The 72089-nt window shown below is 39.7% G+C and overlaps 2 protein-coding genes across 2 annotated transcripts; one reads left to right on the top strand and one right to left on the bottom strand.

Annotated features, from left to right (window-relative positions):
- Window positions 1-8661: 8661 nt before the first annotated feature.
- Window positions 8662-17196, bottom strand: ZNF214 (zinc finger protein 214). The gene is given in 4 exon segments (XM_045194252.2): window positions 8662-10533; window positions 11658-11819; window positions 15816-15904; window positions 17032-17196. Coding segments are annotated over 2 exon segments (1830 nt in total). The 5' UTR covers window positions 11797-11819; window positions 15816-15904; window positions 17032-17196; the 3' UTR covers window positions 8662-8842.
- Window positions 17197-38011: 20815 nt separating this feature from the next.
- NLRP14 (NLR family pyrin domain containing 14) lies at window positions 38012-66341 on the top strand. The gene is made up of 11 exons (XM_024559085.3): window positions 38012-38304; window positions 39026-39092; window positions 41362-42963; window positions 46340-46501; window positions 47291-47458; window positions 53337-53507; window positions 53927-54097; window positions 55570-55740; window positions 57612-57782; window positions 65107-65277; window positions 65962-66341. The coding sequence occupies exons 1-11, from the start codon at window positions 38013-38015 to the stop codon at window positions 66095-66097; spliced, it is 3282 nt and encodes a 1093-aa protein (XP_024414853.2). The 5' UTR covers window position 38012; the 3' UTR covers window positions 66098-66341.
- Window positions 66342-72089: the final 5748 nt, after the last annotated feature.

Below are 72089 nucleotides of genomic sequence, written 5' to 3'. Positions count from 1 at the left end.
CACTTTGTACCATGACAGTGCCAAGCTACTTGTAGCTAGCTGTGTACATCATGTAATCTCATTATCCCATTTCTTTGCACAAGTCACACCCTCTGTCTCCTATCTTTTAACCTAGTAATTGAATATAGAAAAGTATCATTAAAATTACCTAGTAGGAAACTTCACACATAATGACATTTATGGCTTTTCAACTCATGGTATAAGATGAAAAGTCTAAACTCCTGATAATAGAGGTAATTATAGTATAGCCCCACAATGGAATATCAAGCTGTGTTTTAAATGTTATATGCAAAAATGTGATTTTTATTTTTCATGAAAACAAGACACCAGTAAAAATATAAAAATAGAGAAAAGTTTGAAGAAAATAAAGATAAGATAACCACAATCCATCCTATCAAAGAGACACACTAATAACATTTTTTAATATACCCAGTACTTCCCCCAGGGAAATATCCATAAAAATACATAAATAGAATCTTACCTCATATGCAGTTCTATATTTTATATTTTTAATACCATAAGTATAGTCTTATCAAAATATTCTTGGAAAACATGTTTTAATGACTATATAACATGATATAAATTCATCATAATTTATTTGACCTTTCTTCTATTTGGGGGAGAGGGCAACATAAAATATACTGCAATAAATGTCTTGAACTTTCATTTCTCCTTGTGTGTTTTCTAATGTGGTTTAGAGTCCTTGACCCAAACCCACCACTTTCTTGGGAAACCTATTGGAACATCAGTCCTTAACAATATGTTATATACCTTATCACCATCCCTGAACATATCCTAAGGGACCAGAATGAAAATCTGATACAAAAATAGCCAGTCCGAAGGCTTACCAGTAGCCTGTGGTTTAGCCTGGCCTCAAAGGTAGTTGTCCAGAAGTAAAAATATAATTTGAGTCAATCATCTTCCCCCATTCAGAAATCTGAGGTGACCCAGAAGGAAGTTACAAGTTAGTAGTGGGTAACAGAATTGAAAAAAAAATATTCAGGCAGTGTTGGGAACTGCCATGCCTGGTTTCAAAAGTGGTAACCCCCCATGGCTAAGGGTGAATGAAGAGACCTTGGGACCATAAGCCACTAAGGAGACAAAGGTTATCTCCCTGGCAGGGGTGCTGCCTCTGCCCCCTTTTAGTTCACCCTCCTTGGCTCCGGGTGGATGACTCATTAGTCAGTGACTGCTAAGATTCCTCAAAGGAGGGACCGACCTAAGACAGGCATGGTCACAAAGGGGCCCTCAGAGAAGGACTTGGGGGCTATAGAAAAAGGGGGTGATGGACCCTTGCCCCTTGGCTTTGACATAGCCTGAGTCCTCATTCTGTCTGCAAGAAGTCTCCTAATCTCTTGGCTGCCTTACTTCCCCTGCCTGACTTAAGCCTGAAACAATGCTAGAGGTGGGTGTGGCCCTGTGCTGGAATGGATGGGTTCCCTGGGGTGATCAGGCTTAAGAAAGTATGCATAAAATCCTGGGAAACCTGCTTTTCTAAGAATGCTCTCAATTTTCTGATAAGGGTCCAAGCATGAAATGAGTTCGTACCCCAAAGTTTTATAGCCCTTTAGCCAACTGACCCTGCCTCAGAATAAACCCTCATAGTTCTTTGGAATATTATCTATTGTTTGATCATTACTGCCTGACAATGGTTGATGAGCTTTACCTGTATTCCTGTGCAAATTGAACCCAATAAAAACCCAATGAGGAAAAGGCTCCTGGCCCTTTGAGAGATCAGCCACTCTTCCACCCCAAGCAGATCATGTCTTGGTAGACTTATTCTCATCTGTGGCAGATGGGGGATGGGGGTGGGGGGAGCTCTGCGGGTGGAGCCCCCCCACAAGGCATGTGATGGCAATTATAAGCATATATAGGGCCAGTAAACAGGAGGAGGTTAGTCTGTAGAGAGAAAGGAGGGTATCTAAAGAGAAATAAATTCTTGAAAGAGAACCTCATTGTCTGGCTTTGTAGAGCAAGTTCCCCTATTGAAGCTTCTCTCCTTGGATTTTTAAAAAATGATATTTTAAAACATAATGTTATACAACTCTATTTTATAATGAGATAACCTAAGTGGATCTCTGTTCTTTGTGAATACAATTTCACTAATAGTGTGTAGCTCTATTTCCATAGGATATATGGGTAGATATGAACTCACTGTAGAAAAGAGTGGCAACAATTTTAAGGCCCATGATTTGCCAAATAGCATTTTTAAAAACCCTGTATCAATTTTTCCTCAACATTAGTAGTATATACCTTACTACTATATACGTTAAATATACCTTACTTGGTACTCTCACTGAAAATAGCTATTACAATTTTTAATAAAAGCGGTATTTCACTGCTTTAATCTGTTGATATTCTTTGCCATTTTTTACTAGATGTGCATCTATTAAATTTATAAAAATTCGTAACTGTCACAATCATGACAAATATTTTTCCTGTTGTTGCCTGACTTCCATATGTTCTTAACCTGCAGTTTAAAGAACTTTATGTGGTCAAATTCCTAGGTATTGTCTCTGAGTTTCTCCATTTTACCTAACTCAAAAAATGCATGTGTGTGTGTGTGTGTGTGTGTTTTCAATTATTAAAAAACCCACTTTAGTGAGTTGGGGTCCTTTTAGATTTTATATTATTTTATCTTTTTTATTCTTTTAAGTATATTTTATTGATTATGCTATTACAGTTGTCCCAGTTTTTTCTCTCCTTCATCTCCCCTCCGCCTTGCACCCCCAACACCCTCCAGCATTCCCCGCCCCCCAGTTCATGTGCATGGGTTGTACATATAAGTTCCTTTTTTTTTTGAAGTGTGTGGGGTGGTTTTTTGATATATTTATTGATCATGCTATTACAGTTGTCCCATTTCCACCCCTTCACTCAACTCCATCCTGCCCACACCCTCCCTCCCACATTCCCCCCCTACAGTTCATGTCCATGGGTCATACTTACAAGTTCTTTGGCTTCTACATTTCCTACACTATTCTTACCCTCCCCCTGTCTATTTTCCACCTATCATTTATGCTATTTATTCTCTGTACCTTTCCCCCCTCTCTCCCCCTCCCACTCCCCTATTGATAACCCTCCATGTGATCTCCATTTCTGTGGTTCTGTTTCTGTTCTAGTTGTTTGCTTAGTTTTCTTTTGTTTTGGTTTTAGGTGTGTTTGTTAATAACTGTGAGTTTGCTGTCATTTTTACTGTTCCTATTTTTTATCTTCTTTTTCTTAGATAAGTCCCTTTAACATTTCATATAATAATGGCTTGGTGATGATGAACTCCTTTAACTTGACCTTATCTGAGAAGCACTTAATCTGCCCTTCCATTCTAAATGATAGCTTTGCTGGATACAGTAATCTTGGATGTAGGTCCTTGCCTTTCATGACTTGGAATACTTCTTGCCAGTCCCTTCTTGCATGTAAGGCCTCTTTTGAGAAATCAGCTGACAGTCTTATGGGAACCCCTTTGTAGGTAACTGTGTCCTTTTCTCTTGCTGCTTCTAAGATTCTCTCTTTCTGGTTAATCCTGGGTAATGTAATTATGATGTGCCTTGGTGTGTTCCTGCTTGGGTCCAGCTTCTTTGGGACTCTCTGAGATTCCTGGACTTCCTGGAAGTCTATTTCCTTTGCCAGACTGGGGAAGTCCTCCTTCATTATTTGTCCAAATAAGTTTTCAATTTTTTGTTCTTCCTCTTCTCCTTCCGGCACCCCTATAATTCGGATGTTGGAACGTTTCAAGATGTCCTGGAGGTTCCTAAGCCTCTCCTCATTTTTCCGAATTCTTGTTTCTTCATTCTTTTCTGGTTGGATGTTTCTTTCTTCCTTCTGGTCCACACCGTTGATTTGAGTCCCAGTTTCCTTCGTATCACTATTGGTTCCCTGTACATTTTCCTTTGTTTCTCTTAGCATGGGCTTCATTTTTCCATCTAGTTTTTGAACAAATTCAACCAATTCTGTGAGCATCTTAATAACCAGTGTTTTGAACTGTGCATCCGATAGGTTGGCTATCTCTTCCTTGCTTAGTTGTATTTTTTCTGGAGCTTTGAAGTGTTCTATCATTTGGGCCATTTTTTTTTTTTTTGTCTTGGCGCGTCTGTTACTTAAAGGGGCGGAGCCTTAGGTGTTCACCGGGGCGGGGTAACGCAGGTGGCTGTGCTGTGACTCTGTACGTGGGGGAGGGGCCAAGAGGGAGCAATGGCGCCCTGGCGCCCGCTCCACTCTCCACTGGACCTCAATCTTTCACTCTGCTACCCACAATCAAACTGGGCCCCTCTGGTGCTGGTTCCCAGGTGGGTGGGCTTGTGCACACTCTAGGCCCCTGTGGGTCTCTCCAACGACCTCTCCTGTGAGGCTGGGAGTTTCTCCTGCTGCCGCCCCAACCCCCACAGGCGCTTTCAATCAGAGGTCTGAGGCTTTATTTCCCCGCGCTGGAGCCCTGGGTTACGTGGTCTGCTTCGCTCCCCGCCATTGGGCCCGATTTATCTGTGTGTGAATGTGAGGCTGCGGGGTGCTACCCGCCGCTCTGCCTGCCCCGCTCTCCGCTACTCTGAGTCCGGCCATCTCGGTTTATCTGTACAGGAATGTGGGGCCGCAGGGTCTGCTAGTGGTCAGACTGCCTGTCCCTTTCGTCCCACACTCCACCGGTCTCGGTCCCACCACAGCAACGCGAGTCCTCTCCACCCCGGTGCCCGTCTCCGCCCCTCCTACCGGTCTGGATGTATGTTTCTTTTTTATCTACTTGGTGTTGGACTTCCTTGCCCGTTCGATTTTCTGTCAGTTCTGGTTGTGCGAGGAGGCGCAGTGTATCTACCTACGCCGCCATCTTGGTTCATGGTCCATATAAGTTCTTTAGCTTCTCTATTTCCTCTACTATTTTTAACCTCCCCCTGTCTATTTTATGCCTGCCAATTTGTCTAAAGTGGTAGAATCTCCTTTTTTTAAAAGTGAAATCTTGTGCTTATCTTATATACAAATAATATAAATATGAAATTAAAGTTTTGGTTCTTGTTTCTGATACACCAGCCTTTATGAAACCACACAGAGGTTCTTGGAACATAACTTAAAGTGTGTGTGTGTGTGTGTGTGTGTGTGTGTGTGTGTATATAGTGAGTCATGAGATGAGAACCTAATTTTATTTTTCACAAAGAAATAATTTTTGTAGTACTATTTACTGAATAATTATTTTCCCAGTCATTGAGCTTTATTATATATAAAGTATGTAAGCATATGTATTAATATGTTATATAATCCATACATTGGTCTATTTCTAAACTATTTAATAGCTGGGTATTCTGAATATTTTTTCAAATGTACAATCAAATTCTCCATTTTTTTAACTTCAGTATATCATTTATTGTATGTATTCAGTATATCATTTAAGACAATCATGTTACTCTTTCCTGTAATCATTTCTTCTATACTCCAATGTCTATTAAAAGATTTTGGAATCTCTTTATTTCAACTGTCATTGAGATTTTGATGAGATTTGAAATAAATCAATAAATTTACTTAGGAACTTTCCCTCTAAAAACAAGTAAGACCTCTATTGAAGTTCTTTTTAATTTCAATCGTGTTTTGTTTTTCATTATTTTCATCCTACATTTTTATTTGTTCCTTGTTAAGACATTTTAGTGTTTTTATAAACCATATTTTTCTACCCATTACATTTTCTGATTATTGCAAGAGTTTAAGAAACTATTGATTTTTGTATTTTTTACCCACCTTAATGGGTTGAATTAGTTCATTTTAACTTAATTAAGACATATTGTAGACACTCCTTTATGTCTGCCTAATAAACCTTAGACTGTTCTTTTTTATTAATAAATCAATTTTGAGCAGTTAATCAATTTATCATTTTGCTTTAACCTTTTCCTTTTTATAGCATATAAGTAAATTTTTTAACACAGTCAAGGGTTTCAAAACTTTTAAATGGAGGATTTAACCTATTTTGATAAATTTGGATTTCTGTCTCTTGATCCATATTCTCTATTTTTTTGCGGGGGACGGGTATGTTCCTGTTTTAAGTATTTTTTTTTCTGTCTTTTGCTATAGGGACTGATTATTCTTTGATTTTTACTGCCTCCTGTTTTGAAGGTATATTTTAGTTTTATTAGTTGCAGTTTCTAACATTGTAGAAAATACATTCATTAGACCTTTTATTAAAGTCAAGAAGCAAATGTAGTGAGTCCTGCTACTTAAGATCAGATATGTAGCACACTTCCTTTTGCTGTCCTTTCCCCACAAGGTTGCTGGATTTAGCGAATAAAAACCAGCATGCCTAGGTAAATTTGAATTTCATACAAACAAACAATTTCTTAATCCAAGTGCCATGCAGTATTTGAAACATACTTACACTAAAAAATTATTAATGTATTTCTGAAATTCAAACTTAACTGTTTTTTTATCTGACAACTCTACTCTCCCACCCAAACTTTATATATAACCTGCTTTTATACTTAGCATTTGTATACTAAATATTTTTTAAGATTTTATTTGTTTTTAGAAAGAGGGGAAGGGCAGGAGAGAGGGAGAGAAACATCAATGTGTGGTTGCCTCTCATGCTCACCCCTCACCGGGGACCCTGCCCACAGCCCAGGCATGTGCCCTAGACTGATAATGGAACTGGTGACCCTTTGGTTTATAGGCCGGCACTCAATCCACTGAGCCACACAGCCAGGGCTGTATATTAAATATTTTCTTACACAACTATTTAACGTTTCTTAAGTTTTATAAACAAATTATTCAGACTTAATGGCATTTTGGCTAATATTAGTGCTCATCGCCAGTCTTTTAGTATCATGGCCACATTCTTGAGCTCTTTAGAAAAAAGGCACATGTATGTTTTCTGTTTTCTATCTAATTTGTCACCTGCACATATAAAAGACAATGTAGTTAATTCAAAAAACTGTAGATAACATATTTTTTAATCTCACAATTCCAAAGGTGTTGTTCCATTGTCGTTCAACATTTACTATTGCCAAGATCTTTATCCATCTCCCTTTTTAATTTTGTGGAATTTTTCTTTCTGCAATACTTGTTTTTCACAGAAATCTAGTGAGCAAATGCTTTTAGCTCAGGAACAACTTCTTTGATCATTGATTCTATTCCAAGTGTTCTTTTATCTTCCTTAGAAACACCTTTAATTCTTACATTGGAATCTCCATTCTCTGTGCTTCATATCTTTTCTCTCATTGTTCCCAATTCATTATCATTTATTTATACATTTAAAATCATCTCATTTATTCATTACAGTGCTTGATATTCTACAGTGTCAATTCTACTCCTTATTGCCTTTTACTTTGATATGGTGTTTTAAATCTCTCTGTAGTCCTTCAATTTTATATTTTTCTTATCTTAGAAGTTTTTCTATACTACAGATTTCTACTCTAGTTTTATTGATTTCAAGTTTTCTGTCATTCTATTGAGGACACCGATTTTTAAAAATTTCTTTAGGAGATCAAAGTGGCTCATTTTTAGGGCAATGGGGTTCTAAGTCTTTACAATTATATTCCTTTCCTGAATATAATTGGTACTGCAATTTCCTCTTATTTCCCTAAGCAGGTCTACTTGTTTTCTTGGGAAGTGATACCCAAAAAATAAATAAATAAATGTCTTGTGCATATATACATAGTACATATATACATATATGTATATACGTATGTGTATATATATACCTAACTATATTTATATACACCTATATACATATATATGTTTATATATATGTATATAGGTGTATATATATATATTTATATATATATAGCTATATACATATAGTTAGGTCTTATGTATATGTATTGAGTATTGTATATTTCTAGAGTTTACTCCATTTTTATAATGGCAAATTCTCTCTTCTCACATAATTAGCTTGAGTTAATATTTACACATAGCTCTGAGATCAATTCTGCTTCTAGCAGATATTTCTCTATTACCACTCTATTCTGCTGAGATTAAATCAAATTCTATGGCTTGAATCTTTTAATTCTCAACCAATGATAGTATCGTTAGTTTCTAACATTCACTTCTATTAGCTTTGTCCACATCTTACTTGGAGAACTAAATCTTGTTATTTCTTGTTACTTGCTGTCTGAACCTATGAATGTGGAAAACTGGGGAAAGGAATGGGTGAGAGTGCATTGTGGTAACCCCAAAGTGCAGCATGCCTGCACCAAAAGGATGATTCCTGAGTTTTCTGGTTGACAGATTTAACATCTTGATATCCTATCTTAAGATAAAGGTTGATACAGTGTTTTCATATCTGTTGTCATAAGTAACTAAATTTTACTTACCCTATATTAATTCTAACATGTTTGAGCAACAGGCTACCAGTTTGAGTTTCAAGTTTTGTTTATTTTCGTGGTTTTCTGTGGCTTCCTAGGGAGTTTAAAGGAGAGTCAAGATGCTATTCATAGATGGTTAGCCAATTTCAGTTAAACCAGAATATAAGTAAATGTTTTGAAGTCAGTGAAAACACAAAGTTGATCACACAGTATGATTTCATGCACATAAAAATGAACAGAAAAAAAAAAAACTAGAATGAAGCAGGATGAATTTTCACCTTAAGTCTTTCATATATTTCATAATATGTATATTTATACATTTATAGTATTTATATTATAGTAGAAATATTTATAGTAGTAATATTTATAGTAGAAAAAGAAAAATACACTTTAATTTTAAAAATATAGGAATTCTCCTAAGGATATCCTCTTGAAGCAAATGATTTTTAATGGTTGTTAGGGGAAACTGTAAATGTTGTATGGGATTACCTGGGTATTTATAGAATTTCTTCCCAGCAGCATGTATTGGGCTTAAGGTTAAGCTGTGATTAAAGCTGTAAACTAAATGAACAGAATTATAAATTTTTTCTGTGATAATTATAAAGATGTGAATTCTGATCAAACCTCCTATAATACTCATGGCATTTATGGGATTTCTCTCCTGTGTGGACTTTTTGATGAATTTGAAGAGCTGAGCTATGACTGAAACCCTTACCACACTTAGCACATCGGTAAGGCTTCTCTCCTGTGTGGACTCTCTGATGAATGTGAAGATTAGAGCTGTGACTAAAGCCCTTTCCACAGTCATCACACTTATAGGGTTTTTCTCCTGTATGGACTCTCTGATGAATGAGAAGGTGTGACCGCTGACTAAACCCCTTGCCACACTGTTCACATTTATAGGGTTTCTCTCTAGTATGTACTCTTTGATGAGTGTGAAGCTTTGAACTCTTGCTAAAGCCCTTCCCACATTCATGACAAGTATAGGGTTTCTCCCCTGTATGCACCCTCTGATGAATGCGAAGATCTGAGCTGTGACTAAAGTCCTTCCCACAGTTGTCACATTTGTAAGGCTTCTCTCCTGTGTGCACTCTCTGATGAATTTGAAGATTTGAACGCTGGGTAAAGCCCTTACCACAGTCATCACATTTATAGGACTTCTCTCCTGTGTGGACCAACTGATGAATTCAAAGATTTGAGCTCTGACTGAATCCCTTACCACATTCATCACATTTATATGGTTTCTCTCCTGTGTGGACTCTCTGATGAACATGAAGTACTGAACTCCGACTAAAACTTTTGCCACACAGATTGCACTTAAAAGGCTTCTCTCCTATGTGAAGTCTCTGGTGAATGTGAAGCAATGAATTTCTACTGAGGTCCTTACCACACTCAAGTTTATAGAGTTTCTCTTCTGTGTGGACTCTTTGATGACTGTGAAGACTAGAGGTCTGACGGAAGCCCTTACCACACACACTACATACATAAGGAATCTTCCCTGTGTGGACCCTCTGATGCAAGTGAACACCTATGCTCTGACCAAAGTGACTGTCAGCTTCATCACATCTGCACAGCTTCTTAGCTATGTGGATCATCGGATGTCTGTATAGGTCTGATCCCTGAGAGAAACATGCTGTGCTAATGGAGCACTGGTAAAACTTTTCTCCAGGTTGACTTCTCTCGTGGAAAACACACTGTGAGTTCCAGTAACAAATCTCCTTACATGTATTACATCCACAATATTTCTCTTCCACAGAACCTTTCAGTAGGTCATTTCGGCATATCTCCTCAATGTACTCTGGAAGACCTTCATCTTTTGGGATATAAGAATGCTGAACTGTGAGCTTCTGTGCTTTTTCAATGGAGAAATTCTTCCTGGATATGCCAATACAGTATCTGCTTCCCTGAAAACTATGTGGATCACTCATATAGATTTCTCTACCACTGTCTTGAGAGTGTTTTGTGTCGAAGGATTGCCAAGGTACAAACTCTGTATGTTTTAAGTTCCTGAGACTTTTGCCTTTGAAAGTCAGTTCATAGATCCCATAACCTGGTACTTGTGTGGAGAGCACTAACCATTGTTGATAGTGTAAAAGGTCTTGCTGCTTTAGGTCTTTAGCATCTATCCCTTGAATGGTTCCCACATAGTTCTGGTTTTCATATGTCTGAGGGCTAACATTTCTCCAACCTTGCCAGCGAGAAAGATTTTCATGTTCTAAATATCTGAATCTTTCTTTTGGGGGCTTGTAGCTCTCCTTCCAGTTTCCTAGGAGAATAAACAGATAACCCAGTGGTGAGATGAAGGCTGTGTTTAAATATTTCTAAGTATTTCAATCAATGACCTTCAGAATTATAGGAGTATATGTGTGGGTGGGAGTGGGAAAGAAGGGTTATGACTTAGGCTGCTCCATATTTGGGTTTGAAATTAATTTTTTCATGCATATATGTATTTGTTCACTCACTTATTCATTCCACAAACATATCTTGAGCATCTACTAATGAGATGCTCTTAGAAATAAAACAGTAAGGCTGTTTCATGGAAATAGTCTTTAGAGGAGATTTAATTATTCTATTTGGAGCATTATTTTAAAAAATAAAATACTGTTTCTATTTTTCTGTTCTCAGATGATGTCATAGATTATCTAAAAACAATGGCTGCATTAACTCTGTATGTATCTACATCTTTCGGTGTCCCCCTTCCACACTGACTTTAGGCTTGGCAGTACAATTAGCTTCAGTCAGTGGGACAATAGCAAAAGTGATATAAGCAGAGACTTGAAAAGTTGAAAAGTGCTTGTGCATTGCCGCTTGTTCTCTCTCTTGCTGATTTTGAAAGTACAGTGGCCACCAGCATGTAAATGAGCCCAGGCTAGCCTGCTTGAAGAGGGATATATGTTCCACCCATACCCATTATTCCCACTGATGCTGACCTACTGCCAGATGTGAGTCATGCTATCTAACTTAATCTTAGACCATCTATTGTCAACCAAGTCACTCCATGATAGGAGATCCATCTAACCAATTAGAATCATAAAAAATAATAATCTGTTAAGTCACTAAGTGTGGGGTAGTTTGGTACACAGCAAAAGCTAAGTTATACAAATAGTACGAGGTGAGAACAAATTTAGGACCACACAGAAGTGGTTATAGTTTGTGGAGATATATGCTTTAAGTGCAATCCAGAAAGTAAGAATAACAATCACAAATACCTATTAAATACTTAGCCTAGATGTCTTGAAAGATATCTTGCTTTATCTTCTATTTGTCATCTGATTTAAGACCCATTTTTAAGACTATTTCTTCTACCTCAATACAATACCTAAAGAACCAAAATATTCAACAAAACTGACCCCAGAAGAAACTGTTCCCTAAGAGCTGGGATAAATTTACCTACTGACATGACATTTGTGTAGTTCTCCCACATGACTTCTCTGTAGAGCTTTTTTTGAGAAAAATCCAGAAATTTCCACTCCTCCCAAGTAAAAATAACAGTCACATCTTCAAATGTTACTGCCATCTGGTCAAACATCAGGCTTTCCAGGAAGAAGAAATCTAAGTGAGAAAGTAGGCAAAGAAAAAGACATTCAACAGGTAGCAAGTGGCAAATCAAATAGACAAGAATTTCGATAATGAAGAAAAACAAGAAAGGTAAGGGCATTATTATCGCTACATAATAATAGTAGTCAAATGGCTAAATAACATATCCAGTCGTTGAACACTATCACCATCATAAAAAACACTTATACAGCGTTTGTCTGATAACTTCACATGTATTTCAAGTAAGTACTTCACATGTATTTCAAGTAATCCTCACAGCAGTACGATCTTGTAGAAACCATTACCTCCATTTTACAAATTAGTAAACAATGGTTGTAAAAGATTAAGTAAATTCTCAAGATCCACTGCTACACAATGAAACATTAATCACAAATAACACAAAAATGAGAACATTCAGTGCTGTTTTATTTTTATGTTTATTAAATACAGGTTAAAAATTTTAAAGATAATGCTACTTAAACATAAATGAATGTATAAATAAAATTTAAAAATTGGAACGCTCAGAAACCCAGACTCCAGGACTGAGAACTGGTGTCAGTGTGGAAAATAAATGAACTTACTGTTCCCTCATGTTGTAAAGAGCACAGAAAAATAAAAATTTAACATTATGCCAAAGAAGCCATTGACAGGAGAATATATACAGTGATTCCATTTTTTAAAATGTTCAAAAATAGGCAAACTAGCCTTGGCTGGTGTAGCTCAGTGGATTGAGTGTGGGCTGTGAACTAAAGGGTAGCTGGTTAGGTTCCCAGTCAGGGCGCATGCCTGGGTTGCAGGCCAGCCCAGGTCAGGTTCCCAGTGGGGGCCAAGTGAGAGGCAACCACACATTGATGTTTCTCTCCCTCTCTTTCTCCCTTCCTTCCCCTCTAAAAATAATGAAATCTTAAAAAAAAATAGGCAAACTAAACAATTTTGCTTAGAGATAGAGATTTAGGTAGTTAACACTATTTTAAAAAGCGAAGGAATAATAAACACAAGACTTAAGATAGCAATTGCCTCTCTCTAGGAGAGAGAGTGAATGAAACTGGGATCATCAGGGGACTTTGAGAAGTATTTACTGGTTTAGATGGTGGGTGTCCATGTTATTGTATTTTAAATTATATGTATGTTTTCATATAGTCTTTTGCATTATGTAACACATCACAATAAAAGTTCAAATTAATATATAAAATCCAATTACATAATTTAGAAAAAGAATTAGGACATATAAATAATAATCATGGGGGGTGGGTTGGGGTTGGAGGGATTGAGCAAAAAGGAAAAAGGACTCACAGACATGGACAACAGTGTGGTGATTGCTGGGGGGAGGGGGTATAAGGGGACTAAATGGTAATGGGAAAAAATACAATAAAGGTTAAATAAGTAAAAATTACTTTTAAAATAACATTTACAACAGTAACTTAAAAATATTGTTTTAAAACTTAGCTTTACAAAAACACTTAAAACCTATATAAAGATCGCTTCAGAATTTAGAAATACTCCATCATCTTAGAGAAATAAATATAATTTTGTTCTCATCAAACCTAGCTATATTTTTAATAGGCTCCCAATCAAGATATAGTACGAAAAAGCTGGGAGGAAGGGTGTATCTGACAAACTAATTGGAAGTGCTTTCATGAGAAAAAGAAAAATTGTGAAAAAGAAATAATGAGGAGAGACTAACCCAATGGTTAGACTAACCCAATATTAAACTTTAATAAGATCTCTGTAATTATATCACAGGGTTGACATAGGAGTAGAGAAGAAAATCAATGAAAAACACTAAAAATCTGGAAATGGACTCAAATATAGCAATGAATTCTAAACATGATAAAGGTAATATCAAATTCTTGAGGGAAAGATGGCTTATTTAAATAATGATGCCATCTGGCCAAAAAAAAAAAAAAAAAAAAAAAGCTAGATTACCTGCCTCAGTTCTTATGTCTTAATGACTAGGAAGTTATATCAGATATGCATATTTTATATAACAATAGCAACTAATTGTTATTTCTATTTGTCAAGAACTGTACTGTTTTTAATATTTCATTTATTTATTTTTAGAGAGAGGGGAAGGGAAGGAGAAAGAGAGGGAGAAACATCAATGTGTGGTTGCCTTTCGCATGTTCCCCCCCACCCCCCCAGCCCCCCAGCCTGCACTCCCTGGGGACCTGGTCTACAACTCAGGCATGTGCCCTGACTGGGAATCGAACCAGCAACCTTTTGGTTCGCAGGCCAGCACTCAATCCACTGAGCCACACCAGCCAGGGCTTGTACTAAGTTTTTTACACGTTTGATCTCATTTTACCTTTTTAAAGATTCTATATAGTAATTCTATTTTCCCAGTTCAGATGAGACTGTTTGAGTAACCGAATCTAGTTTGCATAACCAAGAAGTTGTAGATGCATGAAACAAGTTTAGGTAGTGAGTCCAGTGCCTATATTTTATCTAAGATGCTATACTAATAAAACATATTGAAAGGTTAACATATTCAACATCTAAAAGTTACCTTTATTTCCTTTTTTCCCAAAATAGAAATCATCATAATGTTATTCTATGGAATATTCCCAATAGGTAAGCTGTCTTCCTTCCTTTTCCTTATCCTCACTGACTGAGTGAAAAACAAAGGCTAAATTCCTCTTCATTTCCCATTAAATGCACCACATGTACAGGAACAAGATTAATTACATTCTGACACCAGTATAAGAATTGAAAAATGGGTCCATGTAACGGTCAGGGGCAAAAGTGATCTGTGTTACATGTGTGTATGTGTGTATATAAAGAATCCAGTAATTTGAATATGAAAAGGTAGCACCACAATCAATGGAGAAAAGAAATGTTATGAGGAAAAGTTTAAGTGGGAAGAAAAAAGAATGCTTAAGTTTCAGAGTTAAACTTTTTAAGTACTTGAAACTATAAAGAAATTGAAAAATGAAAGTGATTATATATATTAGATTTGGGGATGAGGATGAGCTTCAAAGCAAACCTATATGAAGAAAAAGTAGTAAGATTTCACTTATGCAAATTTTTAAAATTTCAAAAGTTTTTATATATACCAATTTCTCTCTATATATATATCTTAGATAAACCCATGTTTGTATATTTGTACATATGTCTGTATATGTATGCATACATATTAGTGTCTATACAGATTAGAAAGTATGTTTGCATATTAAGTATTATATAAAGGACTATGAGTATAAGTCAATGATGGCTGCCTCTGGCTGATGTGCAGGGGACTCTGAGTGGTGCACAAGAATATGAAACCAATTAAATATTTTAAATAATTTTTAAATATGTTTATTGATTTTAAAGAGGGGGGAAGGGAGAGAGAAAGAGAGCATGAAACATCAATGTGAGAGACAAACATCGATTGGTTGCCTCCCATTAGCACCCTGACAGGGATCCAACCCACAATCTAGGTACATGCCCTGACAGAGAATCAAACCTCCAACCTTTCGGTGTAGGGAGGATGCTCCAACCAACTGAGCCTCACCAGCATGGTCCCAATTAAATATTAACAGCCCTCAACAATATGGCCTCACCTTGCACATTCATACTTAGACTCTCTACTGCAACTAGCCCAGTTTCCATTATTTGTCCCCTCAAATTCTGCCTGAGATTAAATGGTGGTCTTCCTGTCTGGAATGATATCTTCCTATACATAACAATTATCAAATCTGAGTTGTTGTTACCATCTGTCAAGTGCCACTAATTCTGGCACTGTTTAATGTGCAATAACTTTAGAAATTATTATTAATTTCATATGGTTTATTTCCTCAAAATTAATGAAAGACATTCTTACATTTATCTCAGAGCACCAACAATATGAATTATATAAAAGACTTGAATGAGTAAATGTTGGGGAAAGATATTGGGTGGGAGGCAAGAGAGGATACATAGTATTTTATCTGGTCCATCCATTCCCTGACCTCTTCCACTACTCCCACTACTCCCACTATCCATGGAGAATTCAGAGGCATTTTAGAAATAAGAAAAGACAGTCCCACTCACCTGGGATCAGACAATGAGATAAATAGTGAACCTTCCTTCCTACTTTGTGCTCTTCTTTTGGGTAAGGATGGAGTGTTGAGGATGCTGAACTGAAGAGAAGAAAGGAGGAATGAAAGACTAGGCATGACTTGAAATTCCCAAACCTACTACAATCCCCACATATTAATGGGATATAACCCTCAAATCCCCTACAAAGAGGAAAGAGCCCAAGAACATTTCTGTTCCCTTTCAAGGACCAGGAGAGCTATGAGGATTGGCACCCAAGAGTACCTAACTTCTGACCCTCTAGAAACTTCAAAAGTAAATGGTAGTTTGAGCATGAAAACACAGTTTGGTCTCCTAGTTTAGTCTGGGGTTCCCAATCGGAACAGGCCGGACAGCGAAGCTCGCCTGAGCTCTGCCGCCTGTCCTGCCCGCCGCCCCTTTAGGGACCGATGGTTTAGTCCCTCTATGGATGCAGGCGCTCTGTATAATTTAACCTCTTGAGCCTCAAGGCTTTCCCCTTTTATTATTAACAAGAACGAAAAAAATAATAGCAGGGTAGTTAAATAGTGTCTATTGTTTGTTTTTCTTATTTTGTCCATCAGTTAAAAAGTCCATTGCTCTCCCCTACTTGTTACAACAGAAATACTGGATTTACCACCAGAGCACCCAGAGTCTTTGAAAAGGATCCCAGATCCTGATCATAGTCTCATCTCCTGTCAGCAACCACTTGTGGAACTTCGGAAAGGACCAAACTTGTAGATCTCCCAAGGCCTCACTTTCCTCACCTGTAAAATGGAGGCATGAGCCTTCGCCACCCCAGTCCTGCCTTGCTGATCACAGGTCCCTGGGGGAAATGATAAAATTAAGAGTCCCCTTTCTTTGTCAAGAAAAACCACTGATGGGTGTCCCAAGAGCGGGACAGGTGTGGGCACTCCAACGCGCCAAGGGCTGCCCGAGTGTCCGGATGCAGACATACAAATGGTTGTCGAGGAGCGGGATCTGCGGGTCTCGGGGCCACGATCTGCGCGGCAGCGGCTCCTGCAGCCAAGCCGCGCGCAGTCTCCATCCCACGTCCAGTCCCTCATCCCGAGCTGCGCCCCAACGCCCCTCTTCCCGACACCCCGGGCGCAGAGCCCAAGCTGATTTTGGCCTTGTCTCTCCTTCCCCTTGTTCAGTTTTAACAATTGCGGAGTTGGGGAGGGGGGGGGGCGGCAGTAAAGAACCCACTTACACACTGTCTCCAGTATTTCTAAGCCTGACCCGCCTCTTGGCCCCTGACTCGCGCTTTTCTGCTACTCGTTCTTCAGCCACAGCTCTCCGCGTCCTTGTGCTCTCGAGAGTCGCTTAGGAAGCCTCTGAGGGGGCCTGACCAAATCACTCCCGCTACACAAACAATTGATGCAGCCCAGCTAGACAGCACCAAAGCCACAGGCCTTGGAGTAGACACCCAGAGCGTTTCCATGGAGACGGGAGGGGCGGGCTGGGAAAGCGAGCTTCGGAGGACGAGGCTCCTGATTGGCCAGAAACCGAGGCGCTGCCCCTCCCTCTGAGCGACGGCTGGGGCCCGAACCACCCCCAGATTCTGAAGAAATAGCTCTCTTCTAGGTGCTTTTAGGGCCCCTGGGAGCTAGGGAAGGTCTAAGAGTTCTGGGAAAGAGCGGCCGGCCATGGAGAATTGTGAGACCCTCACAACCTGCGGGCGCAGAACCCCCATCAGGAACCTGGGGAATCCCTTGTTGTCTGGTCACCTTTGGGGGCCAACGGGCCCATTACCTCTGGCCACAGTACTATCCCTAAACTTGAGGTTGGAGTCACGCGACAGCGAGAAAGACCTTTCAGGTTCCACTTTTTGGTTGCCGGGGACCTGCTTTCCTCTGGGGCCGGATCGGGCTTTCCTCCCTCCCCTCCTCCGGCCAATTCCTGGGCTCCCCTGGTGACTCCAGGCAGACAGGAAAAGCAAAGGTGGAACCGAGGTGGATGCGTGGGAAGGAGCCTTTTCTCCGTGTCCTCAAAACAGCAGAGATCCAAGCATCTGCTCTTGGTATCTAGTTGTGTGTTATCTTAGGAAAATGTTTTCATTTCCTTAAGCACTGCCACCCAAACTTGGGCTGGATCCGTAGTATTCAACGATTTAGTAAGGAAGGAACCTTCATCAGGGGAGTCTTTAAAAGCAAGGGACTCCTTGGATTCTAATCTGACTACACCACTTACTGGTGATGTGACCTTGGCTGAATGACTTAACCTTTCGGTGTCAGCGTCCCCACCCACCATAAAAGAGGAATAATAACAGTAACTATTTCACAAGCTTGCTGTTAGAATGAACTGAGTTAGTGTAGTCCTTGGCACATAGGAAATATTCCATAAATGTTAACTATGTATAAACTGTCCAATGTTTAGCAGAGTTGGTGGTCCTTAGCCAACCCCCCTCGTCCGCCCTACATAATGAGCCCCTGAATTCCTCATAGAGAGTACAATTTGAAAATCATTGTTCGAGGACCAGTCCCTGGCTTAAACATTCTGAGGTAATATAGCATGGTGTTTAAGAGCTTGGGCTTTGCTGTCAAACAAAACTCACTTTAAAACCCATCATTGTTATCCATTAGGTGATATTGGGTAAGTTAATCTTATCCCCTCAGTTTTCTCATCTGTAGTATGAAGACTTTGATGTTTGTAAATAGTTATAGTTGAGAAAATCCTGAATGCACAGACATTAACCAATAAGGTGGACTCCTCTGCCAGGCTGCTTCCAGCCAGTAGAATATGAGTCCTGATTGTTAAAGAATAAGTGAGATAATTCATGTAATTTGCTTTTTCAGCATTCCTGGCACACGAAAACATTAAATGTTAGCTGTCAATGTCATTATTTACCTTATAGTCTCATTTTCCTTTATTTTTTTAATCCTCACTTGAGGGTATAGTTATTGACTTGAGAGAGAGAGAGAGAGAGAGAGAGAGAGAGAGATTGATTGATTGAGATTGACTGGCTGCCTCCTGTATGTGCCCTGACTGGGGATGGAACCGGCAACCTAGGTATGTGTCCTGATGGGGATCAAACCTGCATCCTTTTGGTTTACAGGATGACAATCCAACCAACTGAGCCACCCAGCCAGGGCTTATCTTATAGTCTCATTTTTAAAGTGTGCTTTGAGACTAAACTATTGTGTATCAGAGTATCTCAGAGGTGTAATTGAGTCCCTGGACTTTGACCTTTGTGAACTTATTTTGAGATGATCGTGGAACCCAGGGTTTTGTTTCAAACAACTGATTGTTTGCTAATTAATTTAAAACACTAATCCTTAAGGTCTTTCACCCAGACACACTAATAATGTCTTCATGCTGAGGTTGGGATATACTGGGGGGAAAAGGAGCTTTTCAAGTAAAAGAAAGTGGACGGGTCTCCCATTTCATAAGCCCACTCATAGAACAGGGCAGTAGCTCTCTGTTAAAGTTAGATATGGATCATGGGGGAGATTCTCAGAAAGGGCTTCCTAATGAGCCCTTTTATTTCCTGTACTAGCTGTCTACTTCTAAACGTAGAGCCGGGGATTTTAGAGGGGAAACTTGAGCTTAGAGCACTGGTTTAGAGACTTGATGTTGGACCTCCCTCTCTACATCCATATTTATGGGCTAGATAAAAAAGTGGAAAACAGCATCAGAGCCTAGGTGTGAGAACTTGGAAGTCGCCACTTTAAGAAATGCTTTCTTGAAAAGAGCCTGGATCGCAGGTCTGTGGACCCCTTAGGACAGTGGTCCCCAACCTCCAGGCTGCAGACTGGTACCGTCCCAGGCCTGTTAGGAACAGGGCTGCACAGCAGGAGGTGAGCTTGAATGTAATGCTCTTGAATCATCCCAAAACCATCGCTCCCACTGTAGTCCGTGGGAAAATTGTCTTCCTCAAAACTGGTCCCTGGTGCCAAAAAGATTGGGGATGACTGCCTTAGGAGACCTATATAAATTTACTGCGGTTCTTAGACTCTTTAGAGGCCAAGAAGTTGATGAACATGTAGGCTGACTGTTCTCTGAGCTGGGTCTCAGATAAGGTGACTATGGAGCAAGATGGTTTATCCAGGCGCCTCATTTGGAAAGTGGCAGTCTTCATGCTTCTATTCAATAGCCAGCGATGGTGAAGACCTCTTGCCTCTTTGTCTTCTCCAAACTGTGGGACTGCTGCCACTGAAAATGTTCTGTTAAGCAGACCTGAACCTCAATGAACTTATAAAGACAAAACAACGAAGGAATCCAGTTACCAGATGGAAAATGATGAGTAGAAACAAACAATGTGCATCTCGGGAATGTAACAGCTAGAACAGCAGATTATGGTATTAATAACAAAGAAGAGCATCATTATAGCATGAGGACTTTTTGGAATTTAAATATATAGATATAGTTTTAAAAATAAAATTAAAAATTAGAAGATATCTAGATCTACCTTCTAATTAAGCAATTTAGCAATCGAATTGGAAATGGTCACTTTTGAGACCCAAGTATTGGGCTGCCCAAAATGTCTTTATGATTTCTTCCATAAAATAAAAGACATATTTTTCATTTTCACCAATAACTTTATTGATTTGGATATTTAAAATATGTCAGTTATCTCCCGCTATTGGCTTCTAGTGGGTAGAAGCCAGGGGTGCTGCTACACATCTTTCAATGCATAAGACATCCCCACAGCAAGAATTATTTGGCCAAAATGTCAATAGTACCAAGAAACTTCCCAAACCACTTTTGACACGTTCGATCAGTCACAGCACCTTCACTGTACACTGCACAAATCATTTTTTTTGCATTGAGTTGTGTTTTTACCTTTCTTGAAGTAATAAAGTATAATATACCAAAAATGTTGTGTATCTTCTTCCATCTTCAATATTGAAATGGCTGCACAAAAATTCACCAATTTTGTTAAGTTTTTTTAAATGTATGCTGATATGATGGCTGGCACAATACAATCCAACAAAATTGTTTCAAATGAAATTAAAGACAACTAAGCACTACTAGAACCATTGTACATAAAAAAACAAACAAAATTTTTGGCCAACGCAATACTGGATGATTTAAAGAAATACCTCAAAGTACAAAGGAAGAAAACACAGATGCAAATATTGAAGAAAAAAGATAACAGACTTAAAGGATAGATCTTTGAGACCTAACGTGCATACAAACACAAAAGTTCCAGAAGGCCCCCCCCCAAAAAAGTAGATAAAAGTGAAGAAATAAATGAAAAACAAAATAATAGAACTTTCTCTAAGTTGGAACATTTTTAAAAGGCCTGAATCTGCAGATCTAAAGAACTCATGATATTTCAGTCTGGATTAATGAGTATATATAGGGAACTGATCTGCTTGGTGTGGCGAATGTAGCCCAGTCCTATCAGAAAACCAACAGGTGTGATTTGGCACACAGGAAGCCAAACCCACGGATCGGCTTTCCCGTGGGAAACCAGGCCTGTATTATACCTAGTTTGCTTTGAGGCTTGCTTTTGCTAAAACTCCCTCACCCTGAATGAAGGCAGCAAATGTTTACTGCATATCTTTAAAGTAACTTTCTAAAATCTGTGCTACACCTCCCAAGTATGGAGTGTAACCAGTTCAACCATTTTTCCCCTTGATCTGCAACATTCTTCTCTTTGAAGTAATTACCAACATTCTTTCCTTTGTTATCTGTAAATGGCAATCACCTACATTGAACCTGTGCGTAGTAAATGAGGACCATCCTCGATGTAATGTACCTAGAAAAGCAATAAAAGCCTGTACAGGCAGGTGTCAGGGCCCTCTCTCTCATTTAGAGAGTGGCCACGCCACCCATTTTTCTCCACAGGACTTCTGTAGTCCGTGTGAATTTGTTCATCACAGTCACAACACATGGACCCCGTGGGCTGGAGTCTGTATCAAGTAGAGATTCACACTAGGCATATACAGATATAATTCCTACAAACTAAGGATGAAAAGAAAACTCAAACTTTCAGGCAGGAAGTACAAGAAAGCTAAAAAGAAAAATGACATTAGACTTCTCATTTGTAATGGTGGAAGCTAGAAAATGGTTAAATAACAACTATAGACTAGTAAAATACAGGGGTGGTAATCTATGAGCCAAAATGTAGGCACCTGTCCTGGTGAAGTAAATATTTGAGGATTTGCAAGAATTCAGTCTACATCCTTTAGGTCTCCCCCATCTGAGGAATCAATACAAGAAAGGACTAAACAAATACCAAATAAGCTAAAAACAGAAATAACTCAGAAAAATCACAAGAAAGGAAACAGAGGAAGTCATGATGAAAAATAAATAAGACATATAAGGCAATATATAAAGATTGCAATAAACTATCAGTCATTGCACTGAAGGTGAATAGATTAAGTTTTCTTATCTAAAGGCAGAGGTGGGGTCAAGCACAAAATCCAGCCATATGCGGTTTACAAGGAACACCTATGAGGTTAGTCAAAGAGCTGCCAGGAAAACAAAAAGAGCAGAAATGTCAATACTGCAGAAACAAATTGAAAGTTCATTCAAGAATCAAGAGAGAGATGAACTTTATATATTGATAAAAGACACAATTTTTCAAGTATAATAGTATTAAACCTGCTAAATACAAGGGGCAAAATTGTATAAATTTGAGAATTTGATTTAAAAATACATTTCTGTAGGAAAATTTAATACATTTGTGTCAGATAAGATCTAGGAGACAAAAAACAAAATAAATAAGGCCTTACAGAAGTCGAATAGTATAATTAAAAATCATGATTTAAGAGGTAGATAGAAACATATATCCTGAGAATAAAGAACACATTTTTGTGTCCCTAGAAGTTAACAAAAACTAATTATAAGCTTTGCCATCCTCAGCTGATGAATGTGCTTGTAATTGCCCTTATTAACCTTGTACTGTGTTAGTATAGTATTATGAGGAGACATCTTTAAGATTTTTCTGAGATGCTTTTACTAGTAATTGCTAATTTAAAAGATTTAAATTTTCCATTTTATTATTTAGCATTTTAAGAAAAAGAAGATCTAAAAAGTGACTTTTAGAAAAAGTAATAGAGAAGAGACAAAACAGAATTTTCTGTAAGAATGCAGTTAGGAGCAAGTGATACTCTTCACAAGGGCTGCTTTCCATGGAAGAGCTAAATCAAAAGTGAAAAGAAACCAAAAAATGCACTCAAATGTATGACATTGTAAAACTTAAGTGTTTATGTAAAATTAAATATGGTCAAATATATGTAAATTAAAATGAAAAATATTTAGTGCATTTTTGAGGTGCAGTTTGGGATTTTCAGCTTCTAAAATTAAGTCTCAGTTTTTTATTTTTATTGAATAAATATGTTCCAATTTATGGTTTCATAAGCATGTTAGAAATAGTTTTAGAACCAAAACCTGTAACATTAATAGCTTTTAAAGATGTATGTATGTACTTGTGAATATAATAAATATTCAATACATTACTTTAATGGCTATTATATAAGCAATTAAAATAATTGTCTGGAGCCCAAACCAAGAGAGTTTACCTTGTTTTTCTCCTACTTCTGTGCTATTGGTTATTCTTTTGAGTTAGTTTTTACATGAACCTTATAATCTAGGGTTCTGATTTCCAACTGTGATTGAGATTGCTAAATCTTGCTAATTAGCATGCCTGAGCCCTTAGTATCAGTTGTCTAAAGGATACAGTTGTTTAATGCCGATGAATACTGGCTCCTACTTCGCCAATAAGGCTTAAAGCTCTCTATGAAGATTCCAGCTGGAGAAATGCTACTTTGAACAAGGCTATGGACAACTCTAGAATCTCTCAAATCTTGCAGCTGTGTCAATTGGAAAAGGTCTTTGGAATGGATAACCCTGAGAAAAAGGAAGCCTTCTCAGGAGAACACACATTTGCAGATTTGATCTAGAGTCTTCTCATCTGAGAGAAAATTCTACCTCCTGAGGCAGCTGGACCTAAGCCATCTTCGAGATCCCATAAATTCACACAAGAGTAGTTCTAGTCATGTTGCATTTGAATGAAATTGCACTATCCATATACAGACATGGTGCCCACGGTGCCTGATTTGACTCAAATGTTTCTCAAATATATCAAGCAGGCTCTTACCTCAGGGCCTTTGCACTTGCTATCTCCTCCTGCAATTGTCCCCCTCCCAGATAACCATTTGGCTCACGCCCTCACTTTCTGCAAATGCTACCCCCATAGGGTGTGTTCCCTTTCCACCGGAAGAGGAGTACGATCCACCTCCTGGCCCACAGCCCCTGCACTAGGTCCCTTAATCCACTCTGTTTTTCTTCATAGCAATGATTACCATCTGGTGTGCTGCCATTCATTGTTCACTATCTGCTGAGCCCTACAAGCTCCATGGGAGGTGGGTGGCGGAGGCAGGAAGCAAAACCTTGGATATTTTGTTCACTGCTAGAGAGAGCCCAGAAAACTGCCAAACACGAAGTAAGTGCTCAATAATTACATGGATGGATGAATAAAGGAATGCTGTTTATTGCGAATCAGCCAGTCTGGGAAAGGTCAACAGAAGCTAGGGTCCAACTCCTAGACCCTCTCTTCCTCACATGTTACTGGTTGTCAGGAAAGGGAAAAGGCTGTGCCCCCAGCTGTATTGCACGCAAAGGATCCTATATTGAACAATGTATCTTTTTCCAAAAGCTGTGCGCGGCGGAGCAAGTCCCCAGCGCAGGCCGGACGTAGGGCTAGGGAGCAGCCCCTTGCCAGGCCAGCCAATGAGAAGAGAGCTTCTCTGGGCCGGCCAGGAGGGTCTACCGCGCCGGCTGCCCACGCAAGGCATTTAACGCGTTTGCTCTGCATCTTTGCCCTCCCCGCGGCGGAGTGGGGAGATCTGGCAGAAAGGACCGAAGAGCCAAGTTCCCCTTTGGCATAACGAGCAGGTGCCAGTTGAGTCCTTCCTTTGACTTTTTCCTTTCCCTTTTTGGTTCGTGGCTTTCAGTGCTGGAAATTAACCTTCGTCACCGACGCCCTTTGTGACCCCAGGTATGGAATGACTCTCCTTTTCTCTAGGTGTGCTTTGCCCACTCCCATATAGGAAGTTAGATTCCGCGAGAGTCTTTGAGAGCCCATGTAATGTGTGGCAGACAAAGATAGAGATGCGGACCACGGGTTTAAGGCGCAAGGGGAGGCGATTACAGGACACCCCCCGCCTCCCCCCCCCCCAGCCTGGGGTGAAGAATGCTGGCGGCTTGCAGGTGGGTGTGGGCGCGGGCAGAGACCAGGCAGGAGAGGCCACTTTCCCTGGGCGAGGCCGCGGTCAACTGTTGAGGCGGGGAGCCCAGGACTGGGTTGAGGACGTGCATAAGGAGTGCACTTTGGGTGGGGACCTGGTATGGCATGAATTCAGCTGTTACGATTATTCCCACTTTCACCAGTCCTGGTGAATTCAGGCACACTTCGCTCATCCCTGCCCAAAGCAGGTGTTGGTCATCCAGTGCGAGAAAATTCCCTCCACCTGTGCTCCGCCGTGATTCTTCCACGCTGTGCATTCTCCAGGTTTCTCTCTTATTGAAGACAAAAACTTTCCAGTCTCTGCTCCACGCCACCAGTTTCTCTCCTTCCTATTATAGTTCTAGAAAGAATAGCACTTGCTTGCCCCCTGCATGGAGTCACACTCTACTCACAAAAGTGGGGCTTTACCACCCTCAGTCTCTCCCAGCGGTGGCCTAAATTGCTTTCTGGGCAGACGTTGCTAATGAGCTCCCACCCACCAAATTCCAGTGCAGCGGCAGGCATTCATTTCTATGTCGCTTTGGGATATGACAATTAATATTGCCTTCCTTTTGCCTTTTTATTGTTCCACTTATTTAAGCAATGTATTGCCATTAAAGAAAGTTGTCAGAAATTCTCCTAAACCCCAAACACAACCTTGGTAATATTTTGGCATATTTTCTTAGTACTTTCTTTTTAATGGAGAAGTTTGGTTTTAATTCGGTGGTTATAATCCTCGTTATTCCTACCATATACTCTTAACCCTGCCCGGGTTGCGTATTGTTGCGAGGAGGGGTCATTAAGACGGAAAAATCAAGGGTGCCATATTTTTATGCATGTATTTCATTGATCCTAATTGAATTTTAATTTGACAGTTATTTACTATTCTAAATAAACACCCTGGTGCACAAAACTTTCTTTTCTGTATTTGGGATACTGTCCATTGGATAATTTCCCAAAGGAGGGCTTACTGGTTGAAAACTAATGCATAGTTTTAAAGCTCTCGGCAGCTGTGGACATGCAGCTTTCCAGAGGTGTAGCAATTAACATTTACACTAACTATGTCTGCCCCATACCGTTCTCACCCTCACATGGTATTATTTTTAAAGCTTATTTTTGCCATCTTGATTATTGTGAAGTGGGGTCAACTGGTTTGTAATAGTTTTTATATCTGCTCAAGTTTGACCTTTTTCTGAAATGCTTGTTAGCCATTCACCTTTTTTTTTCTTTATGAACAGGTTATTGGCAATAATTTGCTTTTAGTACTTTGCTTATCTACTTGTATATTATGTCTTTCTGGCGATATCAATATTTTTTAAACCATTTTTTGGATATATTTATTGATTATGCTATTACAGTTGTCCCATTTCCGCCCCTTCACTCCACTCCATCCTGCCCACCCCCTCCCTCCCACATTCCCCCCCCATAGTTCATGTCCATGGGTTTTAGTGTAAACTATAATTCATATAGGAGAGTGCATTTAAGCATAAAGGTGCAGACTGGAGAATGATTCCCAAGTGATCATCCATGTCAACCAGGCTGGAACAGAACGTTACCAGAGTCCAAAAGCCCCAGGGGCGCCTCCCTGATCACAAATGCCTCCTTCCCTGCGGAGGTAACGTTAACCCGACCTGCCTTACCTCTAGCCCATTTTAAAAATATGGCTTTAACTCCTCTACTTGCATCCATGAACAGTACAGTTTAGTTCCTGAATTTTTAGTGATGTTTTTATAAATGGAATTATATACGGTATATCTTCTTTTCGGGCTTGACTTCCTTCACTGATGGTGTTTTTAAGATACATTCTAGTGGCATGTGGCTGCAGAATGTATATTTTCAATCCTGTCTAGGGCTTCATCATATAACTTTACCACAATTTATTTATTGACTGTGCTATAGGTGAATTCTTGCATCTTTTCCAGTGCGTAGGGATTACCAACACTGCTGCTGTGACTGTTCTTGGCATTTCTCTTGGTGTACTTGCACACACATTTCTGTTGGGTATATTCTTAGGAGTGTAATTGCTAGGCCATAGGGTATGCAGATCTTCAGGTAAAAAATAAGTATTTATTTTTGCCCCGGCCAGGTGCTCAGTTGGTTGGAGTGTTGTCCTGTGCACTGAAAAGTTGTGGGTTCAGCTCCCGGTCACGGCACATACCTAGGTTGCTGGTTCGATCCATGGTCGGGGTGTGTTCAGGAGGCAGTTAGTTGATCAGTGTTTTTCTCTCCCTCCCTCCCCCTCTCTCCCTTTCTCTCTCTAAAATCAATAAACATATCTTTGGGTAAGGATTAACAAAAATAATAACTATATCTTTTTGAGTAGTTTTAGATTTACAGGAAGAGTTCTCATATACCCCCTCACATCTTTGTTACTATAGTATATTTGTAACAACGAAGGCAATTAAAACTGTTAATTAAGTTACAATGCAGCTTGCACTTGTTTTATCCTAGTTCGTTTTCTATACAAGTATACCAGCTTTATTGCACTTCACAATTTTTTTTTTTTAAAAACAAACTGAAAACAAGATTCCACCAGCAAAAAAATTACTGCTCACTTCATTGTGGTTGTCTGGGACCAAACCCACAGTATCTCTGAGATATGCCTGTGCTTAGGTCCTTTCTAGGATAACGTGTTACAGTCCATTTAGTCATCTTTTCTCCTTACTCTGGGTTGTGACAGTTTGTCCCTCTTTCATTGTTTTTGATGGCCTTGATACCTTTGAGAAGTACCAGTCAGGTATTCATTTTGGGTTTTTATGATGCTTTCCTTATGGTTAGACTGGGATTGTGAGTTTTGCAGAGGAGTATCACAGTGGTGATGTCCTCAGCACATCGTATCAATACTGCATACTGTCAACAATGACTGCTGACTAGTGTTACTCTTGATCACCAGGCAGAGGCAGTGTTTGTGAAGTTCGTCCACGCAAGTAAATCATCAAGCACTGTCTACAACTGGTAGATTGGTTGTGGGGGGCGGGGTATGGTATGATCTTCCTCCTGGAGGAAGGAGGAGCTACCTAAAATATTCTTAATTCTTCTGGAAGAGATTTGTCTCCGCCCACCAACACAGCTTATTTATTTATTTAGTCATTTATGTATGTCAGTATGGACTCATACTAGATTTCTTAAGGCTAAAGTATACTCAGTGTGACATTATATTTCTTAGCTGTGGTTCCTTCCTTTTCCATATACCAGTTTATTATGAAATTATTTTTTCATTTATACATTGTATTTTAATTGTTCATAAAGTCCAAAACCATAGGTTCCAAATGCATATTAGTTTTTTGATAATAAAATGACATATTTTAACACAACCTATCTTGTATAGTAAAAACTATTTTACTTTTGTTGCCATTAGAAGTTGCCTTGTTTTAAGAAATTTTCTACATGTTAAGTAAAAAACACCGTCAACAAGTATATTAGTACTTCCAATATTGAATTAATTGGGTATTACCTATCATTGAATTTTTGCAACTACTCATCTTATAAATTCAATATTGCTACTCAGACCCATGTTCTGAATTTTTCACTTTGGAAAAAGATATATATGGTGACAACATAGAATGATGGAAAGAATGTTATCAAACATAGTATAAAAATACAGCTACATAAATACGAAAATAGCCCCTTTTCTTGACTTCAAATGTAGCTTTCTGCCTTCCTTAAATTTTACCAAAAATCAAAAGGGCTGCAAGACGTAACAGTTGCTGGCTGATCTCCTGCTCAGGGACACTATTACAACCGAGTTCTAGGAGATCCGTAGGCCACCATGCTCCTAGATAAGCAAATGGCTGTGGGTACTTTGTAGTTGGGGTTATAATCCAATACTATGATGTTTACTTAGACCATTGGGACCTCTTTGGGGTTGGCTCCTGTGTCTTTTTGACATGGCTCATCCTTTTCTGTACTTTCTGGCGCTACAAGAAACTCTGGGCTCAGTTTGTAATATTTCCCCCCGTCCCTTGCTCCCTGCCCCAGAATCAGCCATTTCTCCAAGGAGCCCTGGTTCCTCTTATTGGAGAATGGTTTGAAAGCAAGATCTGGGTCTGGGGGCATAGCTCCAATTTTAGTAGTTAATGCCAACAGTTCTAAAGTGGTTTTACTGATTTGTATTTCAACTCTATATGCCAGATTTTCAATAAACATTTTGGTGGTTTGGGTTTAACTTTTGTGTTTGAATCCTTATGGACAAGAAGTTTTAATTTTAACATCATTAACAAATATCTCCTAATATCCATCCTGATTCTCAATCCTTTTCCCTTATTGTGCCCCAGCTGGTGTTTCCTCTCCTAAAGTGTGATGAATATTCTCTGCTATTTTTCCCCTTCTGGTTTGAAGTATTGATTCATTGACATTGTATCTGAGATTTATTCTGTGAGGCTACTAATTAATTTCTGCCTGGCTAGTTTACAAATTGTCCTAATAATCTGCACTGAATGCTTCCCTTCCCAGTTAGGGTATTTCTTCTATTTTACATTAAAATCTCTTGGGAATGCCTTTTTCTAAGCTATCTACTCTGTTTTTCTGTTTTGTTTATTATGGTAATATCCTAGAGAAGGATTTAGTGAGTTGTACACTCAGTGGTAAAGAGTAAGGCTTTGGAAGTGCTTTCAGCTGGGGACAGTTTGCTGCCTAGGGGACACTTGGCAATGTCTAAAGATATTTTGTTTGTCCCAACTACAGGAGATTGAGGGTTCTAATAGTGTCTGGTGGGCATAGGCCCATCAGGAATGCTGCCAAACGTGACACAGGGCACTTACAGTGTCCCCCAAATAAACAGCCCTGCTGGTGTGGCTCAATGGATTGAGCACCAGCCTTCGGACCAAAAGGTCACCTGATCAATTCCCAGTCAGGGCACATGCCTGGATTGCAGGTTGTAGCCCAGGTTCCCAGCTGGGATGTGTGTGAGAGGCAACCAATTCATGTATCTCTCACACATCGATGTTTCTCTTTTTCTCCCTCCCTTTCTGTCTCTCTAAAATAAATAAATAAAAATTAAAAAAAAAAGAATTATCTGGCAAGAAAATGTCAGTAGTGGCAAGGCTGAGAAGCAGCTATAAGGGATCCTGTTAGACCAACCGAGAAAGGAAATTAGGCAGGAACATATGAAAGTGTGGGAAAGTCCTGTTTCCTGGATGAAATGCCACTTCCCCAAGACCTTCTCATCTCTATACTCTATAGAAAAGAACCCTGATGCAGATCTCGTCCCGCAAGATCTGCTGTTGAGGTTTCAGTATTCAAACACACATACACACGGACTATAGAAATCCGGTGGGGGAAAAGGGGCTGCATGGCCACTATCCAAGTTAGAGAGAGACCTCTTCACCCCCACCTGGACAGGCTTTATTGTTTTTCTAGGCCTCCTACGTCAAAGATGGTCCTCATTTATTATTCATAGGTTTGTTTGGGATGGTTATCTTTGCAGACACAGGAGAGGAAGTCACTGAGTACATCAAAGGGGGATATTTGCAATGTAAAGGGAGAAATGGTCGAAAAGGCTTTGTCCCATACCTGGGGGGTCTAGCCCAGATTCTGGGAAGATAAAGATACTCAGTAAACATTTGCTTCCTCAATTCAGGGTGAGGGAGTTTTTTAGCAAGAGCAAGTCTCATAGCAGTCTAAGTACAATGCAGGCCCGATTTCCCACTGGAGAACTTATCCATGGACGTGGGTCCTGCCCGCCTACTTCGCTCCCCACTGGTTTTCCAAGTGGGGACTGAGTCACATTTCCCACTCTTGGAATGGTTCCCCACATCTCCCCCCTTGTTTTTAGTTAGGACCTACAAAGCTTGCTACTTGCTGGTCTCTCACACGACCCTGGGAAAATAGCTTGTAAATGCAGCGCAGTACACAGAGCATTATTATAATCAGTAAGCAACCAGTGGCTCCAAAGACCCACATTCTCATATTAAGTCCATCAAACCAATTTTTTGGGTTTAGCCAGTCAAGATTGTCACGGAGGGTTTGGAAAACCTCTTGCTTAGTCAAGCATTGAATGTCCTGCAGCTGCTGATGCAATTCTAGCTGCAATTTATCCATTTGTCCTTTTAAATTGGTAGAAAAAGTCCTTCTAGGTGATGTTGAATATCACTTCAGGAGTACTGGATGGAACTGCACTTCAGGGTGAGTGATGCACATCTTGGAGAATCCTGGATCAGAAGAGTCCAATGCGGTGGAAGTGGGTCGCTGCCAGGGAAGCCTTTCTGATATGGCTTCACCCTCTTCAATGCAGCTCCAGAGGTCTTTCTGGAGAGAAAAAACAAGCATACCCTCTTCCCCAAGTTAATAGAGTAACTGGGCCTTCCCATTGGGGACGTGCAAACTGTGCCTCAGCTGCTAGGCGCTGGAGGAGGCTGGGTGCTGCATGGAACCGCAGCCCCAAGGCGCCCTAGCAGTTCCTGATCACGTCGGCACTGGGCGAGGTGGGGAAAGGAGGCTAAGGGGACCAATGTCTCCTCCACCCCCGCCTGTCCTTGGCAGAAAAAACCTGGCGCGAAGCGCTGGGAGCATGCGCGCGCTGGCACCAAGGCCTATAATGCTTTTCCGGGGCTACGACTAGTCCTGCTGAGGTGACATAGAGGTAAACTTGCTTTAGCTCTTCTTGAGAGGCTGTAGCAATTACGGTGTCATCCATGCAATGATAAATTACACTTTGAGGAAACTGAGTCCGTACTGGCTAAACAGGCTGAAGAACAAAATGTTAGCGGATGGTAGGGCTTTCCACTGAAACCTCTCTAATGGTTGACAACTGTTAAGTGCTGGGACTGAGAAGGCAAATCTCTTGCAGTTCCTTTCTGCTAGAGGAATGATAAAGAAACAGTTCCTTAACTTCTTCCTATTACTTTTCCTGTTTAATCCTAGAGGTCTGATTCTCTGATTCTCACCCTCCTTGGAGGGCTCCAAGTGGTGGCAGAAAAATTGCCCCTTTTTAATTTTTATTTTGAAAGAGTAAAACGTGGGGCTCAAACCTACGACTCGGGGATTAAGAGTCTCATGCTGTACTGACCAAGCTAGCCAGGCACGTGGGTGAAGGTCAGAAATCCTAACCACTGGACCATGTGGGAGATTGAGCTATTCAAGAACAAAGATAAAATTCAAGCAAACCAGTGTTTTCAAATTAAATCCTCTAAAGGAGGGAGTGAGACACTAGCCTGAGACTCCTGCCCAACTTGTTCCTAAATAAATTTAAAGATCCCTTACTAGGGAGACATGCAGCAGCCTTAAAAAGCTGCTGAATTAGCTTAAAACATTACTCTTGTTCCTTAGAGAGCCTGTTCCCACTTTTAAAGAAATTCCTTAACAATTTAAAAAAATCTTTTCTGAAATTCCTCCCGCCGCAAACGCAGCGTTTATAAAACCAGTTTCAGTCTTGCTTTTTACTTCGCCGGTGGGGCTGTAGGCAGAACTTTCATAGCTGATTCTTCTACTACATTATACGTAACTTCCTCCTCTGAGCTAGACTCCTTGTCCTCCTCTGTAACTAGCTCCTGTTCCTCAGCCCACATGGGCATGAGGGCAGTCTTGACTAGGCCCCAAGTTACTAGGTCTTGGGATCCGATAGAAACACCACTGTCCTGTAAAGATTTTAACTTTTAATAGCCTGCTTCTTCCCGAACCTCCATATCTAAGGTTTCTTTGTCAGGAAAAGCAGGGTAATATTCCTTTATAGTTCGTAAAAGCTGAATGAGATGCTGTTCCTTTACCTTATAACCCGCTCCCTGGAGAAGCTGCTGTAACACTGGCAGGTATACCCCCTGCTCTTTAGATAAACCAGAGCCCATTCTTGCTATTAAAAAGGCTTTTAACTTTCAATTCTTGTCCTTTCAGATCACGTCATATATGCTGAACCCTAACTAGTTAACTGTTAAGGGATAGAGTGTGGGTCGAAAGGTGCTGTTGGTGAAAGACCGACAGGGAGAGGGGCACCGGACTTTCCGAGTGCCCTAACCCTGCTTATGGGTCTCGGGTCCTCCCCAAGCGTTTAGAACCGCGAGGAAGGGGCTTCCCCGGATGAACCGGAAGTTAGATTAGGTGATGTTGGAGGTCCCTGCAAGGCCCCTGCACGTCTCGGGAATTGATCCCAGACACCCTCGCAAGGTTCCAACTCACGTGGGAACACCTGATTTCTCAGGCCGAGGGGAGGAAGTGCCTTTTGTCTTCAGAGCTTGGCGAATGCCAAAGGCTCTCATACAAAACCTGTGACTAACACTAAATTCTTCTGGAAAGCGATCTTCGGAGTCCGGCCGAAACCGAAACACTCATTTCCTATCCACTTTTCCCTATGCAGGTGGACGGATTAAAAAGGCAAGAATCGAAAGGACCGCAAGAGGCGGCTTGTTTAAAATATCTCTGTAACTAGTTGCTGTTTTTAAAGCTGATTAAAGAAAAAGTCTTTGCTCTTTCTCCCACGCCTAGACCTAGCTGGGGGAAAGAGCAAGGCTACTGCTTACTGAAGAAAGTGTAGTTGTAAAGCGGTCGCAAGAGAGGGCGACCTTGGAAAGAAACCCCTTTTCCCCTGAATCCAAACACCCTACGGCATAACCGAAAAGCGCTCGGTGCCGTCTGCCCTTACCTGGGCTATTGTGCGCAAATCCCACGAAGTTGGTGTATTGACCACAACTGCGGCTCAGAGCCCTGGGTCCCGGTTCCTGGGCGCCAGTTGATGCAGATCTCGTCCCGCAAGATCTGCTGTTGAGGTTTCAGTATTCAAACACACATACACACGTACTATAGAAATCCGGTGGGGGAAAAGGGGCTACGTGGCCACTCTCCAAGTTAGAGAGAGAGACCTCTTCACCCCCGCCTGGACAGGCTTTATTGTTTTTCTAGGCCTCCTATGTCAAAGATGGTTCTCATTTATTATTCATAGGTTTGTTTGGGATGGTTATCTTTGCAGACACAGGAGAGGAAGTCACTGAGTACATCAAAGGGGGATATTTGCAATGTAAAGGGAGAAATGGTCGAAAAGGCTTTGTCCCATACCTGGGGGGTCTAGCCCAGATTCTGGGAAGATAAAGATACTCAGTAAACATTTGCTTCCTCAATTCAGGGTGAGGGAGTTTTTAGCAAGAGCAAGTCTCGTAGCAGTCTAAGTACAATGCAGGCCTGATTTCCCACTGGAGAACTTATCCATGGACGTGGGTCCTGCCCGCCTACTTCACTCCCCACTGGTTTTCCAAGTGGGGGCTGAGCCACATTTCCCACGCTTGGAACGGTTCCCCACAGAACCCCTCTCCTTAGAAGTACTAGAGCTCAGAAAATGGCCATTTTATTGGGTTGGCCAAAAAATTTGTTTAGTTTTTTTCCGTACAATGGCTCTAGTAGTGCTTAGCTGTCTTTAACATCATTTGAAACAATTTTGTTGGATTGTATTGTGACAGCTGTCGCATCAGTGTGCATTAAAAAAAATCAAAACCGGTAAATTTTTGTGCAGCCATTTCAATATTGAAGATGGAAGAAGATACACAACATTTTTGGTGTATTATGCTTTATTATTTCAAGAAAGGTAAAAATGCAACTGAAATGCAAAAAAAGATTTGTGCAGTGTATGGAGAAAGCACTGTGAAAATGTGTCAAAAGTGGTTTGTGAAGTTTCTTGGTACTATTAACATTTTAGCCAAATAATTCTTTGCTGTGGGGCTGTCTTAAGCATTGGAAGATGTTAGCAGCACCCCTGGCCTCTGCCCACTAGAAGTCAATAGCAGGAGATAGCCAACATACTCAAAATGTCCAAATCAATAAAGTTATTGGTAAACATGAAAAACATCTTTTATTTTATGGAAAAAACCATACAGACTCTTTGGCCAACCCAATGTATGTAGAGGTGTTTCTCTTCCCTTAGCCCAGTGTTCAGCACAGAGTCAGGTATCGCAGACCATGGCTACACAGGTTTCATTTAACTCTGAATTCCCAGTGCCTGGGAAAAAGTGAAATTAAAAGTACCAACTAGAGACTTGGCTAGTGTGGCTCAGTGGATTGAGCACAGGCCTGCGAACCAAAGGGTCGCCTTTTCCATTACTAGTCAGGGCACGTGCCTGGGCCCCAGCAGGGGGCACATGAGAGGCAACCACACACTGATGTTTCTTTCCCTCTCTATCTCCCTCCCTTCCCCTCTCTAAAAATAAGTAAATAAAATATTTTTAAAAAATGTATCTAGTACAAAGAGAAGGAACTTTGTAGTTTTATAGGCTACTTGTCAACTCTGGGCAAGTACTTTAACTTCCAAGTCCTTATATCTGTAAATATGGATAAAACTGAACTGTCACAACTATTTTTAAGACTAGAGAAAATTTTCATAAAGAACTTTTCACAGCAGATCCTCCACAAATATGGGCATTATTAACATGTGCTAAATGACTAATTTATTTTGAACAAATATGCTTTAATTGTTATAGGTGGTAAAAATTCGTGTAAATAAACTTGTGAATTGAAATCCATCCTTTCAGACCATGAGTTCATATTTTGGTTTAGGGCATTTTGGAACTTAGGAATGTCTTCCATAAGATGAGCAATACTGTACATCTGCTCTCCTCCTCCCAAAAATGTAAACAAAAGAAGACTAGAAAATGAAACAAATGCCCTCAAGTATAGCATTAAACTTTTGGGAAGGAGGCCAGAGTATATTGTACTTCCCATCAGAATTGTGGATATCATGTAGTGGAAACCCAGTAGGATTCAGAACCATATTGATACTGGCTCAAAGAGACACAGAAAGACAGGAGGAAAATGAAGAAAGCAGAGGATTGTGAGAGTCAAGGGGAGAGACAATATCAAAAATTGAGGCATTGTCAAAATGGCGTTATTATACATGTGGCACCCTGTAAATCAGGTGCGTGCATCAGCGTCTAATCCTTACACAGGTGGGTACTATTATTTTTCCTGCTTACAGGTGGGAAAATTGAATCCAAGAATGCCTATTGGGTTTTGCAACAAGGTGGTAATCTGTATGATTTATCTCAGTGGAAGTTTGGTCGTGAAAGTTGGATTGCAGTGGATTGAGGAGGTATAGTTAGTAAAATATAGAGAACTCTGAAGATGAAGGGAGTGTGGAGTAAAGGGAACATTTGTAGAAGACTAAAGTAGATTTGGGAAGTTTAAATGTTAATGGGAGGAGTTACTGGACTTGGAGAAGTTGTAGATAGAGGAGAGAGATTACTAATAGATTAAATCCCTTAATAATTGGATCCTGAGGCGATTCAGATCACAGGTGGAGGGACAGGCCCACACACAGTGATGTCTGTGGATTTCTAGGCAGGAAGTTGAGGGTGTTGTGTTCTGTCTCATTTTCCCTCACCACAGTCTGTAGGTCCTGGGGAAATTTCAGTGTTCCTTTGAAGTTTCCTCAAATTTACTCCTTTTTCTTCTTTTTTAAAAATATTTTATTTATTTTTGGAGAGGGGGAAGGGAAGGAGAAAGAGAGGAGAAAAACATCAATGTGTGGTTGCCTCTCATGCGCCCCATGCTGGGGACCTGGCCCATAACCCAGGCATGTGCCCTGACTAGGGAATTAAACCAGTGACCCTCTTGTTCACAGTCCAGCACTCAATCCACTGAGCCATACCAGTCAGGGCTCCTTTTGTTTCTTTAAAAAAACAAAAAACAAAAAACTATGAAACCTGTTTTGGTTAGATCCTAGTCTATAATCTAGAATAATTCTACAGTGCAATTAAAACAAACAAAAAGAACCAAGCACCCCCTCATCCCCCTCCCCACAAAACAACAACTGATAATTTACCAATTACCGTGGGATTATTATTATTATATAGTTAATCCTGATTAACTATATAGTTTTGACATAATTCACCTTCTGTTTAAGAAGTAAAATCTCCCTTTGTTTTTTATTTCCCCATGCAACTCTTCCAATCCCATTGGCAAGTTTAGAGGGAGGCCTTATGAAAGACTGGAAAGGGCCTTAGAGAAAGATCTAAGTCAAGTTCCAGCTGTACCACTTACTAGCTCTGTCTCTTTAGACAAGTCACTGAACAGGAGATAAAGAACTTGAAGATATGGTTTAAGTGATTAACTAGAGTGCCCATGCTGAATAAGAAATTGAATAAGGTTCTTAAGATAGCAGATAAGTAAGATGAGAGCACAGGGCTCAAAAGACTAGGATTTGGTTGAGTTTGAAGAACTGTCACAATGGGAGCGAGGGCGTGAAACTGCTCGGTAAATCCGGAAGATATTAGTAGAGAATGGGTCATGGGACTTTGCAGTTTAAGATTTTGAGTAGTTGTTGTTGATAAAGTCTGAAGTGAGCCTCAGAGTAAAATGCTGGAGTAAAATAAGGTCATGGGAGTTAAGGTCAAGGACATGAGAAAGTGATGTTCCAGATGGACTTTCACTTTGAACTCACCCAGAATCCTGATGGGGAGTGGAGGTGAAGGTGCTTGTGAGCTAGGAACACACCCACTGTGACTGCATATGGGTTTGTGACCAGAGATAACATGCCAAGAAGAGGTAGATGGTGGCATATTCCAGTTGCATGTGCTTCAGGAGTATTGATGTGCTTGGTTGGGGTACAACAACAATGTCTTATAGGCTCAGATATATGTTGAGTGTTGGTGAGGGAGAAGAGGGATGAGGAAAGTTGCCAATGTTTAGAAGGATCCTGTTCTGTGCCAGGTGATACATGCACTCTACCTGATTTAATTTATACCACAGTCCTCTGAGGTTGCCTCTGATACCCTCACTTTGCAGAGGAGTGAACTGAGGCTCTGAGAGACGAGTTGTCTTTATTTCTTACAGCTCATACATGGGACTGGGAGTAGTAACTCTTAGGAAGGTGGAAGGAATATACAGTGGCCTATATTAGAGGAATGTTTTTGCGATAGAAAATGTATTACAGAGGACACTAGGTCAGCACTGAGCAGAATATATATGTAGTGAGTTTCAACATGTTTTTGTTGAATTAATCTGTATTTTTATAGGTACTTCATTTCCTAAGCTTTTCCACAAGTCCCACGTATTCCAATTGATTTTTCCTACTGAAGCCTGAATATTGACACAAGGACAAGATGACAGATGAGTCGTCGTCTTCCTTCTTTTCTGAGTTTGGGCTGCTCCTGTGCTTGGAGGAGCTAAACAAAGAGGAATTACATAAATTCAAGTTCCTCCTAAAGAATGAGACCATGGGGCCTGGGCACCGCACAATATCCTGGGCTGAAGTGAAGAAGGCCAAGCGGGAGGACCTGGCTAACCTGATGAACAAGCAGTATCCAGGAGAGCAGGCCTTGGACGTGGCTCTCAAAATCTTTGACAAGATGAACCTCAAGGATCTGTGTGAGAGAGTAAAACTAGAGATCAACCGTGAGTGATGCTAGGAACATAGTTGGGGGGAAGGGGAAGGAAGTGCATCTGGAGCCTGCTGGGATGATTCTATGAAAGGGATTTAGAGACTAAACCATTCTGTGGGACACAAACTCTGTGGTGGCCAAGTACGTTGGGAGCTTGTTGGATCATTTGAGAAACACTGAAGAAGCAGAAGGTTTTGAGTGCTGTTACCCAGTCTGGCTCATTCATTGGGGGTAATTCATTCATTAGGTATTAATTAGCATGATGAAAGCAACTGAGTGATAAGAATAAGGCTAAATTTTAAGGAATCTCAAATATGACTTACGTCTTTGCTGAAATATGGGGAATGGACAAAAAAATTATTAAGGGACATAGCTGAGTCAGTACTTTTAGTCATTCCTGAGTGTGAAATGTTGTAGAAATCTAAAAATTCCTTCCTCATATTTCCTTTGAGCCTTATCATCACTGTGAGGTCTGTACAGACAATGAAATTTAGGCTTAGACTAGACCACTGGCCCTGCTAGAGGGTGGGGGTCCTACATCAGTGTTGTTTACAATCACATCACCCTTCCCTCAGCTGAACTGGGGCAGTGGGAGGCTCTGATGACTCTAGTTTTCTTAAACCCTGATGGTCATAGAATTGGACCACTGAGGATAACGCTGGCCCCTGTTCTGGCCGTTACCAAAGCTCTCCTTGTTTTTGGTAATCTCACTATCCTGTTGGAACCTGTTACAGGGGCTGCCCGGACCATGGGACCAGAGGACACCAGGGCTGGAGAGGCACAAGGTGGCCAGGAGGCAGTAGGGTAAGTAGATGGACTTTTGTCAGATTTGGGAGGAGTGTGAGCTTTTGAAGCATGATGGGGTTTATCTGCCAGGGCACTTTTATTCCACTCGTTAACTTCTTCTAATATCCTACCTGTTTGCTCATTATTGTCCAGCAGGTTGGAACCTGCTGCAGGGGCTGCCCGGACCATGGGACCAGAGGACACCAGGGCTGGAGAGGCACAAGGTGACCAGGGCCAGGAGGGTAAGTAGATGGGCTTTTGTCAGATTTGGAAGGAGTGTGAGCTTTTGAAGCATGATGGGGTTTATCTGCCAGGGTGCTTTTGTTTAATTCGTTAACTTCTAATATCCTACCTGTTTGCTGATTATCTTTCAAAAAGACTCAACAAAACTGGCTCTCTGGCCAAAGCCAGAGTCAGAGCCATGTTGATTCAGGGCCTCAAGTGGATGGTATTTGGGAATGCCCAGTCAGCGATGAAAGTCTAATGAACAAAGGTATATTCATGTCTAGGTTGTATGGACTGAAGAGTCCCTGAGTTGGCAGGGACTGTTTGGCTTATCATATCTATTTCCTTCCTTTAGAAGTGATGCTGTAGTTGAGTTCCTAGGATGGTGACTGACTAGTCCATACAAAAAGTAATTCCCAGCCCTGGCTGGTGTGGCTCAGTGGATTGAGTGCCAGCCTGTGAACCAAAGGGTCACCAGTTCGATTCCCAGTCAGGACACATGACTGGGTTGTGGGCCAGGTCCCAGTAGGGGGCAAGCAAGAGGCAACCACACATTGATGTTTCTCTCCCTCTCTTTCTCCCTCCCTTCCCCTCTCTTTAAAAATAAATTAAAAAATAAATTTAAAAATAAAGTAATTCCCAGAACCAGGTTTTCTCAGTCTTACTTCAATTCCATTTCCATTCCTCCTACTTTGTTTTGAATTCTATGTAGTTGAATTCCAGTTTCTGATTCAATAGAAGGACATTTATTTTTGTGGTATATAACTGGCCACAAATTTAAGAAACAAGGGTTCCATCTCTATAGAAATTTACCATTAGAAAATTTGGAATACAGTTAAAAGTAAACGAGGAAAGTAAAAATTACCCTTTCTTCTTTTAAGTACTGCACTGTACTAGATATTATACTATACAGAGTACCTAGTACCATAAGTTCTCTTGGAGGGGAATTGAGCATAATTTAGTGGGATATGAACTATGTTAGATGTTTGTACTGAGTGCCCTAGTAGAACAGACAGAAAATGACAGTCTTATATCTGGAGGGAATTGGTTCCAGGACTCTTCTGTGGATGCTCAAGTCCCATAAAAGATGGTGTGGGACAGTGCGTATAGTCAGCCCTTCACATCCACACGTGCCCAACTATATATCAGAAATGCTGTTTTCAGTCCACCATTGGTTGCCTCTGCAGATACAAAACCCGGGATATGGAGGGCCAACTGTATATTTATTGAAAAAAAAGCCACGTGTAAGTGGACCCGTGCAGATCAAACCTGTGTTGCTCAATGGGCAACTGTATTTGCTTTAAAATATTAAATAATTACAGCTTGTGGTATGTGCTATGAAAGAAAAATATTCTGTGTTTTGAGAATATATGAGAGAACTTCTAGCATTGGGGTTCAAAGAAGGCTTCCTTCCTGAGATAGTGACATTTAATTGAGATCTAAAGATGGAATCAGGCTTAACTAACTAAAGATGAAATTGTAGTTAAATTCTACTTGGACACTTAGGAATTTTTTTCTTCTCTCTGTAGAATTTTGTTAACCAGTGTCACCCCAATAAATTCAATAAAAAATAAAATGAAAGGAAAAACATTCTTCATGCTAGGTTTCAATGTTCATTTCTATTGATGTTTTACTTGTATAAAGTGGATTATTCTGATCTGTAGCTTTGGCTCTGTCTTCAGGTCCTTTCTGGCTATCATTGTTAATTGTGGCCTATGTGCCTTTTAAATCTGGATGTGATTGTGTTCTACATACATACCACCTTTCTCCTCTGTGGAGAAAAGTATAATATTTCTAGAATGGATTTAATTTTTATTATCCATCACAAATACATTTTTCTCTATTGCCAGTTCCGTTTTTTCAATTTCTAATGTATGTTTTAAATCTATAGAAATATTTTTGTTTTGTTTATATATTTTCTTACCTAAACCAGCTGTACTTTGATTTCAGCCCATATCACTTCTTGTTCTTAACTCCAAGTCCAGTATTCTGAACATTGCAAATCATAGAATTTGTTTAGATCATGTGTATCTTTGTTTTGTTCTTGCTTTTTTTCTGACTTAGGTGATGGAACAGAATACAGAGTTCAAATACAGGAACAATTTTGCCTCACACGGGGCAGTAAGTGTTTGCTTGGACAACCTAAAGATTTCCATCATGAAATTGCTGAGGAAGGTAGAGAACTGTTGGAACATTTGTTTGATGTGGATGTCAACACCGGTGAGCAGCCACAGACAGTGGTGCTTCAGGGGGCTGCTGGAGTTGGGAAAACCACCTTGGTGAGAAAGGCCATGTTAGACTGGTCCCAGGGCAGTCTCTATCAGCAGAAATTTACATATATTTTTTATCTGAATGCGAGAGAAATTAACCAGTGGAGAGAAAGAAGCTTTGTTCAAATGATATCAAAGGACTGGCCCAGCACAGAAGGCCCCATTGAAAGGATTATGTCCCAGCCAAAGAGTCTGCTTTTTATTATTGATAGTTTTGATGAGCTGAATTTCGCCTTTGAGGAACCCGAGTTTGTGCTGTGTGAAGACTGGACCCAGGTGCACCCAGTGTCCTTTCTCATGAGCAGTTTGCTGAGGAAAGTGATGCTCCCTGAGTCATCCTTATTGGTGACGACGAGACTCACAGCTTGCAAGAAACTAAAGCCCTTGTTGAAGAGTCAGCGTTCGATAGAGCTACTAGGTATGTCTGAGGATGCAAGAGCGGAGTATATTTACCAGTTTTTTGAAGACAAGAGGTGGGCCTTGCAAGTATTGAGCTTACTAAGAAACAATGAGATGCTTTTTAGCATGTGCAAAGTCCCCCTGTTGTGCTGGGTCATTTGTGCTTGTCTGGAGCAGCAGATGGAGAAAGGTGGTGATGTCACATTGACCTGCAAAACCACCACGGCTCTGTTTACCTGCTATGTCTCTGGCTTGTTCACTCAGGTAGATGGAGGCTGTTCTAGTCTACCCAACCAGAACCAACTGAGGAGCCTGTGCCACTTGGCTGCCCAAGGAGTATGCACTATGACACATGTGTTTTACAGGGAAAACCTCAGAAAGCATGGGTTAACTAAATCTGATGTCTCAATTTTTATGGCCATGAATATTCTTCAGAAGGACACAGATTATGAAAATTGCTATGAGTTCGCCCACCTACACATTCAGGAGTTTTTTGCAGCTATGTTGTATATATTGGAAGACAGCTGGGGACCCATGGACCATTCCTCTCAGTCTTCTGCAGACTTGAAGCTGTTACTGGAAAGTACCAGTTATGAAAACCCTCATTTGACACAGATGAAATGCTTTTTGTTTGGCCTTTTGAATGAATATCGAGTAAAACAACTGGAGGAAACTTTTAACTGTAAAATGTCACTGGAGATAAAAGAGAAGATACTTCAGGGGATGGAAATATTAGGAAACAGTGACTATTTCCCATCACAGCCGGGATGTCTGGAGTTGTTTCACTGTCTGTATGAGACTCAAGATGAAGCATTTATAGGCCAGGCAATGAGATATTTCCAAAAGGTGGTCATTAATATTTGTGGGAAAATCCCCTTGCTTGTGTCTGCATTCTGCCTTAAGCATTGCCAGTGTTTGCGGACCATTAAACTGTGTGTAACTGAGGTATTTGAGAAGAAGATGTTAAACTCAAGCCACCCAGCTGAATTTTGGTAAGTGTGCTAAGTTATTTCCCAGAAGTGCCCTGTTGGGGAGTAAAGGAAGTAGATTTTGCTAGGGGAAAGGGGAGTTGTTAGCTGAGGTCCCAGAGCCAGGATGACCTTTCAGAGTTGCCCCGCCTTGAGAAAAGGAGGCCAGGCATGGAAGCCCCTCTTGACCCATCACAACTGCTGGTAAGGAATGGGCAAAAACTTGTCTCAAGTGGCTCCTTGGCTTGAGGGTAATCCCAGTAGAGGGACTTGGCTGAGAGCTGTCAGCTGTGAACATGCCCAACAACTGGGGAACCAGTGCTTCAGTCCCCAAGGAGGGCTGTGGCATAGCACAGACTTACATCCTCTATCCTACACCTATAAAACTTGCAAAAACAATGCCTTCTGGAAGGAAAGGAGCCAGGAATTTCTTGCGGGACCCACTGTACATAGGTCATCTCTCTGGGCTATATTCCCCGGTCCTCTATGGACCTAGTTCCCTTTCCCCATTGCCTGCACATAGGTCAGTCTTCGTAGGAAAGGTCTCCGCCCTTTAACACCTAACTGTCGCGAGTGAGATGTAGGTAAGAAGTAGTAGGTGCTAAATGAGCATTTTGAAAGAATAAATGAATCCTCAGCATTTTATGCTTATTATTATTATACCCTCTCCTCTTCCTCAAGTTGCCTTTTCTGACTTTACCCATCTAAGTCTGGGGGAAAAACTGAACAATGGAATTAGTTCTAGATTTAACTGAAATTCATTGAGGGCCTACTATATGATATATAGAGTGCACTGGACATTAAACATATCCAATTTAAGTCTGGTCAAAACCACATTTCAACTTATTTTTAAGACTGGAAAACTGAGATTCAAGGAAGTTCACCTAGAAAGTAAGTGTACAATCATTGATTTAAGCACACATGAAATAATAGCTAAGATTTGCTTCACATATACCTCATAGTCTTCTAAGTCCCAAGTCATTTAGTCTCCTAAAGATCCTAGGTGGATGCTCCTATTTCCATTTTACTTGTAAAAAACTGAGATACCAAGAAGGTGTGTAATTGATGGAGGTCACACATCTGATTATAAGTCCTTAGTTTTCTAGCGACCCAAACTGTGTCATTGCCATGACATATAATCGCAGCATTCCTCTTGTGAGAATGCATTTCATTTCTCCCTGAACGGTGGGAGTAGGGGTTGTAGGATGGAATGCTATGACCCGCACCTTAGTGCCTTGGGGAATTGTAAATAATCTTCAGTCGATTTTCTGGAATCTGACTTTATAGTTCTATTTGAAGAAGACGTAGCTGAGCCCAGGGCATTAGAATGTATTTTATGCCTAATAATAAATGTTACGAAGGCATTCTGGGCACTATATAGCCAGCTGTGCTCCCTCACCCTCACCTCTCTTGTAGTGTTATCTAGTACGTGAGTTGGCATTGTTGCTAAAATTAAAAGAGTCTGAGAACCCAGTGTTTTAAAAGGGACATTATAGGTGACCTCGGTCTCTTCTACAACCTAACTACATTGTAAACTTAACAGCAGGATTTCTATCTTGTTCGCTCTTTTACCCATAATATTTGTGCATTGTAAGCACTTGAATGTTTGAATGACTAATTTATTGCCTAGCTTCCTCCAGTTTAACACCTCAGGGGATGTAGGGGACACTACTCTGCAGTCATTCATTCCGATTTAAGTAAGGTATGGGGGAGACCAATGTGTATCGAACAGTGAAGGGGATCAGGATGTGCCACTCCAAAATGTGCCGCTTTGGTAAGAATTATTTTGAGTTGAAGATGTTTGAGTTCCTTAAATCCCTTACCTGCCTAAAAGCAGAGCTCCCCAAAAGTACTCAGCTGTCATCAACTCTTCCCGAGAGCAGCTCTCATCTCTTCTTGGGGACGGAAGTTGGCACGACACCCAGACAGACATTGTCATAAACTATCGTGTCTCCCATCTGGTCTCCTAGTGCCCACTTATCTTTCCAAAAAGTTATTTGTTGTTCCATAAGTGCCCTTTCTCCCTATGCCTTCCCCTGCTAAATTAGGTATATAGACCCCAAACTCTTTGTTTTTTATCCTCACCCAAGGACATGTTTTCCCTATTGCTTTTAGAGAGAAAGGAAGGGAGAGACAGGAACGTCGATGCGAGAGAGAAGCATTGATTAGTTGTGTCCTGTATGGGTCCAGACTGGGAGTCGGCACATGACCCAATAACGTAGGCATGTGCCTAACCAGGAATCAAACGCACAACCTCTCAGTTACAGGACAGTGCTCCAACTAACTGAGCCACCCTGGCCAGGCTGTAGACCCCAGATTCTAACCATCCCCTTGCCTTACCTCTAATTGAATTTTTCCCATGTGTATCCGTGATGCACATGCTAATAAAACTTGTATGCCTTTCTCTTGTTAATCTGTCTCTTGTTAGGTCTAATTTTACAGGGTGAGAGCCAGGGAACCTAGGAGGACAGAGGGGAAAAAAGATACTTTTTTCTTGTCCTACAGTTGCTATGATGTATAAGGCAACATGCTGGACTTACATATATTTTAATACAAATAGCTACTGGTTGGTAGGGGCATTTAAAACATGAAACACTTGCTAAGCATTTTCTATAGCTTGTCTTACTGAGTCTTCACAGTAATCCTAAGAAATAAATACTATTATGTTCATTTTTTTAGGTTAGTAACGTTGCCAGAATCACCTGCTTCAGTGAATGGCGCTTGGAACTCAGGACTGTTTCATTCTAGAGCTTATGCTTATAATCACTAGATTATCTTCTATTTTATTTCTTATTATCTTTTGTTTATAATGGCTTTCTTGATAGTATGCCTAGTAATTAAATTATGTGGCATTTAAAAATGTACAAAGTGCTTTTGTGTACCACTAAAACTGACTATTAAACCCTCACAGCCCTGGGAGGGGAGATGGCATTTCCACTTTTTAAGATGACGGAAACTCTGAGCTCAGAGAATTAATGTGACTTGCTTAAAGGACTCTTAGCTAGTGAATGGTAGGGCTGGGGCTCAAACCTGTGGTTCCTTAACGTGTAGCCACTGTTCCTAATCTTACTCTTTGTGGTCATATATTATTTTTTTCTTCTTGATATTGGCTGTTCCAATATTTGAAGACTTCTCTCATCCTTCCTGAGTCTCTTCCTCCCAAGTGAAGTCTCTCTAGTTTCTATTCTGTGCATTGAAGGAGTGTGTTGAGGGGTGGAGGGGGGAGCTATTGGGCAAAGAAAGCCTCTGGAGTGCCAAGAGGAAGACATGCTGGTGGGCTGTGCCTACACTCGACACTCTTGCCATTTCCAAAATCCACTCACTTTCGCCCACTACCATCTTCTGAGAGTTGCCTGGGCTGAAATAGATTCATTGGTCTTTTCTTTTCCCAATTTTGTAGGCAAAGGGATGCTTATTATTGCTGGCAGGAGCTCTGTTCTGTGCTTCATACGAATGAACACTTGAGGGAATTGGACCTGGGTCATAGCAACCTTGATGAATTAGCAATGAAGACTTTATATCAAGAGCTAAGGCATCCATACTGTAAACTACAAAAGCTACTGTAAGTCTGGCGTGAGGAAATTTAATACAGTTCCAATTTCTTTTTTTTGTCCCACTTCCCACTCCTACTTATTAGGAGTGACCAACAGTAAAATACTTAAAATTCACGGTGTCAAATACTCTTAAGAACATAAACAGTGGACAGCTCTGGGGATGTGGAAACATAACTAACCTGTTCTGGGAAAGATTGCATAGAAATGGGATTTTGAGACTTGATTAGGAATTTTCTAGACGAGGAAGAACACAGACAGACGTAAGGCGTTCTAGGCAGGTCCATGAGAGGATAGGGCATATTTTTCAATAATGTGCTTTGCTAATCATGCACAATTAACAGTTGATAATAACAGTGAACCCACCTTGGGTTATTTAAAGGGTTAAATATCATGAATTAATGTTGTAAATGCAGTATTTGGAATAGTCCCAATAATTTTTGATAGTCATTCCTGGGGTTAAGAGTTCAAAAACCCTTCTTCTGCTTTTCCTGATGTTATTACCTTCTTTTCCTTCGAGGTCACCAAAAAAATCCCCCCAAAAACCTACACACAAAAAAGTTGAGAGTATCAGTTGTCAGAATATAATGGACACCTGAGCTATAACCCAAATGTTTTTCTAAGCAACATTCTGAAACCGGGGTTTGTGACCTGACCTGGAATATGGGAAACCCAGAGGACGATAAGAGACGGCAGGAATGTTTAGATAATATCTAAGAATTGTGTTTGAAAAGAAAGGGGTACTGTAGCCAGCGACAGAGATGATTTCATAATTCCTCTTGCATATTTTTCTTCTGAAGGTTGAGATTTTTTTCTTTCCCTGATGGTTACTGGGATATTGCGAGTACTTTGACTCACAACCAGAATCTGCAGCATCTAGACCTGAAAGGAAGTGATATAGGGGACACTGGAGTAAAGTCATTATGTGAAGCCTTGAGACACCCAGATTGTAAGCTACAGAATCTGAGGTAAGTTGTGATTTTATTTTATTACAGTTGAGAATTTTGTCTGTCCAGCCTGGAATTGCTGTTCACAGGGCTAGCTTAAATCTATTTTCATGATAGGGAGTTGGGGGATCAGTAGATTCCAACTCATTTCCTCTAGACAGGACTTCTAATGCCCCCCCGAACCACTGAAGACCCCTCATTGTACAGTTCTCTGTGTATCCATCTCCTAAATTTGAAAAAGAAAGTAGACCTAGAATTTGTAAAGGTTTTTTTTTTCATGTTTAAATGAAGGAATGTGTATATTCATTGTATCTTTGAATACTTAGGAAAGAATACACTAATGGTAACTGGGGTCAGTGCTGGAGCAGGGTCAGTTTTACTTAACTTTTGATAGTGAATCACCCTTCCCTTGTAATTACAGAAAATCGAGGAAGAACAATGTAGCCACTGTGCTGTCTCACTGTCACGTGCTATTGATCTGCCTGGTGGACCTGATTTCTTTCTCTGTGAAAGTGAGAGGTTTAGCAGTCACACTTGGTCTGCACATTGCTTAACAGGTTTCAAGAAAGATCTTATTTTCTAATGAAAGATATTTCACTCAGTTTCTGATCAATAAACCAAAAAACAAGCAAAAGCAAAATAAAAAAATAATTGCAGTAAGTTTTACCTTAGAATTTTTGTAACCCCTGCTCAGTTGGAGTGGGGGTAGTGCAAGAATGAACCTTGATGTATGTATGAAAGGCTGATAGGTCTGTATTTGTGGGAAGCAAATGATAATTTGTGTGTAGAAAAATACAAGTAAAATCTGAGACAAGACCTTCTTTTTGAAAATAGACATATGACTTCTGTTACCATTAGGAATTTATTTTTAGGTCTCACTAGTTTTTACAGGGTGAAATTCACTTACAGCATGTCTGAAAAGTTGTTGGATAATTCTTTTTTTAATTATCTTCTATTTTTTAATTTTTATTGTATTTTTCCCATTACCCTTTAGTTCCTTTGTACTTCCCTCTACTGAGCAATCACCACACTGTTGTCCATGTCCATGAGTCCTTTTTCCTTTTTGCTCAATCCCTCCACCCTCAACCTTTCCCCCACCCACTGGCTGTCATCTGCAATCCATCTATGAAGCTGTCTGTTTTGCTTGTTACTTCAGTTTGTTCATTAGATTCCACATATGAGTGAAATCATTTGGTATTTCTCTTTCTCTGACTGGCTTATTTCACTTAGCATAGTGTTCTCCAGGTCCGTCCACACTGCTGCATACTTCTTTTTTTACAGCGGAATAGTATTCCATTGTGTAAATGTCCTATAGTTGTTTTAACTACTTACCAATTGATGGACACTTGGGCTGCTTCCATATCTTGGCAATTGTAAGTAACACTGCAATGAACACAGGGGTGTTTATGTTCTTTTGGGTTAGTATTTTGGGTTCCTTCAAATACATTCCCAGAAGCAGGATCAATGGGTCAAAAGGCAGATCCATTTTTAATTTTTTGAGGTATCTCCATACTGCTTTCCACAGTGGCTGCACCAGTCTGCATTCCCACCAACAGTGCAAAAGGGATCCCCTTTCTCCACATCCTCGCCAGCACTGGTTTGTTGACTTATTGATGATAGCCATTCTGACAATATGAGGTGGTATCTCATTGTGGTTTTAATTTGCATTTCTCTGATGGTTAGTAATGTTGAGTATCTGTTCTTATGTCTGTTGGCCATCTGTATGTACTCTTTGGAGAAGTGCCTATTTAGTTCCTTTGCCCATTTTTTAATTGGGTTGTTTGGTTTTTTGGTGTTGAGTTTTGTAAGTACTTTATAAATTTTGGATATTAACCCCTTATCAGACATAGTGGCAAATATGTTCTACCATTCTGTGGGTTGCCTTTTTATTTTGTTGATAATTTCCTGTGCTGTGCAAAAACTTTTTAGTTTGATGTAGTCCCATTTGTTTATTTTCTTTTTTGGTTCCCTTGCCTGGGGAGATATATCTGATAAAAAATTTCTACAAGCAGTGTTGGAGATTTTGCTGCCTATGTTTTCTTCTAGGATTTTTATGGTTTCAGGTCTAACATTTAAGTCTTTGATCCATTTTGAAAATATTCTTTTGTGTGGTGTCGGAAGGAGGTTTAGTTTCATTTTTCTGCATATATCTGTCCCATGTTTCCAACACCATTTATTGAATACACTATTTTTAGCCCATTATATGTACTTGCTTCCTCTGTCAAATATTAATTTCCTATAAAGATGTGGGTTTATTTTGGGGCTGTCTATTCTGTTCCATTGATCTGTGTCTTGTTTTTATGCTGGTACCAGGCTGTTTTGATCACTATGGCCTTGTAGTGTAGTTTGATATTAGGTAGCACGATTTCTCCAGCTTTGTTTTTCCTTCTCAGGATCACTTTTACTATGCAGGGCCTTTTGTGGTTTCATATAAATTTTTGAAATACTTGTTCTAGTTCTGTGAACTACATCATTGGAATCTTGATAGGAATTGCATTGAATCTATAGGTTGCTTTGGGTAGTGTGGACATTTTAATGATATTAATTCTTCCTATCTGTGAACATGGTATGTGCTTCCACTTATTTGTATCTTCTTCAATTTCTTTCTTCAGTGTCTTATAATTTTCCTTGTATAGGTCTTTTACATCCTTGGTTAGGTTTATTCCTAGGTATTTTATTCTTTCTGAAGCAGTGGTGAATGGAATTGTTTTCTTAATTTCTCTTTCTGTTATTTCATTATTGGCATATAAAAATGCAACTGATTTCTGCATATTAATTTTGTATCCTGCTATTTTGCTGAATTCATTATCAGTTCTAGTAGTTTCTTGGTGGAATCTTTGGGGTTCTCTATATACGGTATCATGTCATCTGCAAATAAAGACAGTTTTAATTCTTCCTTTCCAATTTGGGTACCTTTTATTTCTCCTTGTCTGATTGCTGTGCCTAGGACTTCCAGTACTATGTTGAATAAGAGAAGTGAAAGCAGACATACCAGTCTTGTTTCCAATCTTAATGGGAATGCTTGTAGTTTTTGCCCATTGAGTATGATGCTGCTAGTGGGTTTGTCATATATGGCCTTTATTATGTTTAGGTATGCTCCCTCAAATACCATTTTGCTGAGAGTTTTGACCATAAATGGGTGTTCGATTTCATCAATGTTTTCTGCATCTATTGATGTGATGATATAGTTTTTGTCTCTGTTAATCTAATCAAGCTGTGATCAGCAGCCTGGCTTAAGTACCACAGGGTGGGGCAGAGTAATTCCTGCGGGCTGGGTATTGCTTCCCCTCAGGCTGATGTCATTTGAGAAGAGTACTTTACCTGAGAAAAATGGTTCCCGCTGCATGGGGAATGACTCAAAGCATGGATCCTGGTAGCTGTTCCTTCACTTCTTTCCCTAGAGACACCAGTCCCAGACTCTCCTCAAGTGTCTCTAGTCCACTCTGCCCTGCCTTTGCTGGAACCCAGGGTAAGTGGCTGCAAACGAAATTTTGTGCATTGGCCCTTTAAGAAGCTCTCTGCATCTCCAGCTACCTCTCCCTGGCAGACAGAAACTCTGCTGCTTTTCACAGCTCAGTGTTATGTGGGTTCCTTTCTGGCCCTGGTGCTGTAGGCCAGGAGCCCAGCTTGGGGTTTAGACCCCACATTTTTCAGAGGGAACCCCCTGGCCCCTGAAATATCCTTTATGGAACTTCAGCTATTGCCTGCAGGAGCCTAGCCAGCCCTCTCATGCCTCCTCCACACTCCCTGACAGTCACATTGTGGTAAAGTGGTTTCTTCCATCTGTCTGTGGTTATATGGTTTCTCTCCAGCTAGTGTTCAATTGCTTATTCAAGATGATTTCTCTACAATTTAATTGTAATTCCACATCAGTCCTGGGAGGAGGTTACTTTAGCTTCCACTTATTCCTCTGCCATCATGGATTCTCCAGATAATTCTTAAACAAGTTCTCTTATCAGCAAGATAGATTTACTAACTATGACGTAGTTTTAGGACATTTTGAGAAATTTTCTATAACCTGCAGCCTTTGGTCTGGAACCCAAGTGGAAAGTAGGTCATTGGTTCCTGTCTAAAAGTAAAACATATTAGTGACAAAAAGCTGCTACGTGAAGGGAAAGATATTTGCTTACATTGGGAGCTGTGGATCCAAAACAAAATGCCTTGGCACTTAATGGCGCAGCTGAACTGGATAAGATCTCTTTCATCAGTTGAGGGTTGATAAACCTTGATGTAGGCCCAGTTACTAGGTTTTTTGACAAGAAACCATCTCTCTGGGAAAACTAGTAAGGCACCTTGCACCAGTGAGTAGAATATTTTGGTAGCAGAAATCATTAGCACTTTGCAATAATAAAACATTGCATTATGTAGGATTGGATGTTGTCCTATTGTGGGTGAGTAATCAAGAGTCCTGTGGATCTCCTATTGACATTTCATGTGGGAAAGTTTCCGGTTTTATATTTGTTTTAGACCTCATGTTTTAAGAACTATGGGCAGTTGACTGGCCATGTTATACATGTTCCTATTTTCTGTCCCATTAGAGTTATGTTTTCTTTCTGTTAAACTTTAATAATTTACCCATAGGTCCCATAATACTGGATTCTTTATGTGTTTAGAAGAACTCTCTCTAAATACAGTGTATGAGATTTCCTATGTTTCCCTAACTGCCCGCCTGGCTGCTGATATAATACCCTTTAGTATTAGTCTACTCCAGCTGCCATAACAGAATACCACAGACTAGCTTAGTCAACAGAAATTTATTTCTCATAGTTGTGGAGGCTGGAAGTTCAAAAGCAGAGTACTGGCAGGGTGGCTTCTGGTGAGGCATCTCTCCTTGGCTTGCAGATGGCTGCCTTCTCACTGCGTCCTCACATGGCCTTTTTAGTGTTTGCTCATTCCTGGTATCCTGTCATCTTCTTATAAGGACACCAGTTCTATTATTGCATTAGGCATCCACTCTTGAGGTGGTGACCTAGGTCTAGGTCTAGGTGACCTCATTTAATTGAACTACCTCTTTAAAGAGGAACACTGTGCAGTCTATAGTACCTTTTTGGGGCAAGTTGAGGTTTTCAGCCTTAGGCCATGTTCTAGGTCATTCATTGAGGTCCAATCCTGTTCCTACCTCTGTATGCCCTGATTTTGATGAAAAGAACCAATTCCTGAGGGACTCAAGTCAATAAACCCTTGGTGAAAAGGAATAATGAGAACAACACCATGTTCCAGGAACACTGCTGCTGCCAGACTCTCATAAACAGCTGGCTGGCGTCAGGCCCAGCCACCCCAGAGCACAAGTGGTCTCTAAATACAAGTCTTCAAAAATAGCGGCTCTACATGCACTTCTTTTCTTCTTCTGTTTCCTTTCTTTTACTTCATTTTTTTTAGAAACTTTTTACTTCTGATTTACTTCTTGTATTTACTCTTAGGTAAATACGAGGGCTGATTCCTTTGGAAGTGTGGGTTGACTCCCATTTGTAAACGAGCCCTCGGCAGACAGCAGTGGGAGTCACAGCGTTGGCTCCTGGGTTCCTGCCCATCAGTTTCAGAAGTCAAAGAGGACAAGGGTGCAGCCCTCCTTCAGTCCGCCTTCACCCACGTTTTAGTTAGATGACATTCCTCTCCATCAGAAAATGATGACCATTTAAAAATATTTTGAACATTTTCATACATATTTTCCTAGGTAACTGGGGACATGGGGATGGAAAATGCAAGCTTCCCCCTTTCCCCTTCCTCTCTCTCAGAGCCTTGTGACTGCATTAACACTCATTCTATGTAGGTAAACTGGATTTTCAGAAAAGGTCCCACAGGCCCAGATCCACGTGGCCAAATGCTCTGGCTGGGTGAGTGGTGGTTATAATTCTTCTCTCAGGAGGGGTCATTTCTATTTTTCTGTATTGTTTTCCAGCTTAGAATCCTGCGACCTAACTACACGTTGTTGTCTGAATATCACTAAGGCCCTCATCAGAAGCCAGAGCCTGATATTTCTGAATCTGTCGACCAATAATCTATTGGATGATGGAGTGGAGCTGTTGTGTGAGGCCTTAAGACATCCCAAGTGTCACCTAGAGAGACTGTCGTGAGTCTTTTTGCTTTGTTTTCTGTTTCCTCTTCAGTCTTGTATAGCTTAGTTATAATGTGAATGGGCAGACTGCCTGGGTCTTAACACAAATCAGCTCATTTGTCAATCACAGAGGAGCTTCCCCTTTTCTCCCTCTCCTGCCCTTCCTCTTTTCCTTGGCTTTCAGACACTTCTTCTCTTCCTGACTGACTTTTCATTTCCATTAGTTCCAGGCTTCTCCTCTCCCTTCCTCTTTTGTGTGTCATTGCACCCTGTGTGGAGCTGAAACAGAATCGCGATTTAAGTAAGCTTTGATGGGCCTGAGTCTGCAGTTGAGCTGTAGGGGTTTTAAGTACCAGCTAACTTCCCTGTGAAGGAGAAGAGAAGCATAAACCTTGGGATTTGACTGATTCCTTCCCTATCTGTTTTTCCTTCAGCTTAGAAAGCTGTGGCCTCACAGTCGCTGGTTGCAAGGATCTCTCTTTGGCTCTCATCAGCAATAAAAGGCTGACACATTTGTGCTTGGCAGACAACGTCTTGGGAGATGGTGGAGTAAAGCTTGTGAGCGATGTCTTGAAACATCCACAGTGCACTCTACAGAGCCTTGTGTAAGTATCTTCCAATAAAATCCACATTTTGAAATAAATTTAAAATGGGAAGATAATATGAACACATTCTGTTCCTTGCTTTTTCCGTACTGTTGGCCTTAATGATAAGGAAGATGATGGGAATAATGTTATTAATAAGTGTCATTTATTGTGTCCTTCCTGTGTGCTGGGCCTCGCACTAATTTTTTTTAACCTATACAAAAGTACCTGTTGGTATCAAATTGGCAACCTGAGTTCCAAGTGCCCCATTGTACAGATGAGGAATGCGAGGGTTAGAAAGTTTATGCACCTTGCCTAATGCTCACAAGAAAATGATGGATTCAGGACTAAAGTCTACCTACCCAGCTTCCTATTCTGGGCAGGTAAATGTGTAGGAGTACCATTAAACACAAGTATAGCATTCCATGGTATGGCTGGATCGCACTGCGATTATTCTGTTAGTTGCTGTTAGATAATTTCATAGACATGGAATTGATGAGCCAAAACTTTGTCAGATATGGTTAAATTGCCTCCACACAGATTGTGTACATTCCCTCTGCCTTTTCATATCCTCACTGAGTATCTGGAATCTTTTTGATCATTGTGAATTAGATAATTGAAAATTGAAAGGGTTTGATATCCTTTTTAAACAGAATAGCTTTTCTGGTTTTGGCCTTTAATATTCAAGGAATTGTCTCTTCACAGGCTCAGTTTCATTCTGGCTCTTTTCTTTATCTATGCTATATATTGTGGTTACTAATATCACATATACACTATTGCTGTCATATTTTATGTATTGTAAATAATTTACCTCACATGTTGCTGTTTTTCTAAGTATTTTTGGTCATTTTTAGAATATAGAAGTTTAAAATTTTTGTGAAGTATAATTATCCTCCCCTTCATGACTTCTAGAAGTTTTATCATAATGGGAACTACCTTTCTTTTTAAAAAATCTACTTATGTTATCTTTTTATATTCTGTATGGTTTAATTTTTAACATTTAAGTGTTAAATTATTCCAAATTAAATTTGTTATAGGAAATAAACTTATTTTCCCCCATGTCAAGTCTGTTGTCTCCAGATCATTTGAGGCATAATATATCTTTTCCCTACTGATTGGAAATGCCACTTTTAGTATGTACAAAAAGTACTTTAGTATAATTACTCCCATTTTACTCCATATGCCTGCTCTTCTGTTCCATGTAGCTACCTCTGCAACAGGGTACTATATTTATAGGCAGTGTAAAGACATTAACATTTTATTTATATTAATAAAAATTCTGAAGAACATGAATCCGGTTTATAGCCCAATTTGGTGCAGACCTGTGGTTCCCAAATGAGACAGTCAAAGAGGCAATGAGGGAAGAGGCTGTTTGGCCTAAGATGGAGTATTGGCAAGTAGATGGGCAAGAAAACATGAAATCTCTTCAAGGATTTCAATACTCAGACAGTGCAGCAATGACTCCATTTTTTCTCATGGTGTTCTTCCTGTAGGCTGAGACGGTGCCATTTCACTTCAGTTAGCGGCGAACATCTGTCAGCTTCTCTCCTAAGCAACAAGAGCCTGACACATCTGGATCTGGGGTCCAACTGGCTACAAGATGATGGAGTAAAGCTTCTGTGTGATGTCTTTCGGCATCCAAGCTGTAATCTTCAGGATCTGGAGTAGGTCTTCTTTGACCTTCGTTTGGTGTAACTTTAACTATTATTTTGAGGGCAAGGGAGGTATGGGAAGAAAGGCTGAGTATCTATCAGAAAAAAAGGAATCATACAGCTGATTCCCTCTCCTTCCTTCTGCGTACATCTAGCTGGGGAAGTCTGTTCATCAGATTTTTCTTAAGTGATTCATACAGTAATTACAGTCAACTTCCCTCAGGCAGGAAGGACCAGAGCCATCAAGCTGAACAGTGGACACTTTATTGTTCCCTTGGTGGTGCCCCAGTGCCTCTGCTGTGTCCTTGATCTTACATCTATGAAGCTGAAACTGTGCTCTACTGGTCTCTCTTTCTAAGATTCAGCTCTATAATTGGGTTAACTTTTAAAGAAACTGGGAATGGAATTTTAAAAAATATCCCACAATCCAATCATTCTTTAACAGCAACTGTGTTTAGAATTGTGATTACTGTGTAGACATGACTTAGAGGCTTCCTTTTCACATAATGATATTTCAGAAATACATTTCAACACTTACATAAAATTATCTAACTGATTATTTTAATGGCTGCACAATATTTAATATTTCATTGTGTAAATATTGTAGCTGGAGTGAAGCAAGATACTGGTGTCATTCAGCAATCTCAGCTCACTTTCCCACTAGGACTTCCCATGGGACTGACTAGTAGCCTGGATGGGTCATTAAGGGTCTAACCCCAGCATTGTGTGTTTTTCGAACTAAAATTCAAGATTGTTGGTATACATAGACTGGACCGACTCATGATAACCAAATTTCTATATGAGTTTACTTGTCACATCTATAAACACTAAAGTGATTGAATTATTGGGTCCAATGAGCACTTGTACTTCCTTTGGGAAAATATATATGATGTGGGTTACAATATGATTCTCTGAGGTTTCCTTGATTATTATTCACTTGGAAGATAAAATTTTACTTAATGGAAATATCATTAAATCCAATGCCTTTATTTTAGCTCCAGAGATATAACCTCTAAGTGACCTCTACACACAAGATAGGTGTTTAGCCCAGTTTCTCTCCTTAGCATTGCTGTTACACTGGTTGAGCTAGATGCTGAGGGGACTAAAGGTTATTACTAAGGTGATGTTTTGGTCTGCAAGTCACTCACAAAATGCTGATAGCAGGGAAATGCCAACTCTAATCTATTCCATGTTTTGTTATAAGGGTATGACAAAAGTGTCAAGGAGCAAGCAAAGAATGGGACAGAGGAGACATGAGTCCATTTAGGTTTGAAAGATGAAGGGGATTTTGTTATGTGTAGATGTCCTAGGCAGAAGGAAAGAAGAGAGAAAAGGGGAATGAGGATAGATGTGGTATATGTGTAAAATAATAGGTTGTGTGGATGGAGAACAGGGTGGGGACAAAAGAGGGAAAGAGAACGCTTGAGGCCAGGTTGTAAATGCTCTAGAATGTCCTACAAAAGACATGAAATAAATATCTTTCTATATGTAAGTTTCTTGATTCTTTGGAGATAACAATTTGAGATAGATTCCTGAAAAGCATTTTCATATCAAAAATATATTAGAAACTGAAAGTATAGATATCAGTTCCTTGGGAAAGCTTATACTATTGTTTAGTATTGGTAGGAATAAGTGTTTATATCCTTGATTTGGGAAGCTTGATAGATAGCAACCTGTTTATGGAAGAAAGCAGTTTTTTCTACTGTTTTTTTCTGCTTATTAAGAAATCCCATCTGTTCCTACTGGTAATGTTAGACCTATGTGCATCCTGGACTATAGATAGAAAAGAGTCAGAAAAAAGGCTCAAATACCTGAGCATCTCTCCCAGGAATAAACTAAGTCTCACAGCCGAAGGTCTTACTTTACTTTTGTATTTCTTGCAGACTGATGGGTTGTGTTCTCACTAGTGCATGTTGTCTGGATCTGGCTTCTGCTGTTGTGAACAACCCAAGCCTGCGGAGCCTGGACCTTGGGAACAATGACTTGCAGGATGATGGAGTCAAAATTCTATGCGAAGCTTTGAGACATCCAAACTGTAATATCCAGAGGCTCAGGTGAGTTCAGTTTTCCATTAGGAAAGTGATAGCTATTTGGCAGCTAGTGTAGCTAGAAGAAATTTAGTGTATGGAGAAGAATGGAAAATAGATGGGGTTAGTAGGAAGTAAGTTACTCTCAGAAACGAGAATCTGAATTTCAGATATTCGGGTCAATGTGTGATATAGGTTGTTAGTATAAAGCCGTGGCTCACATTTCTTTGCATCCTTCTCAGTACCTTAGATAGAGTATATATTAAATAAGTGGTACTTAATTTAGGTCTTTCACATTCTATCATCCTTCAGATATATGCAATCTGGCCATGCATTAATGATTCTTATTAAATCTGAGAATTACTAATTATCTTCTATCTAGAAGAATGCTATCGATGCTCTTAAGGAGCTTGCAATTTAATCAAATCTTATCCTATGTTCTGAATACTTATGTTTAATCAGATATTGCTTAGATTTTTATTTTCTTTTTAAAATCTTGAACTAATATTGGAGAGTACATTTTTAGTCATACAGCATGAGTTACTGACTTCTGGGTCAAAAATTTTGCTTCACATGTGGGAAGCCCAGACACTATGATCTGTCTCTCTCAATCTTCCAAGAAAGTGTTGCTTTTTCCTATGTTTCCTTTGACTGTTTATGTATGTCTATCACAGCAATGATGATGCTGTAACTGTTGGGGCTGAAATTTAATTTTATCCTATTTATCATCTGATAAGTTAGCCTATTTCTGCCCTATGGATGCTGGAAGGAGATACAGAATCTTATCAGAGACGGAGGACTTTCATTATTCATAGCATAGCCATACAAGCATTAGGCACGTTTGTGTCCGTTTCCCTTGTGCCCTAAGTCCTGCAGGCTTGTTGTGGAGGGCCCCAGTGGATGCCTGCACATGCAGTACTTTGCATCCCGAGAGAGGAACATTGAGTTTGGGGACTCACCATTTCATAGCAAGCAGTGAGCAAGACTGCTCTTTGTCCTGGAAGGGGAGATATTGTCTCATCCCTCAAGGTTCCTCATTGCACACGCATCCTACGAAATGGCTCAAGTAAAGAGTTGTCAAGGGCTTTCATTTTTGTCAGCAAAAATGTAGGAAGGCTGCCCTGGCTGGTGTGGCTCACTGGATTGAGCACCAGTCTGCAAACCAAAGGTCACTGGTTTGATTCCCCATCTGGGCACATGTCTGGGTTGCTGCCCAGGTCCGCAGTAAGGGGCACATAAGAGGCAATCGATCTTTCTTTCTCACACAGATGTTTCTCTCTCACACTGGTGTTTCTCTCCCCCTCTCAAAAGTAAGTAAATCTTCAAAAAAATGTAGGAGGGCTGAAGACCCATAGAAGAATGTCTCCCAACAATATCCACTCCTTTTTTCTACATAATAAAGTCTTGGCTTCTGGTGTATTTTCACAAGGATGTGCCATTCCATTGGCCATTCTGATTAATCTGACCAACAGGATCTGGGACCAAATTTGTTCATTTGTCTCCTACACCATTTAATTAAAGCCACTATCAATAGGAATCCATGCACAGGATGAGGCCAGATAGCAGTATTGATTTCAACTATGTGCTCAAGGTCCTGGACTCAGCCAATTGAGGCAGACCTAGGGAGGAACAATATCTCTTAATATCCATTACAAATCATAATAGGGAGTTAGAATGACCTGCTGATCTTGGTGTCATCGTCAGTAAATAAAGGGGGCAAACATGGGCCACAAACAATCCCATCCCCAATAGAGACATTCAGTGGGCCCCGCTTCCCCACATGCAGCCATGTAACACGTAGCGCTGGTCACTGCGGTGTGGGATTTGTTGTTATACTTGACTTGGGCCACCATTGCATTGATTGACTTATGTCAGGTGGGCCGTGTCCCTGAGTAGTTACAGCTGCTTTCTTGGCCATACATGGCCTACCCCAGGCTGTTCTGGCATTGGGAAGCTCAGGAATTTATATCAGTCAGACTAAAACAAGGTTGTACCCGTTGTTGTGTTTGCAAACATATGAGAGGGGTCCACATTTGGGGGCTGCCATCGATGGTTTCAGGCAAAGCAGAAGAGTTAAGGTCTTCTGCCGTGTCTACATGAGATGTTCTGTTTTCATAGCCTGCAGACAGCATGACAACTGGTCAGGTTGCCAGCCACAGCTGCTGTGTGACTAAAGCAGATCACGCGCTTATTTTGCCAGGCAGCACTGTGGGACCTATTGCTGGGAAAAAAAAGACAGAGTCTTAATTATTCTCCCCAGTTCTTGCACCTCTCAGGTTCCGGGTGTTCCTTCCTAGGCATTGGTGTTGTACTCTTCCCGCCCCCTGCCGCCATGAAGTCAGTGTGTCCTAGCCCAGTGTCTGTAGCGTCACTGTTTCTCTGATCATCCCCAACTTGTACCCAGACCTTCAGTCTATAAGGGTTAGGTGGAAGAGGGACAAAAGCAATTTTACAGTTTGTACAGAAAGCCATTATACCCCATACCTTGGCTCGTGTCTAGTATTGTACTTGATCAGATGATCATTATTCTCATGATTTAGGGCCTAGTTAATCCAAAAGAGAATCCGGGTGTCTGAACTGAATAAGTTTGAACACCATAGGTCCTTCCTTGTTGGTCTGCCACCTGGAGGATGTACCAACCAGGCTGTTCTGGAGTTACTGTTAGGGAAGGAAAAGCATCATGCCCAGGAATGGTCAGGATGCAATTCTGAAATGTCAAAATAGTTCTATGTAATCTTCTATTGCTTTCATCCTAATCATTATTCAAGAAGTGGCCAAAAATAGGTGAACCATTTCAGGAGATAGCTGAGTGACCAAAGTGCCCTGCTAAAGTATGTACATCAGGCGTTGGTGAGGGAGGTAGAGTCAGAAACCTTTTTGATTTAATTCTGGGCCATTCCAGAGCTCAGCAATGCGGATAGCAGAGACCATGGAGTGGTCCTTGAATACCCTGACTATTGATCCATTGTTTCCTCAAAAGAGAGGACCTGGGTGTTATACCCTTGATTTTTTGCATATCTGAAAATGTCTTCTTTTTCTGTGAACTTGAAAAACTACTTGGCTATGTTCATATTATTTTGATCATCCTTCTTCTGAGAGTTTTCCAGAGAGTCCACTGCCTGCCAGCATTGAAACTAGCTATAGATACGTCTAAAGCCAGGAGATTCTTCCCCTTCACTGTCCTTATCTGTTAAAAGTACTTTTCAGTATTTTCACAACTGCTAAAAATACACTTAGGAATATGCAGGATGGATTAGGAATCAAGCAAAAGAAGAGTTTTAAAAGATTAAAGAAAATTAACTGCTAAGAAAGACTAACAAGAGATCCGTCATAAGCATAATTAGTGATCCTACAATAAAAGAAATTGAACAAGTAAAATTAGAATTCAATTTTACAAGTTGAATAAGTAAAAATTAAAGATAGGAAACCTAACCCCCCCAAAAAAGAGCACTGTCTTCAGATTAAAAAGGTACACCATTTCCCCAGGAAAGTATTAAGAAAGAAAAGTCAACACAGGACAAATTATTGAACCTATGGACATCCAGGCCTAAGTAAAAAGCACTTTCAACAAATAAGGACACTGAAAGGGGAAGAATCTGCTGGTTTCAGACTTTTCTACAGCTAGTGTCAATGCTGGCAGGCAGTGGCTCTGGAAAACTCTCCAAGGAAGGACAATCAAAATACTATGGACTCATCAAGCAGTCATTCAAGCCATTCAGCAGTGGTGAAAATATAATTCTCCCCTTCTGATATAACTTTTATGCTACAACATAATTTTTATTTTTCTATTCTGTTATTTTTAATTTCTCCCAAATCACATTTTAAGCATTTTTGTTATGAAATGCAAACTAAATACATAAAAGTGAATAAAACTAATATTTAAAAAATAAAAAAAAGTATGTAACCACACCCAGGTCGGGAAATTGAATTTTCCCAGCTACCTAAATTCTCCTCAGTCATCTCTTCAAAAATCACAACTTTGGCCTCCTCTCTAGGAAGCTACCATTATCCTGACTTCATGGCTGTCATTTATTTGTTTTCCCGTACAGTGAGCCAGGAGTGTATGTAAACTATATAGTTGAATTTTGCTTGATTTTGAACTTTAGATACATGTAATCATACCTTATGTATTCTTCTCTGTCAATAACTTTTTTTTTTTTTTTTTTTTTTTTTGCTTAGTGTTATGATTATACAAGTCATTTGGTTACTGCACTGGCTGGGTGACTTAGTTGGTTGGAGCATCCTCCCATACACCAATAGGCTGCAGGTTCAATTCCCAGTCAGGGCACATACCTGGATAGTAGGTTCTGTCCCCGGTCAGGGCACATGCAGGAGGCAACCAATTGATGTTTCTCTCTCACATCAGTGTTTCTCTGTGTCTCTCTCTAAAGTCAATAAACACGTCCTTGGGTGAGGTTTAAAAAAATTTTAAAGGAGTCATCCAGTTGCTTCATGTAGCTATAGTTAATTCATTTTTATTTCTGTAAAAGATTTTGACGGATGACCCCACCAAAAACTATAACAACCGTTATATTGTAGGTGGACTTTTGGGTTGTTTTCATTTTTCTTTTATGACTTAATGATGATATAAATACTTTAATGCATGAAGTTCACATGCATACACATTTAAATACTTTAATGCATACATATTAAATACACATGCACACACATTAAATACTTTAATGCATACACATTAAATACACCTGCACACACATTACTTTAATGCATACACATTAAATACACATGCATACACATTTAATGCATGAAGTACACATGCATACACGTTTATCTAAACTAGTTAATTAGGAGTGGACGTGTTATGTCATGAGGGAATATATGTCTTCAGATTTATCAGATATGGCTAAACGGATGGTACCAATTTGTTCTGCTACTGCCAGTGTGTAAGAGTTCCTATTCTCTATTCTTGGCAATTTTGTCAAGACTTAATTTTTAAAATTCTAGCCAGTCAGGTGTGCGTTTTGGCATATGATTGTGTAAGATTGGAATTATTTCTTTTTTGAGCTTTGTAGAAATTTCTGGTGAAGTTATATGATCTGAAGTTTCCTTTGTGTGGTGACTTTTTTGACTAATGATTCAATTTTTAAAATAATTATACATTTATATAGGTTTTCTCTTAGTAATCTTGGTAAGTAATTATATCCCTATGCTTTTATCTATTGATCAAAATTTTAAAACTTATTGGCAAGTGTCTAATATTATTATCTGCTTAATTTATGAGTCATCTCTAGTGATTTAGGTATCTAGTGATGTTTCATTAATTATTGTTTCTATCTTATTTCTTTTCTTCTACTTTGGGTGAGTTTATTTTACCATTCTTTTTCTAAATTCTTGAACTGGATGCTTAGCTCATAAATCTTTCTTTTCCAACACAGCCTTAAATTTTTAAAATGATTTTCCTTTAAATCATTGCATTAACTTCATCTTAAACAAGTTTTGATATTATGTGAAGTCTCATTATTTTTTAGTCTAAACCATTTAACTACTCTTACGATTTTTTTTTTTCTTTAACCCATGGATTATTTTAAGGTGTATTCCTTGATCTTCAAGAACAAGAGCAGTTTCTTGTTATCTTTTTATATTTACTCTCTGGCACTGTGGTCTGAGAACATACATGGTTTCACTTTGAAACATCAGATGACATTTGCTCACGGCCTAGTGTATAGCCAGTTTGTACATGTGCTCATCAGTGCACTTGGGAGCAATACGAAGAGCTGTTGGCTTCAGTTTTCACATCAGTTAAAATTGTTAATCCAGTTGTTTGAATCATGTATATTTTTTATTATATTTTTCCAGATGATTTAACTACTATGAAAAATGTTTCAAATCTCCTTTATAACTGTGTATTTGTTTTTCATTTTGTAGTTGTTAGTTTTTGTTACCTGCATTTTTTAATTGAATTTATTGGGGTGACATTGGTTCTCAAAACCATACAGGTTTCAAGTGTACAACTCAATAAAACATCATCTGTACACTGAATTGTGCACCCATCACCCCAAGCAAAGTCTTTTTCTGTCCCTATTTCCCACGCACCCCACCCTACCCCACCCCACCCCACCCCTGCTTTGTCTACCTTCACCCAGTCTCCACCCACCTTTCCCTCTGGCTATCAACACACTGATATCTGTATCTATGGGTTATGCATGTATGTTTTTTGGTTACTCCCTTCACCTTCTTTTATCCAGTACCCCCACTGCCATCCCCAGCTGTCAGTCTATTCCATGTATCCATGCCCCTGTTTCTGTTCTGTTCTCAGTTTATTTTGTTCATTATATTCCACATATAAGTGAGATCATATGGAACTTGTCTTTTTTCTGACTGGCTTATTTCACTTAGCATAATAATCTCCATGCTGTTGCAAAAGGTAAGATTTCCTTTTTTACAGCCACATGGTATTCTATTTTATAAATGTACCAGAGCTTATTTGACTATTATTAGTGACTACAAATTTAGGATGACTGTTAACTGATGAGCTCTTGATAATCTTTTATCTTTTATAATACTTTTTACTCTTAACATTTATTTTGTGTGATATTTGTGCATTTTATGTCATAATTAGTGGTGGGACTATTGATCCATTGGGCTAATGTGTTCTCCATGTGGGCAGCAACTTAAAAAAAATTTTTTTGTATACTCTGTCTATAGAGGCACTCAATTGTTGAATGACTAAGTAAACATTAAGGTGAAAATTAAATTTAAATTAGTTGGTCAGGAGGAATCATCAGGTACAGAAGATTGAGTTTAACATATTTCCTTAGTTCATGGTATTGTATTATCATTGGTTTATGCAAGGGCCCACTGATCATTGGTTGGTTAATTTATCTCCCCTAACCATTCTCTTTCACACCTGTAGGCAGCTGACCTAATGTGTTTGAAATTTGCCATAGAATTGTGTGTATCCTTATAAAAGATGTGATTTTTTTTCGGTGCATGCATTTTTATTTACATAAATGGCATGGTGCAAAAGACCTCATTATATACCTTGCTTTTTAAACAATACTGTATTTCTAAAATCTCCTTATGTTGCTATATTTTAAATGCTGTTGAGAGATTCAACTACTTTATAATTTTTCTTAGTGTGCTTCCATACTTTATTTATTTCCTGGACTATAATTATGAATTTGTAACTCATGATATTGCAGGGGATATATTCAGCCTATAAATACCTAGAATAATGAATATTATAAGCACTTAATTTCTTCAATTTCCCCTAATTGTGCTCATCTTTTAAAGCTTCTAGAGTTATCCTCTACTCCCAGCTCACAGATCTCTTGTGTGCTTGCTCTCTGTCATGGGATAAAGTTAATTTTATCTGTAGTCTCTCTTCCTGCAGGCTGGAATACTGTGGTTTGACCTCTGTCTGTTGTCAAGATCTCTCCTCTACTCTTAGCAGCAACCAGAGACTGACAGAAATGAACCTGACGCAGAATACCTTAGGTGGTGAAGGAATTAGGAAGTTATGTGAAATCTTGAGGTCTACTGAATGTAAACTACAAGTTCTAGGGTAAGTCTTCATTGGCTTTTTAGGAAGAAAGTTTTCTGGAATGAGGGGTTGGGGGAATCACTCATTTACTCTAAGCCTCAGGATCAACCTGACTGTGGTTCTCTGGGTATTTTCCAGGCCCTTATTTGTTTTTCTCCCATAGAACACTGAATTCTGAGAGACATGTGTAGCCACGAACTCTAGAGCCAGACTACCTGAGTTTGAATTCTGGCCTTGCCATTTACTACATATTTGAACTTGTGCTAGTCCCCAGTCTCTCAGTGTTTCAGTTACCTTATCTGTAAAATGGGTGCAATGATTAATATCTATACATAGGCTTATTGTAAGTCAGTATAGGTGGTCTTTAAAACAGTGCCTAACATTAATAAACACATAATAATGTGTTACCTGTTTTCACCATCATTAGTAGTACTATTTTGCTTGGCTAAAAAAAAAAGGCTCTTCGAGGATGCTTTTCAGTTTTAATCTATCTCTCCCTTTCTCTTCTAAATTCCATTTTTCTTCAACTGCAATATCCCCCTCAGCATATCCCTCAGTTTCCTTTTCTACTCCCCAGCCATGTTAATATTCTCTCTCTGCTTTAAAAGAACAGTTTCCCCCACCTCATTGAAATAAATTTCCCAGAGAAAGTAAAGAGCTGTTGGAAAATTAAGTGCAAGAAGAGATATTTCCTTATTTTCTCAGGTTGTGCAAAGAGGCATTTGATGAGGAAGCCCAGAAGCTGCTGGAAGCTGTGGGGGTTAGCAATCCGCATCTAGTCATTAAGCACGATTTTAATGACCATAGCGAAGAAGATGGATCCTGGTGGCAGTGTTTCTGATTTGAAGAACTTGGTATTCTTTGAGAAAGTAAAAGAAGGACCTCAGAGTGACAAGGCCTGGGGCTCTCCACTTTAGATACCCTGTGCCCAGACATACTGCATTGGATGTCTGTTAGATATAGGTTAATCACTGTAAAATACCTGTTCTACCTCACATAGGAGTTTGGGAGGCTAAAATAAAATGGAAACTGTAAAGCTCTGTGGAAAGAGTACCATGATGTTTTTAATTGGATGCAAAGCTTAGGAATATAGATGTGAGAACTCTAGAAATGCATCTGGAGGATGGGGCCGGGGAAGAGCACCTTGTTTTCCTCTCTCTGCATCCCCACTGCCCTGGCTTAGTTCACAGCCTCGCCGTCTCTGGTATGTTTTGTTGAATGCTTTCCTGTGTGCATTCTGGGAATTAGTGTCACAGTCGCTTGGGTGTTTCTTAAAATGCAGATTCCTGAGCTGCATACTAGACTTACTGCATCAGACTATCTGGGCAAGGGTCCAAGGAACTGGTGTTTCCAATACTTCTCAGGCAATTCTTTGGTGTGCCAATATTCAAGAATCATTAGTGTCATTAGAAATCAGAGTCCCTTTCTCTGCAGTGACCATTTTCTGTAGCCTATTGTGGAGACAAAAGGAGACACAGATTATTGGGGTTAGAGTGAAAAACAGGTTCCTCTGTTTGATAGAAACAGGATGTAGTAAAGTTTTCTATAAAAAAGAAGTTTTGGTCATTTATCGCTATGTAACAAACAGTCTCAAAACTTAAATGGCTTCAAACAGTAACCACTTCATTGTATGTCATGACTTGGTGGATTAGAATTCAGAAAGGGCTGAGCTAAGTATTTCTTATGCTCCACAAGAACATCACCTGTAGTCCCTTGGTGGTATTCAGCTGACAGCCAAATTGCTCTGGAAGCCTCAAGATGACTTTAGCCACATGCTTGGTACCTGGGAGAGGATGGAAGGCTGGGTTGGGCTGGGCCCCTCCTCCCTCTAGTGTTAGAGCCTCCCCACATGGTCTCTCCAGCAGAGAAAATAACATTTTTTGATGGGAGTTCAGGGTTTGAAGAGGTCAAGTGGAAGTTGCTGATTCTTTAAAAGCTAGGCTCAGAACTGGCATAAAGTTTCTCAGTCTTACTCCATTGGTCAAAACAGTACAGGCCAGTCAGATTCAAGGGCTGTCACTTCTTGATGCTTGATGGAAGTAGTGTCAACAAATTTGTAGCATTCTTTAGTCCACTAAAAGCTCTATCATTTTTTCCTCCCTGTCTGTAGGAGATAAGAAAACCTCTTAGGTGGTATAATACCCCCAAGACAATGTGGTAGGGATGGAGACAAGAGTGGACCATGGCAGTTAGAAGGGAGCAGATGGCAGTCATGTGAAAATCTATATGTAATGTTACTGGAGCTGATACCTGCACGGAACAGGGATATGGCCAACATTTGTCACAGATGATACCTAGAAGAGAGGTCGTCACTGAGGTTGATGCCTAGTGATGACAGTCATGCTGGCTAGAGAAAGCTAGCCTCAAACTGTTGGAACAGACTCAGAAAAGTAAGTAGAGTAGTCACTCCTTGTCCATAGGGAATACTTTCTAAGACCATCAGTGGGTGGATGCCTGAAACTGCAGAGAGTACAGAACCCTATACATATTATGTTTTTTCCTAAACATGCATACCTTTTCACTTAAAGGAAGCACTTTATGGATTCTCTTTGCTATATCTGAATTGCCAGCATCACTTCTCTTGCACTTTGAAGCCAGTAAGAGTTACTTAAACACAAGCACTGTGGTACCACCACAGTTGATAATCTGATAATTGGGAGGGTTAGGTTACTAAGTGACTAAGGGTGGGGAGCATATACACCAAGGACAAAGTGTGGACAAAGGGATGATATGTGTTCCTTGCAGGATGGAGTGTGACAGTGTGAGATTTCATCACTCAGAACAGCACACAATTTAAGACCTATGAATTGTTTATTTCTGGAATTTTCCATGTAATATGTTTGGACTATGGTTGACCTTGGGTAACTGAAACCACTGAATTGAATTGGGAATGGGGGGACTACCATACGCATCAGAGAAATGGCATTCCTTTCACACAGCAACCTTGAGCTGCAGTGAGCATCTTATTCTTCAGACAACAGACACCAGTATTTCCAGGCAAAACTCCAAGGAGTTGATAAATGCTGCTTATCAAGGTGATTTCCATCAAGCTTTCAGATACAGGAAAAATCTGTTTTTTAAAACTGTTTGAGAGCACAATATAGGAAGATAACTTTCCAATTTCACTTTATAAAGCTAGAAAAACATTGATAATAGACTCTCACAAAGATAGCATCATGAGAAATTTACAGCTGAATGTCACTTATGCACATATATGCAAACACCAAATAGAAATATTTGAAAATTAACTCCAACATTCAATTAAAATGTATCATGACTACTATGATTCATAACAAAAGTGCAAGAGAGGATAGTTACTGCGAGGAATGTTACAGTTTATGATATCAGTTATTGATGAAGAAAGACCAAAGGATCCCCTTAATATATATTGAAAAGGCACTCAATAAAATGTAGTCTTTTTTGTCAGGTACTTTTATAACATGATGAGGAATGTTCACCCTAAACTAACAACACTATACTAGAAGCTTTGCCATTTAAATTTTAAAAACATGTCAGGTATCACTGCTATTAAATGATCCAAGAGCAAGGACTGGGGTGAGGCAGCTGAGGCACTGTTCTCAGGGTTGTGCCAGTTCAGTGTTGGATACTATCTTTATTAAAATTTTTGATAGTTAGTTATGGATATTTTTGCATTGATTTTGATCTTTAAAAATGTACTAAAATATTATTTATCTTGATATCTGAGTTTTGGGCATCTCTTTAAATTTTGTGTATTGGGCAAATCACTCCCCTCATCCTAAACACAGCCCTGGGTTAGGAAGTGTTTGCAATTTTAAATAGTGCAGTTGAGAATCAAATAGCATAGTCAAAGAATCAAACAGGGTGATCAAAACAAACTTTAGCTTTGTTGATTCTTTACATTTTATCTTTTTAAAAATTAAATTTATTTTGTAAAATACTATCATGTTATTCTGTTACCTTTGAATTTGTCCCGTCAGTATGCTAACTTGTAAGATACTTAGCTTACTGATTTCCAGCCTTTTCTCTCTTTAATCTTAAGGATTAAAGCTATAAATTTCCCTTTTTGTATATTTTAGCTGAATCCCCAGGCTTGAATATAGAATATAGTCATTAGCATCCATGTCCAAATATGTTCTGATTCACACTGAAATTTTTTTTTCCTGTGACCTACATGTATGCTTGTGAATTTATAAACGTACGCATTAAACATCCTTGGCTCTGTGTGTAACTAGTTGTGTATTCTGAACTGTGAAGTAAGTTTAAAGATTATACCCAGTGTTGAGTTATCTTTCCAATCAGAAATTAAGGGGTAAAAGGAAACAATAACTATTATAGTGGCTGCTTGGCCTCTCATATTATTTGTGAGGTAGGAAGGAACCAACGTTAGAAAAAAGGAAAAATGAAGATGTAGATTATACAGGCCTGGTCCAGAATCTTGGAATAGTTGCCTACAACAGATGTCACTTTCTAGTAAGTTTAAATTTTAAAAATCTGTTGGTTGAGCAGTCCAGTTAGGTGTTAGGTGTAAGAGCTTTCTTTAAATGGGAAACATGCATCCAAGCATTAACACCTTTAAGTTTGGTCATATATGGATTAGCGTACCTGAACTTTTGGAGGAATCAGGTAAGAAGGAAGGGATAAATGTTTTAATTTTGCTTACAAAGGTATAATTTAACAAATTGCCATAGATCATAGGAAATTTGGAAGAGAAAATAATTTCTTATGTCTGGAAAACAAAGATCAAGCACCAGTAACGTTTTATATAAAAAATTATAAAAACTGTAATAATTCTTATCAGTTCATTTAGTTCCATGTTATTAAAAAATGAAACTGGACCATCTTCTTAACACTATATACTAGAATGTTGGGGACCACTTTGTGTGGTGTTGGAAACTGTAGCCCTGCATGAGCAGGCCTTGAGAGAGGCCCGTAAGTCTGGACCAGAACGCCAGGAATGCAGGTGGCAGGCACGACAAAACACTAACACCAAGGGTTCCTGTGGGAAATCAGGCCCAAAGAATGCATTATACCCTTTGAAGCTTGCTTTGCTTTGTATAGCCCTATTGATATAAACCAGATGTTTAAATTCCAAGCATAAGGGAGTGAACTCCTAATCTCATGAACCACGCCTTAGTGACCTTCTGGCATCAGCATATCTAACAGACCCTGACCTAAGGCCGGTCTCCGTGTTTCCTCAATTGTTGTGTATAGATAATATCTGTTTTCTGTAACCATGGCCTTTAGACTTTGATTGATGAGCTTTACATGCATACTGTATACCCCTGTGCATACCAATCCCAATAAAAGCCATTTCAAATAAGGGCTTGGGGCATTCTCCACTAGAGGGAATCGCCACCCCCTTTCCCACCAGAATAACAGCTTGTGTCCTGGATGACTCATTCTCATCCTCCTTGGCTGGGAGAGCTCTGCGGGACAGGGGCATCCCACAATAGAATAAACTCAAAATGGATTAAAGACCTAAATGTAAGACCTGAAACTATAAAACTCCAAAAGAAATCATAGGCAGTAAACTCCTCGACATTGCTCTCAGTGATATTTTTTCAGATATAGCTCCTTGGGCAAGGGAAATGAAAGAACAAACTAATGGGACTATATCTCAAACTAAAAAGTATTTGCACAGCAAAGGAAACCACCAACAAAACTGAAAGCCTACCAATTGGGAGAAGATATTTGCCAATGATACATCCGATAAAGGATTAATATCCAAAATTTATAAAGAAGTCACACAACTTAACACCCAAAAAGCCCAAACAATCCAATTAAAAAACTGGCAGTGTACCTGAATAGACCTTTCTTCAAAGAGGACATATAGGTAGCCAATAGACACATGCAAATGTGCTCAAAGTCAGTGATTATAAGAAATGCAAAATAAAACCATAATGAGACATTACCTCACACCTGTCAGAATGGTTATCAATAAATCATCAAAGAAGACTTGGCAGGGATGTAGATTGAGAAAAGGGAACAACCCTTGTGTACTACAAGGGACTGCAGATTGGCGCAGACACTATGGAAAACAGTATGGCGTTTCTTTAAAAAACTAAAAATGGATCTGCCTTGTGACCCACAATTTCACTTTTGAGTATTTAACCAAAGAAATCCAAAACAGTAATTTGAAAAGATATATGCACTCATATGTTCACGGCAGTGTTATTTATAACAGTCAAGATGTGAAAGCAACCCACGTGCCCATCAACAGACAAGTGGATTAAAAAGCTGTGGAACATACACACAGTGTAATGTTACTCAGCCATAAAAACCAAAAATGAAATCTTACCTTTTTGTAACAGCATAGATGGGCCTACAGGGTATTATGTATGCTAAGTGAAATAAGCCAATCAGAGAAAGACATACCATAAGATATCACTTATATGTGGGATCTAAAGAGTAATACAGACAAAGCAGAAACAGACTTATGGATACAGGGAAGAGACTGATGGTTGGCAGAGAGGAGGGGGAGAGGGAGGGTGAAAAAGGTGAAGGTATTAAGAAGTACAAATTGGCAGTTACTAAATAGGGGGATATAAAGTACAGCATAGGGGATATAGACAATAATATTGTAATAACTATATGGTGCCAGGTGCATAAGGGACTTAGAAGGATCACTTAAATTACATAAATGTCTAATAACCACTATGCTATACACCTGAAACTAGTATAAAGTAATATTGAATGTAAACTGTACTTGACAAATTAAAAAAGCTCAGGGGCTGTAAGCAATATAACAGTACTGTTGTTTGGACTGAAGAAAAGTCTTTTTACAACTAGGAATTTAAACAGATTAAAAAATTAGAACACTAAGTTGCTTATCTTCAAATCTACATATTAAT

The sequence above is a fragment of the Desmodus rotundus genome, chromosome 5, assembly GCF_022682495.2.
Source record: "Desmodus rotundus isolate HL8 chromosome 5, HLdesRot8A.1, whole genome shotgun sequence".
In the NCBI taxonomy this organism is placed as follows: domain Eukaryota; kingdom Metazoa; phylum Chordata; class Mammalia; order Chiroptera; family Phyllostomidae; genus Desmodus; species Desmodus rotundus.
This window is presented reverse-complemented; position numbering and strand designations above follow the sequence as displayed.

Bases quoted from the DNA above. Each gene is read 5' to 3' on its own strand.
- NLRP14 (XM_024559085.3), top strand. From the start codon at position 38,013: ATGACAGATGAGTCGTCGTCTTCCTTCTTTTCTGAGTTTGGGCTGCTC. The intron at 38,305-39,025 runs GTGAGTGATGCT...AACCTGTTACAG, and splicing joins AGTAAAACTAGAGATCAACC to GGGCTGCCCGGACCATGGGA. The intron at 47,459-53,336 runs GTAAGTTGTGAT...ATTGTTTTCCAG, and splicing joins TGTAAGCTACAGAATCTGAG to CTTAGAATCCTGCGACCTAA.